Source organism: Dreissena polymorpha, chromosome 6, assembly GCF_020536995.1.
Source record: "Dreissena polymorpha isolate Duluth1 chromosome 6, UMN_Dpol_1.0, whole genome shotgun sequence".
In the NCBI taxonomy this organism is placed as follows: Eukaryota; Metazoa; Mollusca; class Bivalvia; order Myida; family Dreissenidae; genus Dreissena; species Dreissena polymorpha.
The window spans coordinates 107355189-107427277 of record NC_068360.1 but is presented as its reverse complement, the minus strand read 5'-3'; the positions used below and the strand labels follow the sequence as shown (position 1 = coordinate 107427277).

Sequence of the window (72089 nt, the reverse complement as noted above, 5' to 3'; positions counted from 1 at the left end):
ATATGAACAGACTTTGACTAAATAAATATGTACATCTTTTCAATCCATTAAAATCGGCCCTTATAGTTAACTTGCATGTATATATAGAGAACTTGAGTGCTTTTCGGTGATTCTCTGCTGTCGCGGGAGTGCTTTTCGGTCGGTATATTGCCGATATTTAACCAATTTTGGGCATTAATACCTCATAATAAACACAAGGTAGTATAAATATGCATGCAATATACCATTTATAACTAATTTAAACCGTTTACACATAATAGGAACGCAAATATTATATATATATAGCGAGAAATTGAGTGCTTTTCGGTCTTCACATGAAGTGCTTTTCGGTCGGTATATTGCCGATATTTATCCAATTTCGGGCATTAATACCTCGTTATAAACACAAGGAAGTATAAATATGCATGAAATATAACCATTTATAACTAATTCAATCCGTTTACACCCAATAGAAACGCAAATATTCACATATATAGCGAGAAATTGAGTGCTTTTCGGTCTTCACATGAAGTGCTTTTCGGTCGGTATATTGCCGATATTTATCCAATTTCGGGCATTAATACCTCGTTATAAACCCAAGGTAGTATAAATGTGCATGAAATATAACCATTTATAACTAATTTAATCCGTTTACACCCAATAGAAACGCAAATATTCATATATATAGCGAGAAATTGAGTGCTTTTCGGACTTCACATGAAGTGCTGTTCGGTCGGTATATTGCCGATATTTATCCAATTTCGGGCATTAATACCTCGTTATAAACCCAAGGTAGTATAAATGTGCATGAAATATAACCATTTATAACTAATTCACTCCGTTTACACCCAATAGAAACGCAAATATTCATATATATAGCGAGAAATTGAGTGCTTTTCGGTCTTCACATGAAGTGCTTTTCGGTCGGTATATTGCCGATATTAATCCAATTTCGGGCATTAATACCTCGTTATAAACCCAAGGTAGTATAAATGTGCATGAAATATAACCATTTATAACTAATTCAATCCGTTTACACCCAATAGAAACGCAAATATTCATATATATAGCGAGAAATTGAGTGCTTTTCGGTTTCCACATGAAGTGCTTTTCTGTCGGTAATTGCCGATATTTTCCATTTTGGGCACAATGTAGTATAAACATACAATCATATAACCATTTATTACTAATTAAACTCGTTAACATACACTAAAAACGATATATTGCATATATATAGAGAGAAATTGAGTGCTTTTCGGTTTCCACATGAAGTGCTTTTCTGTCGGTAATTGCCGATATTTTCCATTTTGGGCACAATGTAGTATAAACATACAATCATATAACCATTTATTACTAATTAAACTCGTTAACATACACTAAAAACGATATATTGCATATATATAGAGAGAAATTGAGTGCTTTTCGGTGCTTTTCGGTGCTTTTCGGTTATTGTATGGACCGTTAACTCGTCGCACTCAATACGTTGAATAACACATAGATTTATGTCATGTTCATTAAAAAACCACAATGTGCACAAAAGACATGCATGTGTACTACCGATTGATATTCAAGCACAATTATTACGCCTTTGTTTATCGATTAAACGCCTAACTGAATTAATAACGCGTAACGTCAGTTTCTTTGTTTCGTAGCAAGATGGAAGCTAGCCTAAGCGCTTTTCATGACGTCACGCGCGCGTGCCGTTTCCCATAAAAATTATTTCAACACAAAATACTCGAAAACTTGATTTTTCCCAGGTATAACGCCTACGCCAACAGGTAGATCGCATTCTTGTCCATATACATGTCAAATTTCAGCAAACGTGCTCGGCCAGTTTTCAAGAAACTCAAATCGCGGCTATATGCCTCAACTTAACGAAACTTAGCCCCCTTTATCATTCGTTCGAATGAACGTCATCAATGATGACGTCCAATACATCACTCATTCCATACTAGACTTGCGACACCTTAAGGGTTTCGCGGGATGGAATGAGTGGGGCGATCATATACAATTTTCAGCTTCCGGAAGCAAGGACCCTCTGGACGTGAAACACCAGCTTTCCAACACTATATGATTCCAGTTCCAAAGCACATATTGCATTAGTTCAATGAGAAGAACATAAAACGGCATATTCACAAATCTCTGAAAAACAAACAGTGCTAAAAAATATTTTAAGTAGTCATTTACTATTTAATTGATTATGTCCTCTGATTGTTGCATTTTTAATTTAAGCATGTGTTCCTATATGCATTTATTGTTGTATTGACTTAAAAAACTAAAATGGATGCCCATTCTTAGTTTGCTGTCTTAGTCTACCCTAAAATTATACATGTTTTTTGCATAATTTAATTATCAAAAACTGCATACTTTTAAAGGCATTGTCAGAGTTATTTGGTTAAGTTAGAGATAAACTAAAGCAAATATATTAATTTTTCTTAAAATGAATCATCCTCTGAAGCCCCCACTGGGATTCAAACCCAGATCTCTTTCCTCTAGGAAGGAAAGTATTCTATCTTGAAATACAAGGGCAAGTAAGAGGACAATTTGCAATTTTAAACCTATAAACATATAAACTTAATTTTTCACATGACTTTAGAAACAAAACAGACATCTCTGAATCTGAAATACATTACAGTTACAATTCAGGTTTTTAGTATTGTGCATTGTACATGAATGTTTAAGTATTGTATTTATCAATGGCACACAGAAATGCCTAAAGATGCGTAAAATACCAGTATTCAAATCTGAAAATATCCCATGTGTTTGTTTTACTCTGTAAGTATTCCTATTTTATTTCAATAAAGCAGTTTTTTCCTTCTGAAAATTTAACTAAATGTCAGTTATGCTACTTTTTACATTCAGCAAATGACATGTGTCCGTACTGTCAATTTAGAAAATTTGGTAAAAACATTATTTTTACCAAAAAGGTAGACTTAATATTATCAAACAGTTGATGTATGTCACCTTAATAAAAAACACAAAAATGGGAAAGAAATAAAATGTATAAAAATGTCAGTTACATGACTTATACCATTAAGTAGAAAATATAGCTTTGATACTTTAGGATAAGAGTAGACCTTAACACAAATAGGATAAGAGTAGACCTGAACACAAAACTTAACCAAATTTTCAATTTTCAGACTATAAAAGGGGGCATTATTCTGTCAAAAAACAGAAAAAAATGAGTACGAAAAAAATGTGTGTACGAAAACAATTGGGTAAGAAAAAATTATGCCGAAAACAATATATGCTGAAATAGCTTGGGGTCTTGACCACCAAAACGGCTTGGATTTTAATAATGATGAAATAACTCAGGGTCATGACCACCAAACTGGCTTAGAATTAAATTATGCTGAAATAGCTCAGGATCTTGACCACCAACCTGGCTTGGATTTTATTATGCTGAAAAAGTTAGTTGTCTTGACCACCAAACTGGCTTGGATTTTAATTATGCTGAAATAGCTCCGGATCTTTACCACCAAACTGGCTTGGATTTGAATTATGCTCATAGTTCGGGTTCTTGACCACCAAACTGGCTTGCATTTTAATTATGCTGAAATAGCTCAGGATCTTGACCACCAAACTGGCTTGGATTTTAAGTATGCTTAAATAGTTCAGGATCTTCACCACTAAACTGACTTGGATTTTAAATATGCTAAAATAGCTCAGGGTCTCCCCCACGAAACTAGCTAGGATTTTAATTATGCTGAAAAAGCTTGGGGTCTTCAACACCAAACTGTCCTGGATTTTAATTATACTGAAATAGTTCAGGATCTTGAACACTAAACTAACTTGGATTTTTATTATGCTGAAATAGCTCGGGGTCTCCGCCACCAAACTGGCTTGGATTTTAATTATGGTTAAAAAGCTCGGGGTCTTTACCACAAAAATGGCTTGAATTTTAATTATGCTAAAAAAGCTCGGGGTCTTGACCATCAAACTGGCTTGGATTTTAATTATACCGAAATAGTTCAGAATCTTGACCACTAAACTGACTTGGATTTTAATTATGCTGGAATAGCTCGGGGTCTCTGCCACCAAACTTGCTTGGATTTTAATTATGGTGAGAAAGCTTCGGTCTTGACCACAAAAATTGCTTGGATTTTAATTGTGCTGAAATAGCTTGGGATCTTTACCAGTGGGCGGGGCCCTGGGGTGGGTAATGTGAACATGGATGGTCGAGATAGACTGTGTTGTCATAAGAAATCTTTAGAATTATTTTGAAGTCAATTGGTGAAAAATGGTGCGTCAGAGGCCGACGCGTATTCCCACGCCGCATGTTTGACCCAGGGGGCGCCCCAGGGTTGGAAATGCGGCCATGCATGGTTGAGATTGACCGAATTGTCATAAGAGATTTCGAGTGCTTGACAGGTTAATGTAAGCCATCATGGAGAGGGAGGTTTATGTGGGTTGGTGGTAATTTAAAAGATGAACTTTCAAAAATAATTATAAAAAAAAAATTGGGGGGGGGGATTCTGGGGTGGGGCATGGGGGATAGTTTGGGTGCAGTGCATTGTGGTATGTCAGGTAAGTGTTGTTTTGTCAAAGTATGAATCAAATGTGATCATAAATAAAGAAGTTATGGCAATTTAAGCAAAATGTTCAATTATCTAAGTATAAAAGGGGCAATAATTCTGTCAAATGCTTGATACAGTTGTCTGTTCTTGTTAATAGATTGGGATCATGTTGGTTAAGAAGTATGCAAAATATGAAAGCAATATGTCAAAAGACATAGAAAATATTTGAGATGGTATGCAAACTTTTACATAGATTTATCAATTATATATGCATATTCTAAGTATAAAAGGGCAATAATTCTGTCAAAATGCTTGATACAGTTGTCTGCTCTTGTTTATAGATTGGGATCATGTTGGTAATGAAGTATGCAAAATATGAAAGCAATATGTCAAAGGACATAGAAAATATTTGAGGTGGTATGGAAACTTTAACATAGATTTATCAATAATATGCATATTCTAAGTATAAAAGGGGCAATAATTCTGTCAAAATGCTTGATACAGTTGTCTGCTCTTGTTTATAGATTAGGGTCACGTTGGTAAAGAAGTACATGTATGAACTAGTGACCTCAAAAGCAATAGGGGTCATCTGCGAGTCATGATCAATGTACCTAGCAAGTTTCATGATCCTAGGCATAAGCGTTATTGAGTTATCATCCGGAAACCATTTTACTATTTCGGGTTACCGTGACCTTAACCTTTAACCTAGTGACCTGAAATCTGTAGGGGTCATCTGCGAGTCATGATCAATCTACCTATCAAGTTTCATGATCCTAGGCATAAGCGTTCTTGAATTATAATCCGGAAACCATTTCACTATTTCGGGTCACAGTGACCTTGACCTAGTGACCTAAAAATCAATAGGGGTCATCTGCGAGTCATGATCAATGTACCTATGAAGTTTCATGATCCTAGGCCTAAGCGTTCTTTAGTTATCATCGGGAAACCACCTGGTGGACGGACCGACCGACACATGCAAAGCAATATACCCCCTCTTCTTCGAAAAGGGGGCATAAAAATATAAAAGTAATTTGTTAAAGGACAAAGAAAATATTTGGGGGAGTACACAAACTTTAACATGTGCACGCTAACGGTAACGCCGACGTGATCAGGATAGCTCCATTATATAAATTTCATATATAATAAGTGAGCTAAAAATGAGTGAAAATCTCTAACCCGTCCCCACTCCAACCCCTATAACTTTTGACCCAGGGGTCAGATCAAAATTCCAAATAGTGCAGGGTCGCACATAATGCTCATAGCTACCATTCGTTTAAGTTTCAAGGTTCTAGTGTTTATGGTGTAAGAGATAGTGGCTAGGACAGACGGACAGACTGATGGTGGAGATAACCACAATGAACCTGTTAACAGCCAACTAACGCTGCCAACAAAGCACAAGCTTTACGTGTCAGGATGCGGCACTATCTATACAAACTGCATAAGGAATAACATGACGCTTAGGGTTTGAGGGACACCAAACCTGATTATGAGTCTTCCACACCTTAAGCATCTTAACCCTTGGCATGCTGGGAAATTTGTCGTCTGCTAAAATGTCGTCTGCTAAATTTCTAAAATTAGCATTTTCTTCGATTTTTTTTCAAAGAATACTATCAGAATAGCAAACAGTTTGGATCCTGATGAGACGCCATGTTCTGTGGCGTCTCATCTGGATCCAAACTGTTTTCAAAGGCCTTTAAAATTCGGTTCCCGCACTGAAAGGGTTAAATATACTTATTTGCTTGTGTACATGTACCTGATAATAAATTATTATTATTACCTGTTTTGGCATCAACAAGCTTTATCAATTGGCCCTCAAATTTTGCACATAAACGCTACACGATCAACCAATATGCCTTTTCATTTCAAGTCGGAAAGCAATTTAGCCCTTATTCGGCGATAATAGGGTGGAGGATCGATTTAAAATACAACTATTCCAGATACAAAAGTATTAATTCATTTATTTAATGCACTTATTTTCTTCTCTTTTGCTACGAAATGACCATAAACCAGCTTTCCCAGTCATATTTTGCACTAGCAGATGATATTTCTTTTTTTACATATGAAAGGTAAAAAGAAATTCAAGCAGCATTTTATAATATAAATTTAAAAATGCACTCAATCATGCACTTAAAAACAATATTATTGTAATTCTGTTATTTATAATCATATTAATAATGCTTCATTTTTCTCAATTTTATGCTTTACTATCTATTTTTCCCAATTTTATGGTTTATCTTGCTTATTTTCTGAATTCAAAAGGCACTGGCTTAAAAAACTGTCTATGCATGTAACTGTATATTGAAATCTCTTTATGAGTGATTATAAATGCATGATAAAATTCTAACATGTTATGTAATAGATAAATCTATATTGTTTGTATTTTTCGTAAACATTATTAGCCACCGTTGTGGTCAAACATATTTTTTTGTTTTATTAATGACGTTGTTTCACAGATTACTGTAACAGAGCTACAGATAAGGTGCGCATTTGTGTAAATACCCAATGTAAAATTGCCAATAACACATAGAAAAATAAAACCATGCGTTCCAAAACCCAATTGAAATTGCCGATTACGCATATCATATTTTTCCTTTGCATAACGAGTAAATCTGTCCCGGAAATACCCTGGTCCGAAATACCCGGATTCTTTTCACTCTGTCCAAGCGCTTTCAGTATACGTGTCATTGTTGTGAAAATGTCGAAACCGTGAGGCCTTAAAAATGGAAAAATCGTATCCCAAGCACTAACAAACTCAATTTCAAGATATTTAACTGCAGGCAACAAAAAATCAGAAGCGGAAAATATAGTGAAACTAATTCTTGACGATATTGTTTCGGAGGCAATCGCGGTCAGTGCTCTCATTGTAAGAAAACTGGTGGAAAAAATCGTTGAACTTTTTTTTAAATCAAGACTGTATATTATGGATACATCTACATAATTACACAAAATCTCTGAAACTAATCAATTAAGAGTGGAACTTCAACCAGCTTATTCAGGTAAGCAGGTGAGAATTTAAGACAATGAACATACCTAATTTTAAAACAAAAGTACCCAATTGTCAATTAAAGTAGTGGGTACCGACTTTTTTGTACCCAATTGAATATGAAAATACCCAATTGAACTCATAAGTAGTGGGTATTAACCCAATTACTCAGAAAAGTTATCTGGAGCTCTGCTGTAACTTACAATCTTTATACGGAATGAAGGAGTCTTTATTTACAAGTACACTTTTTGTATTCTTTTGATAGTCTACTTATTTTTTTTTACTGTTAAATAAAATAACGCGTCAGACTAATGTCGTTAAAATCTAGAGTTTAAATGAAATTATGTCACACGATATACGTATTAAAATATTTAACAACTGCATGTCCGACTTGTCGTCATTACATTCAAGTCGTCATTAAATTCAAGATTTTAAATGAAAATACGTCACAAGATATATGTATTTCATACCATAAGAGTTTTTTTGGATATTTTCAGATCTGAATACTGGTATTTTACATGTCTTAAACTTTAGCTGTAATGTATCGCAGATTCAGAGATGTACAATTTTGTATGTTTTGTTGTAAAAGTCATTTAACCCAACAGATCCCAGACACAAAGAGTGTCCAAATTTGTGCAAACAATTAAATTAAAACTAAGACATTTATCGATTGTCATTACCTGCTGTATAATTTATTTGAGCACTGACATATATTCAATTGTGGAGAAATCAACCGGGATCACCTTTGTGAGAATCTGGTGGAAAAATCGCTGCACTTACCTGAGACATCAGTCTGTCATGATTGATATTGATCAGTTGTACATATTTTTCTAATTCTGGCTACCATAACTTTAAATGTTGCTTTTTATGATTTTTGACTGGCGCGACTTTATATTTATGGACCAACCCCATTAGGAAAGTCAACCACAAAATCCCAAAAAGTTGACAGTTAACAAAGACCGGTCCAAAACAGCTTTAAAATGCAGTTATTGGCCCAAATCAATCACTTGATTGGAAAGATTGACATTTTTCACATTTAACCAATACATTCTTTCACAAAATACTATCTTAAACATTTAAAATTTATCTATTCTGCCCTTACATATCGAGAAAAACAGCGATGTGACAGACTTTCTTGAAATGCGAATCTCCCGAGATTTCACGGTATTTCTACTTTTAGTAGATTTCACGGTATTTCTACTTTTAGTAGCATACCATATGTCGGTCAATAGCGATACATCGCTAATGCTATACCAGGGTCTTCCCCAGACCATTTAAGCGCCCCTTGCCGGGGCGCTTGAATTTCGAAATCAGAGTCCCGGGGCGCTTGAAATTTTCCGATCAATGTATTCTTCAGTAAAAGAAAGTGGAGATTGTCCAAAAAAATCAAGGTTTCCCTATCAGTGTATCAATATTCCCTGTTTTAAAAGAGCACTCGGTACCTACTTTCACAAGTAATCGCCATAAACACCACATGGGGTAATGGATAATCCACTGATAAGAGAATAGCATGACGCGCGTATCGATTATTCTAGCCACATTACACGGTCATTTAAATGCTGACAAGGATGTATCTGGTAACTTTCCAGTCGTCAAACTATGAAGTTCATCGTCCAATCGGTTACGCGAATGCTTATGAGGGCGGGGTTAACTATCGACCATTATTTTTGATTGACGTCGGGCATGAAGTAAGAGTTTATCGCAGCTTGATTAGCAAGAAGTTGTACCATTTGAGTAATATAAAACCGGTAATTAGTACAGTACAGAACATTAAAGACGGTTTCGGGCATCATCATCACACCTTTTAACTGTAAACAAGTGTTACCTATGACTCATAATTAATACGAGAAATTAATTGCAAGTGGTAAACAATTAATTATTATAGCGAGTAAGTTGTGCAAATGACTCCCGGTTACAATTATGTGATAACAGTTTATTTAATTCCAGTACATGTATATTTCAACATGTCCATTTATAGAACTGATTCACCTCGTTTTTCTGACATTTATTCGCCACGTAATGCGCTTTAACAAATTTTCGTTGAATTAATTACGCACACTTGTAAATGTTTCGTCCGATAATCGATAGTTAGAATACTGATGATGGCAACCGGCCGTGATCCTCGTGGACAACGTGAATTCCATGCATAATTCCGTCAAAACATTTATTCGACTCGTAAAGTGTGTAAACAAATTATCGTTGAAATTCTAACGCAACGGTTAATATTTGTTGAAATCTCAAATGGGAATAATTAAATTTGTAATCCGAAACCCATTACCGTAAGTCGATGTTGACGCGTTTTTAATCCGAAACACACTTCCGAATGTAAATGTTACCGCAACGTTAAATATTTTGCTTCAAATTAGCAGTGCAAATTTATTTTGTGTCGAATCTTTTTCTCAATTAAAAAGAGCGCGAAAATTATGCAGCATGTACACCGTCGCGTCTATTGCATACAAATGGCGTGTATTGAGCGTTTTAACAAGCACACAACAGGTCAGGGGATTGACGCATATTCAGAGGCAATATTTCATCAAATCTATAAATAGTCACTTAAAAAATGGCAAGGTTTGTGTTAAAGAAATAACTGAAAGCTTTTATCGTAAATATTTACCAGAAAGAGATTGATAAAAACGGAATAAACGGAATTATCGGGTAATAAATAGAAACTTGAAAAAAAGTAAGTATACAGTAATAGAGTCGGGTTGAAACGTATGTATTGGGGAATCGTTCGAGTCGGGATTTTACTATCTGTGCGGAAAAGTTTTTAAACAATTAAACAATATAAAAAAGTATATTTTTAAATAACTGGGGATTTCTTTGAAGAGTCATAGCGCACCAAACGACGTCTTTTGACGCTGTTTTTTTTTAGTTATAACGCACCACAGAACGTGAAATGACACGTTAAATTAAAAAAAAACAACGTCGGGAGGGGACACCCCTCCCGAACCCACCCCCGGGGCGCCTGAACAAATTCCTGGGGAAGGCACTGTATACTTGTTATGTACAAACCGACTTAAAATAAAATTTGTATTTGTATATTTGTATACCATGTGCTCAAGTGTTTTCAAATTCAGAATGACATTTCCCGGTATTTTAGAATATTCTGGCTTGTTTTGTGAACAAATTGTAGTGTAAATACAAACTCAAAGTAAATATTTAAAACTACCCGATTCACACTGAAATAAGTTTTATAATCCACCAGACTTATGTTGTTAATCACAAATAATAGATTTCCGAAAACAAAAGTAATGTTTACAATTTCAGCAAAAAATGTCAAGGTTGATCAGAAAGTATCCAAACGAAAACTAGTCTTGGACAAAGCGACAATGGCTTCAAAATTGTGAATTTCAGACTGAGGAGAGTTATTTTCTTCTATTGTAAAATGCATTTGAAACATTTCAACCTTAAAATATTCCTCAGTGCAGTAATTTATATTCATTCACCAATATATGTAGAAATGTATCCAAGAAAATGAGTATTCTTTGATTTATAGCGTGACATAAATATGTTACAACTCTGGTTGACTTTCGATACAGAGTTGGCTTCAGAGTACAGGTATGTCAATACTATATAAATTGTATGCTGAAGTTTCTTTAGCTAATATTTTTCTAATGTTTACAGACCATTGACATTGCTGGGGTTTGTCGAGTTAAAGACTTATTATCATCAGGGGCAGGAAGACATAATAGACATTAACCAGCGTATCATTACGTAGACAACAGTTGCACAACAGTATGCGTAAAAGGTAATTCAGTATATTAATAATTATGTTGACAACTAGCTTACGTAGCAACGTCCGAATATGAAATATCCGACATCTATTTCAATATTTAAAATTCAAGATATAATGACTACTGAACTGTTTTACTTAAAGGAAAAAACAGTAAAACTATGTTTTTAATGAAAATGAAACACAACAAACTAAATACTTATCATGATAACGGCTAAACGACTTATTATCCCAATATAACACTGTCATTAAATCGCACATTTCAATTAAAATTATTCCCCTTGAAAGTTAATGCATATTGATATAACGAATTCATTAAACGTTATCAAACATTAGTAATTTGCATTGCATCGGATTCCCACAATATTATGTGGATGTAAATCGGATCCGTTGTTGTTTATGTGTCAAGCTCATTTTGCCATCGAGATACTTAAATTTCTTGCGTAGTAAAATCGGCTAGATTGAACTTTAATGGTACGCAGTTGTTTACCACTATCAAATGTACTGTAAAGTACACAAAGATACTTACATAATTGTGCCGTATCTGTCTGAATACACATCCGCTGCACAAAATATAGACATTTGTATTAATGATTATTAAACACAATCATATTTTTCTGTGTTTATTGAATTAATAACACTGAGTTTCTTTGTTGCGTTACAAGATGGCGGATCTCTAGCGCTGTTCGTGAAGTGACGTCACAATGTTTATTTGTGCGCGTGCCCGTTCCCACAAAAAAAATTAAACACAAAATACTCGAAAACTTGATTTTTGTCAGGTATAACGCCTACGCCAACAGGTAGATCGCATTTTTGTCCATATGCATGTCAAATTTCAGCAAACGTGCTGGGCCAGTTTTCAAGACTCCCAAATCGCAGTGATTTGCCCCAGCTTAACAAAACTTAGCCCCCTTAATCATTCGTTCAATTGAACGTCATCAATGATGACGTCCAATACAGCACTCATTCCATACTAGAGTTACGACACCTTAAGGGTTTCGCGGGATGGAATGAGTGGGAAGATGAAATAAAATTGAAAACCTATTTCTTTTGTGCATTTAATGATGGTAACCAAAGTTCTCGCAAAAATTAATACAATGTATACATATCACATGATAGTAACCATAATACTCGCAGACATGTTTTTTTTTCGAGGCCGTTTGATTAGCTACCTTAAAAAGTAGAACTTCAATTCCCATGACTATAATATTAAAAACGTGAAAAGAGCAAACAACTGCAGTGTGTCGGACATCCCCATCTTAAACACTATCGACTAGCATTAAGCCTTTTTCTGTGTCTACACAATTCTGTGTATTTTATTGAAACATCATTATAGCTTTGCGTTCAAGATAGTGTTGAATTCATTTTGCAATGCAATCAGCGCTTTGATTTTATATTACGAAATGTACTACGCAGTACATTGTGTGACGTCATTTCGGTGACGGAACACAATGGTTTTATTTACACTCTCTGGAATTTAAGGACATGTCGTTGTGTTTTTTTTATCTGTAAACTATTTGTTTAAAGCATCGAACGAATGCAAAACGTATTTCGGATTGTGTGTTCATCATGCATAAATGTAAACATAGATAGGAATACAATACAATTGTGTGGTTTGAACTAAGTTTCGATAAAAACATGGATTATTAAAGGTGAAAGTGCATATCGTTTCAAATTGTTTGTTATAAACTTTGGATTAAAGTAGTCAACTTATTGTTACAAACATTGGATTAACGATGTCATTTATGTAAGCGTGACGTTTATACTAAACTAAGTTTTTTTATAACTCTTGTGAAAGCTGAAATTGAGTCATCAAATTTCGCTACAAAACGGTGTCAGTTGCAATAGATATTTTAATGTGCTACGTGAAATTATAATTATGTTTGATTATTTTGTTTATTTGTTACGCACTTTATGCTGCTAATAATGTGTTGCTCACGGCAAGCCTTGCCGTGTAAACCTTTCTTCAACTCGTCGGACAAATTCAAGTACACGTGAAACTTACATTGTATTTTATTTTTTCTGTGTATTTGATGATGGTAACCAAAGATATCACAGAGATTTTAATATACATGAAACTATTTCAATTAATGCTATTTTGAGAAGTCCGTCACCACTCTATCGTTTGTTATTGTTTATATCATACTATTTTGCTCCTGTATATAAACATTTCTCGAAACCGGCTTTCGCAGTGATTCTCGCCAGCTTAACGAAAGTTAGCCCCCTTTATCATTCGTTCGATTGAACGTCATCAATGATGACGTCCAATACATCACTCATTCCATACTTCGATAACCTGAGACCGAAATTCTCCAGATTTGAGGCAACGTCGCCTGGTGGAAAGTTCAGTATGCTTAGTGAGGATATAGGAAGCGACTCCCCCTCCGGTAGTGATGTCGACGATGACTTTGACCACAACATTCTGCGTCTGGAGGACTCGGATATTGAGGATCTGCCGCCGTCGCCGACGAAGCCCGCCGACGGTGAGGCTCTGTCGCAGGATAGCATGCCGCTGCCCAGCCCACCGGATATGAATAGCGAGTATCTACCGTACGGGGGTAAAGAGATGGGGCAGATCTCGCAGCTGTCCCCCAGACAGAGTATCGCCTTTGATAACAAGGAATACGGTATTTGGGTTGTGGGTACATAGCACATAATTATTTATTAAGATCAAACAACATATTTGAATTTAAACTTAAATGCATCTTTAATTCATATTTATTTGAACCCAACGCCACTATTTTTTTTATTTTTTTTTTTGGGGGGGGGGGGTTGGATTCTACTCCTGTGTCTTGACACTTCGAAGCGAGCCCTTATCACCCGCGTCATGCGAAAATGGATCTTACACACACATCCGCGCAGTCTGATCTGGAGCTTCTCTGTCCCCTATAAAGCAACGCAAAACTCCATGCTCTAAGACAAGGCTCTTGTTAGAGGCTAGCGTATATCCCTATCAAACTGGGCGACGGCCCGGGCTTGTCTTGAGCTACGCTGGTCGAACATGACATAAGACTCATTTTTGCATGACGCGTTTCGTGACATCTCTCAGACAAATGCATCGCTGAAATTTAAACTGTGCACATTGTTTTAGAATATTGTCTGCCGAACTTATAATTATGATAATTACATCATAAAAGAACAGGTGCACTCAATTCAATTTATAAGAATATAAAGGTCATCGTCATACACATACATAATTATACACTTAAAACATGCTTTTCAATTTAATACAAAACATACATCATTTCGAAGAAATATCAATTAGAAAAAAGTATATCTTGTATGCTTGGTCAATGCTAAATAACTAGGTCTGAAAGTTGTTTGTCTGCACCATATTGACGAGAAACAAATGTAAATAAAGAACATTATTCAAATTTGTGTAAGAACCTGACTGTCGTATTTCGTGCTGAATCAGGACGGCGTTACCTCGATGACAGAAACTGATTTATGACGCTTAAAGTAAAGGTTTTCTTGCAGCGTTCCTTATATATTACCATATCAGACATAGGAAAGTGATACTTAGAGAAATGTGTTCGTGATATATTAGATTGTCAGACATCCTACTTTGAATCATTATATAGGAGACTGTAAATTTACGATATGTGTATGGTGTAGTTGGCTCTAGTACGTACTTTAGCCAAGCGAAGATAAGAAGTATTCTTCAAATTAAGATTTAAAAAATAAAATATTACGATATATGATTTCCTTATGACCTGTTCACTCCCGGAACGTTGCTACAAAACAGTTGTGTTATTTACGTGCCATCATCGCATTACATGATACCACTGACGGTGTAAACAATTATAAACTAAAGGGTCACTTTTTGAGTTGTTTATTTTATATCACTGTTATATGCCTTTCATCATCTGTCCTTTCTTGCCAACATTGACGTGATACATGAGAACTGTATAAAAATGAACATAAATTGTGTCATATATTCATATTCGGTTTTGTTCATGAACATGTTTCATGAGGAAATTAATACTTGACAACAGTCCAGCTACACCATATGATCAACGGCATGCGAATATGGGTATTATGCCATATGCGCGCAGTCTGGTCATAAGCTAGCCATCCTGTACGGTACAAAGTCACGCAAGGTTTAATGGCCTCATATAAGAACAGAGTAGCTCCTGACCAGACTTAGTGATTGCAGAGGCAGCTTTGGAGCTACGCTGGCTGCAAATGACATAAGGCCCATGCTCGCATGACGTTTCTCATAGTTTGCTGTGTGTGTCTGTGTCACTCTTCAAAATAATCATCTCACCTACACAGGTACCCTTATTGCCATTACCGGGTCCCCGTCCCCCGGCGGCCCCTTTTCCAAGCACAGCGTCAATCGGTTTGTGTTTCCGCCGCCGGATGCAAGCCTGATCAAGAGGGAACTCGTCTACCCCAGGTTTGTAAACATGTTCAACACTATAGTGATATGTAGCCAAGAAAAGGAAATTTGAGAGATAGAGGAATATAGGAGTCACTCTGTCGGCACGTCGGCATGAGATATGTTAGTTTGTTGAATGACCTACTAACATCTTTCTAAAGTGATCATATTGAACTTAAAATCCATTACCAAACCATGTTTATGATTTTGTTGTGTCAAATATGATAATGAATAAAACTCAGAAATATACACTATGAATAGGTTGATTTCAACGTTTTTTTATTTGTTTACAGCGTGCTGCTATTGACCGTTCAAATGCGGTGACCCCAGCTTAAATATTTGTTTATTTAATTGTTCTTTGATGTATAGGCAAATCGTCATTTGTCTTCACTTAAAAAACGTCTGAATGGTAGCTATAATATATCTCAGGAGGTAAATTATTTCTTTTTTAAGTTAAGGTTTTTACCCAGAAGTTTAGTGAATATAAGCCCGGGTATAATTTATGTATTTATCGTTTCAAAGCGCTGAGCATCCGGTTGAAGTAAGTTCTGGCCGCTCAAGGAATCTGCTGTCACCACCGCCCGTGGGCAGCTTTAAGTCGCGGGAGCGGAAATCAAGCACTTGAAAGCGGGAGCGCAACACGAGCGGCAGTGGAGCCGGAAATGGCGTCGTCAGGAGAGGGCAGCGGCTTTGGAGGCCCAGCGGGAGCGACGACTTAGCGGAAGCGACCGCGAGCGGAGGACCAGTGAGACAGAGAGGGAACGGAAAGCGAGCATCGGCAAAAAGGGCGGAAAGCCCCCGAAACAGTAAGTGCGAAATCGGGATCAATATACGACGTTATTAAACTCATTTATGCTTAGTGGACTCTCCCATCCTTCTAAATTGGATCAATTTATTTCCAAAATAAGGGATGTCTAGTATAATTATTTCTTATTTAGAATATTTTTTTTACAGAAATTCCTTTAAGCAAACAGCGCAGACCCTGAGGAGACGCCTGCGGCGTCTCATCTGGGTCTACGCTGTTTGCCAAGGCCTTTTTTCTAGACGCGAAGCATAAATGGGTTTAAGGGACTGTCAGAAAATTACATCCACCAGAGCACGAAATACGCATCGGGCAACTAATCGAGTAAGGTGATGCACGTTGTTGTCGGCTGCCGTCGTCATCGTCCATAATAAACTGAAAAAGTGTCTGCATCCGCATTGCGAATTTTTAACGAAATTTGAAAAGAGTGTTCATTTTTGTAAACAATAAACTTAAACCATGACAATCAATGGATTGTATTTCTAATAGAATTTCACTTTTTGATACTCCGTGTAAGCGTGCAAACCATTTCGAAAGCCAATGCTCGTGTAAGCATGTAATTATTTTAGAAACTAATGCTCTTGTATGTATGTAAACCATTCCAGAAGCTAATGCTGTTGTAAGCATGTAAGCCTTTAGAAGCAAATGCACCTGTAAGCATGTAAACCATTTCAGAAGCAAATGCTCTTGTAAGCATATACAACCATTTCAGAAGCAAATACTCTTATAAGCGTGCAATCCATTTAAGAAGCAAATGCTCGTGTAAGCACGGAAACCATTTCAGAAGCAAATGCTCTTGTCAGCATGAAAACCATTTCAGAAGCAAATGCTCGTTTAAGCATGTAGACCATTTCATAAGTTTATGCTCGTCTAAGCATGAAAACAATTTCAGAAGCAAATGCTCGTGTAAGCACGGAAACCATTTCAGAAGCAAATGCTATTGTCAGCATGAAAACCATTTCAGAAGCAAATGCTCGTTTAAGCATGTAGACCATTTCATAAGTTTATGCTCGTCTAAGCATGAAAACAATTTTAGAAGCAAATGCTCGTGTAAGCACGGAAACCATTTCAGAAGCAACTGCTCTTGTCAGCATGAAAACAATCTCAGCAGCAAATGCTCGTCTTTGCATGTACACAATTTCAGAAGCTTATTCTATAGAATCCTGTCCAGAGTGAATGCAATATCATATTTGTGTCCCGATCGTCGTGAGATGATCGATTCCACTCATTAATTTATTGTATGATTCAATTTGTTAGTTTAAAAATACGTTTCTGTTGATAGGAAATAACAAAAAAATCATAATGAATATTCAAGCCTTGCGTTTGTGTTAAAAAACAAGCCAATTATGTCTTCATGTTTAGACATTATACAAGTTTATGACAGTATAAGGGCGACAAAAGATTATATCAAGATGATTTGTACTGATGTTGCAATTAATATGCAGTTGAAATTGATACACGGATAATTTAAATTGTAACTGTTTGCGAACAAGACTGTAATTTTATACGCGAATCCAATACAGACTGCGTTAATTGCTTTTTTTACATTCGTGTGCGCCAGTATAGAATGTAAATATAAGATGATGAAAATACGCATGCAGATGCCCGTTACTGTGCGTTGTAAACCCGGGAGAGTTGTCGTAATAATTTAACTCATTTATGCCTAGTGGACTCTCCCATCCTTCTAAATTGGATCAATTTATTTCCAAAATTAGGGATTTCACGTGTATTTATTTCTATATTTAGAATATTTCTTACAGAAATTCCATTAAGCAAACAGCGCAGACCCTGATGAGACGCCGCATCATGCGGCGTCTCATCTGGGTCTACGCTGTTTGCCAAGGCCTTTTTTCAAGACGCTAGGCATAAATGGGTTAAATATTCTAAATAAAACATTTCATTGAGTTTCGTTTGTAACAAAACAAACCTAATTATTTTAATAATTGTAAATGTATATCAATACATTGTATGTCTGCTTTCATAACGAATACGACACTGTTTCCTTTAAAAATGTTTACCGTATTTCTAATTTCGAAAGTGTTATGTGTGCAATGAATGGCGTGCTTCAATTCTTAGGTTATCACGTTATTTAGGTTCTGTGAAGTAACCTAGACACGTTTATTTTCAATGAAGGTATATTTAGCAAACTCAATTATAACAATTTAAACGTAATTTTCATTTACAGTTTACTGTTTGTTAGAGGTTACATTTACCAACACACAGGGCAATGGTTGTGATTTCAAACTGAGTTCGTGTGAATGTTTATACTATCCGTTTGTGTTTAACATTTCATCCAAACTTTCGGGGCTAAATGCCTGTAGGTGAAATGTCGTTGCAGATTAACATGTGCAGTCCGCACAGGCTCATCTGGAACTTCACTTTCTGCCTTTTTTTGTTCAAAGGAAGTATCTTTTTTTAAGCGAAAAAACATTTCAGCCGGAAAGTGTCGTTGTGTTAAGCCTTTTGGGACGACACGTTTCGCACGTTTCCCAAAGCGAACTTTATTTTATATTATATTTTGCAAATTACTACGTTGGTTCATTTTAAAAACTCAGCGTAGTTATTCGCGCGTTTTTTTTTCTCAATCTTGGTAAATGGTTATTTGTAGTTGTTTTACATTTACTTATCGTCAACACGTTGTCACTACACTAAGCGATTCACCTATATTGTATTTTTCAAAATTTAGCATGACTGGTTTATTACGAATTTACATAACATAGTAAATATATTTGATTACATTATGTTATCGCGTCGTAGTATATAAAGTATTCGCCTTGTGAAATCGATGTATTGAGTTCGATCCCCACTCGTGGAGTGTTCTTTAGATCTTAAGCCACCAAGACTGCTTTTTGCAGGATAAGGACTCAGTTGTGAATCAATTAGAAGTAAGCTACGACGCAATTGAGCTATACGAATAATATAAAACTTGTTACTCACATATTGTAGTTGACCCGCGTTATGCTGAAATGAGTCTTATGACATATGCGGCCAGCAATCATATAAAACTTGTTACTCACGTACTCACGTGTTGTAGTTGACCCGCGTTATGCTGAAATGAGTCTTATGACATATGCGGCCAGCAATCATATAAAACTTGTTACTCACATATTGTAGTTGACCCTCGTTTTGCTGAAATACGTCTTATGACAAATGCGGCCAGCAATCATATAAAACTTGTTACTCACATATTGTAGTTGACCCGCGTTATGCTGAAATGCGCCTAAAGGCACATGAGGCCAGCAATCATAAAACTTGTTACTCACATATTGTAGTTGACCCGCGTTGTGCTGAAATACGTCTAATGACATATGCGGCCAGCAATCATAAAACTTGTTACTCACATATTGTAGTTGACCCGCGTTGTGCTGAAATACGTCTTATGACATATGCGTCCAGCAATCATATAAAACTTGTTACTCACATATTGTAGTTGACCCTCGTTATGCTGAAATACGTCTTATGACATATGCGGCCAGCAATCATATAAAACTTGTTACTCACATATTGTAGTTGACCCGCGTTATGCTGAAATACGTCTTATGACAAATGCGGCCAGCAATCATATAAAACTTGTTACTCACATATTGTAGTTGACCCGCGTTATGCTGAAATACGTCTTATGACAAATGCGGCCAGCAATCATATAAAACTTGTTACTCACATATTGTAGTTGACCCGCGTTATGCTGAAATGAGTCTTATGACATATGCGGCCAGCAATCATATAAAACTTGTTACTCACATATTGTAGTTGACCCGCGTTATGCTGAAATACGTCTTATGACATATGCGGCCAGCAATCATATAAAACTTGTTACTCACATATTGTAGTTGACCCGCGTTATGCTGATATACGTCTAATGACATATGCGGCCAGCAATCATATAAAACTTGTTACTCACATATTGTAGTTGACCCGCGTTATGCTGAAATACGTTTTATGACAAATGCGGCCAGCAATCATATAAAACTTGTTACTCACATATTGTAATTGACCCTCGTTATGCGGAAATGCGCCTAATGACATATGCGGCCAGCAATCATAAAACTTGTTACTCACATATTGTAGTTGACCCGCGTTATGCTGAAATACGTCTAATGACATATGCGGCCAGCAATCATATAAAACTTGTTACTCACATATTGTAGTTGACCCGCGTTATGCTGAAATACGTCTTATGACAAACGCGGCCCGCAATCATATAAAACTTGTTACTCACATATTGTAGTTGACCCGCGTTATGCTGAAATACGTCTAATGACATATGCGGCCAGCAATCATATTAAACTTGTTACTCACATATTGTAGTTGACCCGCGTTATGCTGAAATACGTCTAATGACATATGCGGCCAGCAATCATATAAAACTTGTTACTCACGTACTCACGTGTTGTAGTTGACCCTCGTTATGCTGAAATACGTCTAATGACAAATGCGAACAGCGTTACTCAAAACCAGGCTCCAGACGACCCTATGCATATATGGCATAAGACCCTTCTCGCATGACGCGTATCATATCGTCTTTCCCCCATATTCTTCTTATTACAGTCTACACATGATGATGCTGTCCGTATTCTGCGTTCTGAGTATAATGTCCGGAGTATATTGTGCCTCGCTGACAGGGGAGACGACTGTGAATATAGTTGTGTTTGTGCCCAAGAGTTATCCCTACAACAACTCGACGGTGATCTGCGCGAAAGACAAGACCTTAAAGGTCATCAATGCAGAGAGCGTCAATTGGTTTGGTACGTGCGAAGCAGACACTGTTAAATAACACTCTTTTTTGTATTAACGTTTCTCTCATTAAACAATTTAATTCAATGTATGTTCATTATACTATAATATATATTCAAAATTATTCAAACATTATAATGTTAAGAAAAATATTAATGATAATAATAATAATAATAAATAATTTATTATTATTATGAAAATAACATATTAAAAATATCTCATCCGGGATTCGACATTGTTTTAAGATTGTGAGCGAGGCCCACCTTAAATTATTTCATTTTTCGGCGTAAGTTATTCGATACAATTGCACTGGATTGTATGTACGTTTCTGTCAGTAAAACTCCACGAATAATCAAACATATTTATTGAAATATATTATACTCATCGTCACTATTTCAGTGTCAAACGAACCCATTCTTCACAAGTTGAACTCCACCCTGTGTAACGACGTGACCTGCAAACACACGTGTGACGAGAACACAGGGGAGTGCATATTTCGTCATGGATACCAGAAGAACGCGCGCGGTGACTGCATAGGTAAGTTGTGAATAAGTGGAATTATGATGATGATGACGACGATGATGTTGCTGCTGCTTCAATTATTAGTGATTATGCTAATGTTAATTACGAATATAAATGTATGCTATGATGATGATAGTGATTATGCTGCTGCTTCTGCTTCTAATGATGATGATGATGATGATGTTAGTGTCAGGGATCATTATGATGATGCTATTGAGAGTGACTATGCTGATAAAGACGTCGTTGACTACGACGTGTACATACGGTAGTGAAATGCAGCCAGGTTTATTTAATGTTTCTTTTTAAGTCTATCACGGGCAAATACAGCCAAGCCAATTGCCATGATCTTTTATTACCAGACATCAATGAATGCCACACGGGACAAATGCAGTGCCCAAACCCAAATCGGGCTGCCTGAACTCGGAGGGCTCGTACGAGTGTCTGTGCTCCGAGAAAAGCAACCTGTACTGGTATCAGGGGCAGTGCCTGGACTGCTCGGACCCATGTCCTCAGGGGCTGTACGAGTATCAGCCATGTAACCAGGCGCAGGGACTTCCCCGGATATGCAGAAGTATGGAGGAGTTGTGTAGGCTTGTTAAATTCCCGCAAGCAAAGCTTGAAAAGGGTTGTGTTTGAGTCACTTTCTGTCGGTTGGTCGGCTTGTGTGTCTGTCGAGGTAGTCCGTCCTTATTAAAAGGCATACGTTTCTTTTGCGCAATCACTAAGAAAAATCGATTTTTGCAAGACACAGTTCCACGCGCAGTTACTCATGATTTGTCTGCCCATAACCTTTACCCATGGACATAACTGTCGTGCACAATGTTATTCCGCTGAGAAACCTACGTTAACGTCCTCAGGGCACTAAATTAAAACTTGAATTATGTTATCTCCATAAGAAAAGTGTAAATGTTGATATTATTTTCACGTGATTTTTTTCGACTTGTAAATGTTGGCATTCTTTTCACGTGAATTTTTCCACTTGTGACTGAGTTATGTCCCCTTGCCATTTTTATGACTTCCATGTCTGTGACTATAAGGGGGACATTTTAACGAGGTTTATTGTCGTATATTTGATAAATCTAGTACAGATTAATGAAACATGTTTCAGAAAATGGACATCTATTTCACAAGTAAAACTATACAATTATTTATTTGCATTATTGTTGCTGGGTTGTTCGTTTTACCGTAATGAAAGAATACCAGTTTTATGTGATGATATTTTATTTCGTCTTAAATCCTATACATAATGTCATAATTATAATAAGATTCAAATATCGCAATTAAAGTCATTACTGTCACACTTTTTACTAAGAAGATTGCGATTTGTATGATATTTCTAACAATTTAGCGAAATGTTCGAAATGACTTTTAAATATTCATTTGCACGATTTCAAGACTGTACTCAGTTTTGCGGATCGAACTTCTACGTAAAGGAGCCCTGTACTGCACGTAAAGATGCCGTCTGCTTGATGTGCCAACCGAAATGTAACGGAAGTCGCGAGTTCGAGTACAAACAATGCAGCTCCATGCAGAACAGAGAATGTAAAGGTATAACCATATTTACAAACATTTAATTTAAAACATTTTGTCGTTCCCAAATTCAAACATGTTTTACAAAATGTGTTTATTTACATGTCGTTCTCATAAGCTGTGCTTCACTTGAGGTAGAACTTTCGATGTTCATACAAATCACAAACATTGTTTGTTTATTTACAAAAATATACGAGACTCTGTAAAAATGTCGATACAGGTTTGTCAATACTTGACATACAGTTTTGTATGAGCTAATCATTTATATGACCAATACACGAGTGACAAATATCGCCTCCTTGGCGCGAGAAGGTACGATGTGACATTGAAATTAGAAGGCACATGGTACCTTTTAGCATCAGTGAGGCGATATATGAAACAAAACAAAACAAAAAAACTTCAACATACAAATTAAACTGCACGACTTCAAATGCATGATTTAAAATTGTGAATTGCTTATCAATCAATAGAACTAATAAAGTTTATGTTTATAAGGTTTAAATACACAAGTTAATTATTAAATGATTTTTAATGTTTTAACTCATGTTTTGGTCAGTGGTTTTGAATGCAAACTTTAAAATCGGTAAACAATGTTTTAGACATGAGTTAAATACATCTAATAAATGTCAGTTCATACACGCCTACTGTATAATTGCAAAAATAATTAGCAGTCCTATTGAAGCATCAATTTCTTCAGACAAATCCAATTTGCGGATGCCGAGCGTCACCGGAAACGTGGTTCTGGACGACAGAGACACTTCCGGCGTCTCCCAGGACAATCTGTACACGTCGTTCGCATACAATCCCGTAAAGAACAACCAACTCAGCTTTCTGCTAAAGAAAGGGGTGGCGGGTACGTAGGCCATATTAAAGGTGTGGCCAGAACCTACGCAATATTTAAGTGTTGGCGGGTATCCTATGTCTATCTGATGGTGTATTATTTCATATTTTCGGCATGAAGATGGCATACTAATTTCGTCGTTTGAATTCATACTTCAGCGTTTGAGTGAGGACGGTTCATGAAACATTTGTGAACATAATTTTTCTTCCTAGGACTGATTCATACATAAATAATAGATCTGTTTGCTATAATTTATTTGCCCAGGTCTGGGATCAGAGATCTGGGTGGACATTACGCTCCTGGACGCCCAGCCCGTGATGATGTTCCGACCCGTGGACCACTCCCGCGTGTTCACCCCCGGGGAGTTCCCGTGACCCGGGCAAATCCTCAAGAAATACTGCCCCTACCCCCTGCCTTATCAGTATGAGTACAAGTTCATCAAACATAATGTAAGTGGAGAAGGATCTATTTCAGATTGTATATGCATCACACATAAAGAATTCTTCTATTTTAATCATTTAGTTGGCCTCAGCGGCTCTGATTTGTTTAAGAACGTTTACTACAAGACTTACACCACTAATTGCAAGTATAATGTAACATTTCACCCCTTGGTGTTGCAAAATATTGACTGCAAGACACAAATAATTGTAGTAAGTTTTAATATTTGCCACTGGATTTTTCAGAACGTTTACTACAAAGGGGACACCAGTGACGGACTGAACACTCTGAAGCCGTGCGACAGCAAACCGGAGAGCTTCCCGAACGTGACCGAGGCCCGCCGCAACTCGATATTCTGTACGAAGCCCGGCATCCTCAGTGACGCCTTCTATGGGATCAATCCCGAGGACTACCGAACCACACAGTCAGTCTGGGAGGAGTACTCGGAGAGGTTGGTACTTGCTGTAGGCATTTCCGGAAAACAAATCAGCCGGGTGTATGGAAAACTCTGCACAGTCTGCAAAGCTAATCAAGGACGAAACTTTTTGCTTTTAAGGAATCACCGGGACTAAAACGTCACGCACATGCATTAAGCCCAGTTTTCCCAGAACGATGCTCATATACGGCAGATTGGCGCACTATGGGGTTAATACAGTGTACACAGAAATGCTTCATAATATGTTGTTGTTTATATTTCATTCGAGTCAATGAGACACTTACAGTGTTTTGTTGTGATATAAAATGTCGCCGTTTATCATAAGTACATCATGTTCATTTCTACCAAATCTAAACACATATGAGACCCTCTCTCAAAAGGGGCTTAATACACGTGGTACACTTTCCGCAAAAAAATTTCATTAAATGAGACATCCTTTAATAAAAAATCCATTAAAGTTGAAAGTGTCGTCCCTGATAAGCCTGTTCGAACACTTCGCAAATGCATTAAGCCCCGTTTTCCCATTATGCGTTTCATATGAATTATGTAACAGTTACAACGACTTTACTTGCAGGTGCCGCCGACTGCACGAAAACTGCGAGTCGTGTTCCAAGAATTGCTCCAAGCTACTTCCGCTGGACACCAGGCCGGAGTGCCGCGTCTCCGTCGCCGACGGCACGGGGGACTCTCCCCGACTCCCGGCTTGCTACTCGTGCTGTATGAAGACCAGCTGTACCGACCCGTGCCGGACATACCACAACCACCAATGCCCGATGGTCAGGTATGGAATTTAGGCGTTGCGTAGTGTGTTGAGAAGATTTTGTCAGTTTCTTTTGTCAACTTTTTTTCCCAATTATTTATAGTTTGTTTGGACGAATATATCAGTTTATATCATGTTTTTTCTCCAATGATGTATAGTGTGCTCGGTCGAGTATATCAGCTGTTATAGCTTTTTTCCAATTATTTATATTGTGTTTGTGCGAATATATCAGATTTTATCTTTTTTCCAACGTTTGTTTGTGTGTAGAGACGAGAGAGTCAGTTTTTATCAGTGTTTTCTTTACTTTTTGCCAATGTTTTATAGTGTGTTGGGACGAGTACATCAGTTTGTACCTGTTATCCACCGTTCTTTCGATTGATTTATTGTTAATACTTTGTTTATAAATGTTTGATACATCTTTTAGCAGTTGTTTACTTGTATATTCACTCTTGTTTTAAGATGATTTTTGTTCGAAAACATTTGTAGTTTGTAAACAGATAGCACGTGTTCCAAGTTCAATACTGTTTAACCCATTTATGCCTCGTGGACTCTCCCATCCTTTTAAATTGGATCAATTTATTTCCAAAATACGGATGTCTAGTATATTTATTTCTATATTTTGAATTAATGCTTACACAAATCCCTTTAAGCAAACAGCCCAGACCCAGATGAGATGCCGCATCATGCGGCGTCTCATCTGGGTCTACGCTGTTTGCCAAGGCCTTTTTTCTAGACACTAGGCATAAATGGGTTAAGTATGACTTAAGTTTTTGTTTGTTAATTATTGTTACATATATTGCGTTTGCTATTTGTTGAGCTAAATATATAATTCTTTTATTACGCAGCGAATAGTCGTTTTATGATATTTTCCATCAACCACCATCGTTTTGTGATATGAACAGTTAAGTTCAAATTATTAATAGGAGGTTTTGCGGATTCCGATAATGACGTCACGTTTGCGCATGCTCAAATTTTGGCCGTCAAAACTGCGGCCATTCTGCTATTGTTTGCATGTGATGAACCGCATCGGTATAAGGTTACAATCATATTCGCGACCCTTTTGAAGAACAAAAAATACTCAGAACTTGAAATTCGTTCAGATTAAATTGAATCCAATGAACGAACACAAATAAGGACGAAAACAAACAACAAATTAATTGAATTTATGTAATCAACATATAGAAACTGATTTGAACCTATTTGTCTGTAAAAACTTACCTTGTTGCAGATTAACTAAATCCTCTTGATAAATGTAAATGCTTTTATTTAATTGTTCACACCAGTTTTGACACTCTTTGTTTTAGCATTTATATCCCAGTGTTTAATTGCCCCTTTGTTTATCACAAACCGATTATCTCGATATGATCGTATACTGTCCAGACATTTACTAAGAAAACAGTGCGTAATAAACCCAGGGACCTATACTTGTATGACTATGTATGGGGTCTCTGCATAAACCACATGTGTCTGGTCATTAAACACAATTTATGGTACCTTAACCTCCATGTCATCTCTGAGCATATTAAGTCTAAAACTTAACAGTTGCTTTAATAAAATATTTGAACATATTTAAAAAATAGACATTTGTCCTAAATGGATTAACAGCTAGGAACTATTAAGTATATATATCAGCCAGTTTAAACATAACAATCAAGTGTTTAATAACTATACATTTAAAATATTTTACAAATTTACTGCTACACAATTAACGTATTTAACGGGTACCTGCAAATGTAAACTCTTCTATAATGTGTAAAGATCGTGTGTTACTGCAGTATTCGAAACATCATCATGAAAACATGCCATCGCGTTTGGTCATTATATACGGATATAAAATACTTGCGTAAAATAAATTAAATGTGTAGATTTATGGTATCATAAAATGCTAGATTTGTATCGCTCATTATCACTAGTTGTGTTTTGCTATTAATTCTTGCCTTAGTGTGATTGTCGGCGTGCCTTTTAAGCGGGTAAAACCTGTAATGAATTCACCGTTCCAAGTCGGTGACCGCAGTCTACAATCATCTCTATGTTTAATGACGTTAAGTCATATGCATTGTCGAGTATTGTATAAGCAAATTGGTCACGTGTCATATCTACAAGTCTATATCAGACGGTAACGCTTATTTCTTTACTGATAATGTTTCTGGCGTTTCAATTACTATATGACATCCGTTAAAAAAAACTGGGCTTAATGCATGTTTGTAAAGTGTCGTCCCAGATTAGCCAGTGCAGTCCGCATAGGCTTATCAAAGGCCACGTTTTCCGTGTACACTGGATTTTCGTTGAGAAAAGAATTCATTTTATCGAAAACATGCCCTAAAGGCCGAACGTATCGTCCCAGATTAGCTTGTGTGGACCGCACAGGCTAATCTAGAACGACACTTTACGCACATTTATTTAGCCAAGTTGTTCCAGAACGCAGCTCATAAATGATAACTGTTTATGCGCATTATGTTTCCAGATGCCAGGTCGGTAACCTGGTCCAGTTCCAGCTGGTTCCGGTGTACCAGAACGCGGACACGTACTACTGCCACGTGGAGCCAGCCACCGACCATCGCATCCTCACCCTCGAGTACAGCGTCATCATCGGCACCCAGGGGAAGATATTCCTTAAGAAGCGGCTCGACGTCCTCACTGACGGGGAGTGGGTGAAAAAAGGGCGACTTAGAAAAAGGTTTGTCGTGTAAATCTATTTTTTTTTTATTGTACATTAATTTGGAACATATTTATTTAAGCTCTATTGCATCGAAAGCCTAAGGCGTATTGAACTGATCTCGAGTCCGGCTCCTGGGTAGACCAGTACTTGAGTCCGGCTCCTGGGTAGACCAGTACTTTGTGTCTTTAGGTGGGATATAAAACACGCTTCACAGTAGGGATCTAACCCATAACTTCCCGGTCGCAAGGTGCCTACCATATCTACTACGTCATGGCGACCTATAATTGCATATTATTCTGCATGGTTTAATTATTGTTAATTTGCGGTCGGACGCAAACGCAATTCAAAAACCATCTAACTTCTGCTTATTATATATTATCACATTTAATGGAATTACATGTACTTAATTATAGCTATTAAAGATCTCCAAGTTTTCGTCAGCATCTTAAACCGTTGGCCTTTTGTTTACTTCAATGACGCCATTTCTTACACGCACAATCAGCGCAGTTTACAATGTTAGCGTTGTATTAAAACGTAACTTCACCGTTTGCAATTACGTTTCTCTCCAGCGATGCGATCATTTACGTGGAGCTCGATTCCCTGATTCGTGACCAGCCGAACCTCGTGACGGTACGTCAGGTCAGCCCAGACCGGGTATTCGTGGACGTAGGTCACTACCGGGCCCAGGGCGTGGCCCTTAGCTCCAGCGTCATCAGCGAGGACTCCGCGTTCATTCGGCCCGTAAAACCGTTTGGAATCAGTCAGAAACTTTTCGGTGAGTGCTGCGTTTGAACTGTTGATAATCTAAAATTATTTTGAAATAGTTTTAGCCTGTTATATACAACAAAGAAGGTATAACATATACTAAAAATAGCCGCGCTCTTTGGAAATCGGTCTTAATGTTTGTGCGTATAGTATTGTCACTGATTAGCATGTGAAATCCGCACAGGCTCATCAGGGACGATACTTCTCACTTTTATGGAATTATTCGATTAGAAGTTTAAACGAAGATCCAGTATAGGCGGAAAGTATTATCCCTTTGTAGCCTTGCTAAATGCGCATGCTAAGCTGGACGACACTTACGCAAACACATTAAACTATGTTTTCCCAAAACGCGGCTCAATTACGTTTAAGAATGTTCTATTTTCGCACCAGCCCAAAGGAACTGTGAGGATACTGATCTGGATGGCATCATTGTCGGCAAGGACCTCCAAGATCCGAACAATGTTCTGCGTGACCTCGTGCCAATCAATCTCGGTAACGGGACGTTCCAGGTGTCCAACAAGACCTCGAGCACAGCCATGGTGGGTATCAACCCACACTCATCCATCCTCAAGGCGATATTCAAGCCGACGAAGGTCGATGTGACGGCCAGTATGACCATGAACGGAACCCATTGGATCATCACGATATTGGGGCGGGTGGAGAGCTGCCCAGGTAAAATACTAGGAAAAACTTTTTGTATGGCTGATGTTTTTTTTTAATGGTTATAAAATGTTGAAGATGTAAAAACAAAAAACAAATAACACAATTTAATAAATACATGTTAAATGTAAAGAGTTTTATCGTGCAATCAGATTTATGATTTTCACACAGTTATTCTGAAATGCATTATTGTAATATTCCCAACTTACTATATCTGCAAGGGTTGTAATTACAATAATTAACCGCTGGAAGGAGCTTGCCTAAAATCCCTCATCATCATTCAACTCCTGATTCCATTATTCAATTTCCTCCTTTATTAGCTCCACTTGCCAAAGGCCAGCAGAGCTTATGTCATGGTCCTGTGTCCGTCGTGTGTGCGTGCGTGCGTCCGTGCGTGCGTGCGTTAACTTTTTCTTTAAACATCTTCTTTTCCTAAACTACTGGTCCAATTCTGATGAAATTTCTCAGGAATGTTCATGTGGTGAACCTCTTTCAAATTTGTTCAAATTTGACCCTGCACCAGGGGGTCAAAAAAATTGAAAATTTGCTTATATAAGGCCTATTTTGTGCAAACTTTAAAAATCTTCTTGTCCATAACCATTGGGCCTAGGGCTACCAAATTTAGTATGTAGTGACATCTTATAGTCTTCTACCAAGTTTGTTCAAATTATGCCCCTGGGGTCAAATTTGACCCTGCCCCGGGGGATCAAAAAATTGAAAATTTGCTTATATAAGGCCTATTTAGTGCAAACTTTAAAAATCTTCTTTTCCATAACAATTGGGCCTAGGGCTACCAAATTTGCTATGTAGTGACATCTTATAGTCTTCTACCAAGTTTGTTCAAATTATGCCCCTGGGTATAAATTTGACCCTGCCCCGGGGGGTCAAAAAATTGAAAATTTGCTTATATAAGGCCTATTTTGTGCAAACTTTAAAAATCTTCTTGTCCATAACCATTGGGCGTAGGGCTACCAAATTTAGTATGTAGTGACATCTTATAGTCCTCTACCAAGTTTGTTCAAATTATGATCCTGGGGTCAAATTTGACCCTGCCCCGGGGGGTCAAAAATTTGAAAATTTGCTTATATAAGGCCTATTTTGTGCAAACTTTAAAAATCTTCTTGTCCATAACCATTGGGCAACGGGCTACCAAATTTTGTATGTAGTGACATCTTATAGTCCTCTACCAAGTTTGTTCAAATTATGCCCCTGGGGTTAAATTTGACCCTGCCCCGGGGGGTCAAAAATTTGAAAATTTGCTTATATAAGGCCTATTTTGTGCAAACTTTAAAAAAAATTCTTGTCCATAACCATTGGGCGTAGGGCTACCAAATTTAGTATGTAGTGACATCTTATAGTCCTCTACCAAGTTTGTTCAAATTATGCCCCTGGGGTCAAATTTGACCCTGCCCCGGGGGGTTCAAAAATTGAAAATTTGCTTATATAAGGCCTATTTTGTGCAAACTTTAAAAATCTTTACGTCTATAACCATTGGGCCTAGGGCTACCAAATTTGCTATGTAGTGACATCTTATAGTCCTCTACCAAGTTTGTTCAAATAATGCCCCTGGGGTCAAACTTGACCCTGCCCCGGGGGGTTAAAAAATTGAAAATTTGCTTATATAAGGCCTATTTTGTGCAAACTTTTAAAATCTTCTTGTCCATAACCATTGGGCCTAGGGCTACCAAATTTGCTATGTAGTGACATCTTATAGTCCTCTACCAAGTTTGTTCAAATAATGCCCCTGGGGTCAAATTTGACCCTGCCCAGGGGGGATAAAAAATTGAAAATTTGCTTATATAAGGCCTATTGTGTGCAAACTATAAAAATCTTCTTGTCCATAACCATTGGGCCTAGGGCTACCAAATTTGCTATGTAGTGACTTCTTATAGTCCTCTACCAAGTTTGTTCAAATTATGCCCCTGGGGTCAAATTTGACCCTGCCTCGTGGGGTCAAAAAATTGAACATTTGCTTAAATAAGGCCTATTTTGTGAAAACTTAAAAAATCTAACTGTCCATAACCATTGGGCAACGGGCTACCAAATTTTGTATGTAGTGACATCTTATAGTCCTCTACCAAGTTTGTTCAAATTATGCCCCTGGAGTCAAATTTGACCCTGCCTTGGGGGGTCAAAAAATTGCAAATTTGCCTATATAAGGCCTATTTTGTGAAAACTTTAAAAAATCTTCTTGTCCATAACCATTGGGCCTAGGGCTACCAAATTTGGTATGTAGTGACATCTAATAGTCCTCTACAAAGTTTGTTCAAACTATGCCCCTGAGGTCAAATTTGACCCTGCCATGGGGGGTCAAAAAATCGAATATTTGCTTATATAAGGCCTATTTTGTGTAAACTTTAAAAAATCTTCGTGTCCATGACCGTATGGCATAGGGCTACTAAATTTGGTATGTAATGACATCTTATAGTCCTCTACCAAGTTTGTTCAAATTAAGCCCCTGGGATCAAATTTGACCGTTCCCCAGGGGTCACAAAATTGAACATATGCTTATATTGGGCCCATTTTGTGCAAACTATACAAATCTTCTTATCCATAACCATTGGGCCTATTTCTACCAAATTCGGTAGGTAGTGACATATAATAGTTCTCTACTTAGTTTGTTCAAATTATGCCCCTGGGAACAAATTTGACCTTGCTCCAGGGGTCACAAAAATGAACATATGCTTAAATAAGGCTTATTGTGTGCAAACTTTAAAAATCTTCTTGTTCTTAATTATAGAGCCTAGGGCTACTAAATTTGGTATGTAGTGATGTCTAATAGTCCTCTACCAAATTTGTTCAAATTATTCCCCTGGGCTCAAATTTGACCCGGCCCCGGGGCTCACAAAACTGAACATGTGACGTTTACCAGTGGAGATTACTGCGGCCGTTTGGCTGTGACCAACAACAACATCAACATCTTGAAAACATGAGATAAAACCCTGTCATTTAGTGCCATTTTAGGCCAGACTGCTTACAAAGGCGTTGAAGTAAGAACATGTGTTATGAATGTTTTTCTTACAAATTGAAAAAAGTCGGGTTTTATTTAAATATGTCGAAAGTGACCATATATCCGGATGAAAATATTTTGTATGACATGTTAATTTCATGTCTTTTTGTAGTGTTTAAACCAGTTTAATAATATATTATTGATTTTAAAAACACAACTTCCATGAACATAATTATTTCAAGAAAAGTCAATATATGATACTGCATGGTAAGCTCAAACTTTGTATCCAAGAGAAGGTTTTGAAATTAATGAAGTGCAATGTTCTTAACTATCGTATATGCTGCTTTTTAATAACTAATGATTCATTGTTCCATTTGTGAATCGTGACTCATGAATTGTAGATATGATTGAAAATTGCTCAAAAATCCATATATATTTCTGACCATTTTATAATTTTCTTAATATAAGTTATGAATTGATCTTAGAAGTCAAATGTATTACTTAATTAAATACATTTATAAATATAAAGAAAAATCTTTAGATTATCATAATATTCTCAGGCCTTTTGGTCTTTGGGATGTGTGGGTTGATGAGCAATTTTTCCTTTTAGCACAATGATTTCTACCCTACCTGATCATTTCCTTCATATTCCATTTTAATTTAATTGACGTCTGCAACCTCTTTCAAATTGGGAAAGTCCAAAATGTGTCGTTAGGTAAAGGGTTAAGGCATTTTGATTCCTATGGGTCTTGTGAATCTGTTTCAAATCAAATGTGTAGATTTGATCTTCAGCATCTAAAAATATGTGCCATAGAAAGAACGCCAATATCTTTTGTAGAGATAAATGTACCTACGTTATAAGCAAACGACCTGTGCAACAATTCCCGGGCTTTTAAGTCTGTTTAGTTAACACGGTAGTAACTTTTTCCATATATAAAAATGCTCACCCTTCCAACTTTAAACCCCCAGTGGGACGAGGGATAGAAAGAGAAAGTCACATGCTTGAGTACATTTCAACCCATGCGCATTGCACGTTTTTTTGCAAAGAAAAAACAGTGGAGCGATACAGGGCCATCATGGCCCTCTTGTTATAATAGCTCATAATATGCTCCACGTGTGTATTCAGACATTATTCTGTTCCCCACAGGTGTATTCAGGCATTATTCTGATCCCCACAGGTGTATTAAGACATTATTCAGTGCCCTACATGTGTATTCAGACTTTATTTTGTTCCACACAGGTGTATTCAGCCTTTATCCAGTCCCCCACAGGTATATTCAGCCTTTATTCTGTTTCACATATGTGCATTAAGCATTGATTCTGTACCCGCAGGTGTGTTCAGCCTGAACGTGTCGGACTACAGCTACCTGGAGCACCCCTGGTACCAGTATGACGTCGCCGTCCAGTGCCCCAACACGTTCAGTGTTAACGTGTCCGTGCCCAGAGGCGACCCCCGCTCCCTGTCTAAGGACGTGCAGGTCCTCGTGCGGGACGTAGAGGGCGTCAAGATCCTCGTCGTCCACACCGTGGGTCTGCAAGAAGACTTCTCCTCATGTGAGTCCACGTTTCTGCCCCGGTCCCGTATTCATTAAACAATTATAAGATTTAAGACTAAGGTTTTAAAACAATCCTTAAAATTGAAATTTCCAAATAATTCTTCAATTTTGAGTTAAACCTTGCATAAACGTCCTTAAATTATGTTTTTCCTGCACTGAATGAATCGTCCACTTTTTTCATATACGAATATCATCTTTCATGTATATTTTATTTCTAATGTTATTTATGATACTTTTTAAAAAGAGTAACCATATTTTGATACAAATTACACAAAGCAAGCACACATTTTACGATAATCGACATATGACCCGTCTTGTGAATGGGTCTTATGCAATAATATTCCGAAGCGGACCCCTAAACCAGCCTGTGCATCCACACAGTTTGGTTCCGTTACCGAAACCACAAGAAATTGTGTGACTTCATAGCGGACAAGGCAGGTCGTACATGGTATACGACCTATTTTTAATCTCCCCCCAAAAAAATTGGGGCAGCATTTAGTCGCCGCTTCGTCTGTCGGTGCGTGTGTCCATCCGTCCGTGCAGAATTTTTGTCCGGGCTATTTCTCAGCAATTAATGACCGGAATTCAATTAATCTTTATGGGAAGCTTCACTAACAAGAGGAGATGTGCATATTATCAGCCGGTTCTAGTCAGATGATTTTTTTTCACAGAGTTATGACCGTTTGAAATTTTCCATTAACTGTACATATAGTTCAATTCTTGTCCGGGCTATTTCTCAGCAACCAATGACCGGAATTCAATGAAACTTTATGAGAAGCTTCACTACCAAAAGGAGATGTGTATATTATCAACCAGTTATGGTCCGATGTTTTTTCACAGACTTATGGCCCTTTGAAATTTTCCATTAACTGTGCATATAGTGCAATTCTTGTCCGGGCGATTTCTCAGCAACTAATGACTGGAATTCAATGAAACTTTATGGGAAGCTTCACTACCAAGAGGAGATGTGCATATTTTCAGCCGGTTTTGGTCGGATAATTTTTCACAGAGTTATGGCCCTTTGCAATTTTCTATAAACTGTACATATAGTGCAATTCTTGTCCGGGCTATTTCTTCACAACAAACTGACTTGAATACAATGAAGCTTTATGGGAAGCTTAACTACCTTGAGGAGATGCGCATGTTATTAGTGGGTTCTGGTTAGATGATTTATTTAGAGAGTTATGGTCCTTTGAAATTTTTAAGTTGCTAAACAATCCATCGTATTATTTTGTCCAAAGTTATGCCCCTCAAGACGTTTCCTTTTTATCTGAATATATAGTGCAATATTCTGACAAAAAAACTTTTGGGGAGCATCACCCGTCTCCGACGGTTTCTTGTTACAATACGCGGGTCACATGATATCGAACTTTATTTCTAGACACGAGTCATACTGAGCCATCAGAAAAGTCAGAACTTGAGAAACAAGTTGCCAAAGACAAAGAGAAGACACACCCAGCGCATTTCTCCATTCTGTTTATTGCGGTTGTCGCTGGGGCAGTGGTCCTTCTCCTGTTTCTTTTGTGCTTCGGCGTTGCCTGGGAACAAGGTAAATAACATGCCGTATGTCATAAAATGCTCTTGTTTTAAAATAATTATCACATTTGAAATAGACGTGATACTTCGGTTGGTTTTAAAAATCTTTTATTTAAATCTATTTTTATAATCTTGAACGACACTTTTCGCACATGCTTTAAACCATGTTTTCACTGAAGGAATCTCAAAATTCTCATAATTTATAGAATACAGAAGTCATAAGCGCGATGCCCATATTTTCAGGAATCCCGGCCGGCAAGTTTCAGGGGTTCCGAGTGCGTCACCTGGTGCTGCTGGTTATCTACATCACCTTCCAGTTCCTGTACGCGTTGATGGTAACCATGACCGTGTTCGTGCTCATCGTGCAAGCGGTCAACAGGTAGGATTGTAAAATTGGTCCTCGCTAATGACAAAAACGGTGTTTAATGCATGCGCACAGGCTTATCAGGGACGACACTCTCGCTTTTATGAGGAAGTCTATTCTAAGCGAAACTATTGTTAAGACGAGAGCGTTATCCCTGATTGCACATGCTGATCTGTGACGAAACTTTTCGCACATGCATTACGCCCCAGTTTCCCATAGCGCCGCTAAAATGTAATGTATTGTAATTGCGTTATTTATTCTTCATTTGCAGTCCAAGTCTATAATCTACAGATTCATATACCAATAATTATGATGCAAAGTAGTCAATTTATTGTTAAAATAACTGGTTCGTGACAGATGCATTATATGGGGTAAAGGGGGAAGTAAAGGAGACGACCCCTGGCCTTTTAATGCTCGTGTTTCGTTCGAAACAACATTTTATTGAATGATATGGATATTTAAAACATGATGTCATTTGTTCTCCAGAGATACGACGACGTTCATCCGCCAGTACAATCAGCAGAGGTCAGTGACCAATGCCCTGAGCCATCTGGAGCTGGATGCCATGGAGACACATCTGTGGGCGGAGCTTGGGCGGCAGAACGCGAAAACAAAGGAACAGAAACAGGCGTGCTATTCAGTGATTCAGACCGTCATTCAGGACGTGGAAAAGGTGAGGGTTTCTTCACATGTTAAATCGACATTCCTGTTTAAGTTATGGAAATAAGGACGATCATTACACGATTAAATATTATCTGGTGAGAAATTCGTATAAACGTCTCTAATATTTTATTTAAGGCAAGTGACCAATATAGCCGGTATTATATTGGACACTACATACACAATAACACTAAACATAGAAATAATGCAAATCCAGAAACAATCAAGGAGAAAAGTTCTTGATAACATCTTTTTGTCTTTTAAGGCAAGTAACCAACAGCTTATGCAATGTTAAACTTATGAACTTGGTAACGTTAGGAGTGAGATTGTGTGGCGGCCCGGTTAGTTCAGTCTGAAGAGCACATGCCCTTATATCGAGGTGTCCCTAGATCGATTCCCGGACCAGGGGCACAATTTTCTCGCCCGAACAAAAACACAGTCGAATGAGTCGATCCAATGACCTTTTCAACTTCGCTGTAGCACTAATGGGTTAAATAGTTACAACTTTTGGATGAATTGCAGCTTCGTCAGTCAATAGAAACGAAGTCAATCAACGCGATGCAGAAACAGAATCTGAAGACGCTGATACAGGACCAGTCGAAGACATCACTGGATAGGTTTGCTGCGGACCTGTTGGAGTTCAGGTATCAACCCATGCGAAATACTAAAAAATCTTAGCGAACATGAGGTCCGGTAACTTTTTCAATGTAATATTCACAGTTAAATCAGACTAACCTAATAGTATGACGTTCACAATGTTTAATATCAACTTAATTAAAACCCGTCCTATTAAACCATATGGTAAAACTTTGAATTAACAGTGAAGAAAGCTCTTTGATCAATACTAAACAAACAAGGTGCAATATTTGACTTGTTTAAAGAATCACGAATTGAATGTATTACTTCACCAGCTAACATAGCAATTTCGACTGGAAGGTAAAATCCGTTTTGTTTCAAAGATAAATAATTTATCGAAGTAAAATAAAGATAAACCAGTCCGTACTGTTGTAAAATATTTCTAGTTTCTTTTTCATTTTACACCAAAACATATTTTTACATAAATTTGTTTTTTTTTGGACACGAGGTCAGACAGTGTCAGGACTAATACCGGACCTCAGCAAATTGTATCGGTAATGCCCGAGGTCCGATGTCTTTCGCATAGATTGCAGGTATGCATCGTGCAAAATGGAAAATACGAGCATCGTTGTGGGAAAACTGAGTTAAATGCTTGTGCGCAAAGTTTCGTCCCAGATAAGCCTGTGCAATTCGCACAGGCTAATCAAGGACAACACTTTCCACATAGACATAATTTTCGTTAAGAAGAGCCTTCTTTTAACCCTTTGCATGCTGGGAAATTTGTCGTCTGCTTAAATGTCGTCTGCTGAATTTCTAAAATTAGCATTTTCTTCGATTTTTTTTCCAAAGAATACTATCAGAATAGCAAACAGTTTGGATCCTGATGAGACGCCACGTTCTGTTTGCAAAGGCCTTCAAAATGCGGTTCCAGCACTGAAATGGTTAAAATAAAAATTCTTTACAAGCGCTCAGTGCCGTCCCAGAGTAAGCTTATCGTGGATGACACCTCACGCATATGCATTTAGCCAAGTTTTCTCAGAGCGAGGCTGATTTTTATGCTGTCGTTTTTACAGGAAGAAGTATTCAAAGTACGAGGAGTACATCCTACATAAGTTGTCCACTGAGCTGAACAACACGTACGCCAGCATCTCGAACTCCAAATGGCTGCAGGGAGCCCAGTTCCTGTACCGCTACGTACAGATCAGCAAGGAGCTACTGGGCGAGAAGAATCTCGTACCGTGGATGAACTGGGTCAACATGCAGACCGACATGAGGAGCCTTGTGGAAGGTGAGAGGGATTTGTGGTCTGTTTCTCGAATGTATCGTTTATGAACTTCTCTATGGGGCATGTGCGTTAAGTGTCGTCCCAGATTAGCTTGTGCATTCCGCAAGGCTAATCAGGGACAACACTTTCCACTTTGACTCGACATGCATCAAGCTCCGATTCCCCAGAGCGCTTATAACATTTAAAATTGAAAAAAAAAAAAAAACTTCTTATACTATTAAATTAACTGTACTAGTCTCTATAAACCAAATGCTTCAAAATATTTGACGCATTTGCCTCTAATTAATTACTTAAAGTCGTTTGTACACAATAAATCCCATTTCGATACCAAAACAAAGTTATCGAACCACTTTTTGCCAGTGCTCATTATACTGACAAGCATTATGTATACCTAATTAATGTAATAATGAGGCTCAATAGAAAAAAATGCGTTCATGTTTTGTTTGACGAGTATGTCAAACCAAGTTGACAATTAATACCAAATTTTAAACCAAGCTCTTCCAAAATATCTCAGACACAGACTTGATAGCGTCATAGCTCACTGCAGTTATATGAGCCGTGTTCTTTGAAAACTGAGCTTAAAGCATGAGCGTAAAGTGTCCTCTCAAGTAAGCCTAATCAGGGACGACACTTTCCGCCTTTATGGAAATTTTCGTTTGAAGGATTTCTTTTCTAAACGAAAATCCAGTACAAGCGGAAAGTTTTTTCCCTGATTAGCCTGTGCGGACTACACATGCTGATCCTGGACGACAGTTAACGCATAAACACTAAGCCCCATTTTCCCACAACGATGCTCATATGTTCTTCCTACAGGACTTACGCTACCTCTCCCCGACCTCCCCGTCCTGACGAAGGACAGCCCCGACTTGACCAACAGGTTCACGCCTCAGCAGCAGCCCTTGAGGTCAGCACCCCTCTCCGTTCAGACCATCAACAAATGGGCAGTCCAGTCCGATATGGCTCCAAACTCGGCCAACAGGACTAGAAACGGTCGCGAAGGTGAGACATTTGTTATAATATTTACTTCCCGGCATGATTTAAATTGGGGAAAACATATCAAACCCTTGGTACATTATAGTTTCGGTCAATTAATTACTGTTGATTTTGAAAGGATTTTAAATGGGTCAGCTTTCTTTTAACCCTGTATTAACTTTTTTTCCAAGTCTAGTACATGTCCAGATTAGTTTATTGTATTGCTTTTTCTATATACATGTACGCTTTGTATTGCAATATTGAAATAGTAAACAGATGTATGGAAAAAAAGGATAGAAACACGCATAGCAAGCTCCGTAATCTTTAATACAAAAGCAAGCATGTATTGCTGTATTGTATAGTTTTATGAATAAAGAAGACCTGAATGAAACGTTAAGTACACAAGTTTGATGGAGACAATGGAATAAAAGAAATAAATCCCCGGGTTGATCAGTTCCTAAAATACCCATGGAAGATATGATGAATGTTACTAGAAAAATATGTAGAAATTTTCTTGCAATTTAAACAGATACATAATTTACTTCAGTGTGAATACTTAGAAACCACCTTAATAAAACGATGAACACATAACAAACACACGTTGATACTAATATGTAAAACGGTTATTTGTTTTTGAGAAGACGAAACACACATTGATAACTTTTTGATTATATATCATGGATTGGAAAAAAATACCTCATTTACAATACAGCGATGGGAAAACTGACGTTGCATTAAATGTTGTCACACATAAAACACGAGTACCGTCACAATTGCACCATCGATTTGAAAATAAAATAAAAGGTCATAATCGATGTTGCCTTCATACTATATAAAAAACAACAGCAGAATATGAAGTTAAACCGGTTGTTAATACAGCGTTTCGTGTATTTCAGATACCCAGAGGAAGGTGACGACATTTGATATTGGCAGTTATAAAATATTCGTGGTGTGTATGGTCATCATAGACGTTCTATGGCTGACCCATCGCATCGTGAAGGCGTGCGGGATTGGCAAGCTGATCCTCTATGGCTACCCCGTCTATATGGACGTGCGGGAAACAAAAGGTATGATTAAACAGAATTGGTATCTTTCTGGGAAAACTGGGCTAAATGCATTAGCTTTAAATATCGTCCTTGATTTTTCTGAGCGGAATGCACAGATAATCTAGGATTACACTTTACGCACATGCATTAGGGCCCGTTTTCCCAAAACGAGGCTCAAATAAATATAAAGTTACGTTGACATTGGAATGATAATTGTTTGGAGATATAATTTAAATCGTTAATGTTGAAACATTATGTGGATTACTTACATAATGCATAGATATTATTATTTTATTAGGCGGCTTGTTACCGTTTGGATTTAAAACTCATTTGATCGTTAATAACAAAAATAGTTCCCATGTTAAGCCGCAGTTCATCAATGCCATGTTAATACCTGGTTTATGTTTACATATTTAGTGGTATATGACGACGTTCAATATATATCGTGTTAGATCCAAAAATAAATTGTTCGCTGTGTGTTTTCATTAAAAAAGATCATTTGATAAATGTATTCATATCTAACCGATAAGGTGGTATTCCAGAAACATCTTAAATCATTCCTTTAATAATTTCACTTAAGTTCAAAATGACAATGTTTTGTAGTTCTTTACTAGATAAGGACTCACATGTTTCTTTTGGTATTCCTACAATTACATTGACATAATGATTTTATTTTGATGTAATTCTTGATGCTTAAATATTGCAATATGACATGAAACACTTAAAAATTTTCCCAATTTAAGGATAAGAATAAAATTTGACTTAAGATGCTTCTGGAATACGACCCCAGAATAACGTTGGTGTATTTGGTCGTTTTTTTTCGCAAATTAAGTAGTATATTCTAACATGTGCTTTTTAATGAGCAGATTGATTTTTTTCGGACATCAATATTTCCTTCGGTGTGTTAAAAGTGAAAAATCTGATTTAGTAACATGTTTTTTTTTATTATTGACTTGTTCTTATCGATATTTTCAGGCGAAAAGAAGGAAAACAAAACTCCGCTCATGAAGACTGTAAGAGATCTCCTGACACGAGTAAGTTGCCAGCTAAACCAATATTAAAAAACAACACACATTTGAACAGTTTATTGAAACAGCTTAATGTCTTTGTTGAAACATTTGTATTTGTTTTCGAGTTCTTTGTTTTTTTCAATTGTAGTGTAATTTATCTTAATATCAATTGTTGAATATCATAAAAATACATTTTACCATATGAAGACAACGTTTAAACTGCGATAATATGGATAAAATGAATGGTGATTTAATCGCAGTTATTTTAATTTCCATACCATCATATAAAATATGTCTAATAATCGTGTATCATTATATTAATGGAAAATACAAGCTATGCATTATTTCATATTTTAGTGTGTGCATCATAACCATTGTAGGTGTTGGCGAAGATGTTCATACCCAAGCTGATAGGAACGTTGTTTGTGTGCCTGATGGTGTACTTTGTGACGATTTGTGCGGACAAGTTTATCAACAGGAACTCCTTCAAGCTCTTTGGCTACTACAACGATATGGTGAGTGTCTTTTGATATGAGCCTCGTTCTGAGATATCGGGGCTAAATGCATGTGCGTAAAGTGTCGTCCCAGATTAGCCTGTGCAATCCGCACAGGCTAATCAGGGACAACACTTTCCGCTTTTATGGTATTTTCTGTTTAAAGAAAGAATCTTGTAAGCAAAAATCCAGTAAAGGCGGAAAGTGTTGTTCCTGATTAGCCTGTGCGGACTGCACTGGCTAATCTGGGACGACACTTTACGCTCATGCGTTCAGCCCAGTATTCCTAGAACATGGGTCATATAACAGGTGTTGCATAGTATTTTTAAATCTGAAACTCAAGTAGTTAAATATGCCACGTGATTGTTTATAGTGTATGTTAGTTTTTTTGGTGTTCTTTTAAATATTAAAAAACAAACATCTTTAAGATAAATACCACGCTTTGTCGTACGCATTTGTACTGTCTCTGACTGTTGGTGAATGAATCGCTTGCCAATAATCTGTGTAAACTGGGCTTATTGCATGTTCCAAAAATGTCCTCCCAGATTCGGCTGTGCACTCTGCACAGGCTAATCAGGGCCGACGCTATCCGCAGTTAGGGAATATTTCATTAAAAGGAAGTCTCTCTTAAACAAAAATCCAGTCTACGCGAAAGTTATTTTCCTTACGCACAGGCTTATCAGGGACAACACTTTACGCACATGCATTAAGCCCTGTTTTCCCAGAACACGGATCTTAAGATTGATCGTCTGCTCATGCAGCTGGAGTTTCACTTCGTTTATATGTGAACACTTTTAGGAGGTCATTATGAAGATCAACCAAGACGCCATTAACGTCCGTATCCGTTCTCATGCGGACCGGATCAACCACATGGAGTTTAAGATGTATGAGGAGGCCATGAATGTGAACGTCAAGAACCACCAGTACGTGCTGAACCTGATACAGACGCAGTGGGGCGCCATTGAGCGCGCGCACTCCCGGATGTACTGCGAGTATCTGCACATGCTTAACGTGTCGGCGGTCTGCAATGAGGTACCAGGAGACGACTCCCTGGCGGAAGTGAGGTCCGATCGCTGCACGTTTCCGCCGGTCATGCCGAACCTGTATCAACGGTACGTCGTCTTTTGTAGCTTGTTTTATTTTGTACGAGATTTAATGAAAATTTGTCTAGTTTGATTTTGTTCAATGCATATAACAGTGATCATAAAAATATTTCCAGAGTTAATGAAAGGGTTGAGATCAAACAAAAAAGTTATACACGTATTATAGGCATCTGTTCATCCGCTTCATAAAAAGAGAATACGATTTTATACATATTAAGTTTATTTAGCGTTGCTTAGGAAATAAACTTGCATGACCTTAAATAGTTCAAATCAAAATTGGCTTTTTTGCTGTGCGATGTTTGAAAAAAAGAAAATAATTAGAAATAAACGTTTGAGTTTGAAAGAATGACACACACAACTGATTGTTGTTTAACGCCTGAAAGGTTGAAATGTAACGAGAATGTACGTTCCACACATGTATTCTGGTAACGGGATAGACATTTGAGTATACTGTACACGTTACCCTTTTTGGAGAATTAATTAGCTGAACAAAGAGAGTTCGAACAAATAGAAAGGAATAAAGAAATAAAAGAGTTATGTTAATGCACCATCGCAACGTAAAAAAAACATAATTATGAACTGCCTTATAGTGTGGGTATATTTTTATATCAGGAATGCCACGGAAGCAGCTCGGATAGCCGGCGCTCAGTTGGACGGGTTTCTGTTCAATATTCGCAAGCTGGTGTTTGACACGTGCTACATCATCATCATATACCTGTCTGGTATCGTCATCAAGGAGCTGCTGTGTGCAGTCCTCTGGATTTATGTTAAGAGGTAGGTCACTAATGTCACGATAAATTAGCAAGAGGTCAGTCAATAGTATCCGGGTAAGTTAGTAAGAGTTCAGTCAATAGTGTCACGATTAGTTTGTAAGAGTTCAGTCAATATTATCACGATAGTTTGTAAGAGGTCAGCCAATAGTATCACGATAAATTAGCGAGAGGTCAGTCATGAGTGTCACGGTAAGTAAGAAAGAGTTAAATCAATAGTGTCACGATTAGTTTGTCAGAGTTCAGTCAATATTGTCACGATTAGTTTGTACGAGTTTAGTCAATAGTATCACGATATATAAGCAAAAGGTCTGTCAAAAGTATCACGGTAACTTAGTAAGAGTTCAGTCAATAGCGTAACGATTAGTTAGTAACAGGTTAGCCAATAGTATCACGATAAATAAGCAAGAGCTCACGGTTTGTTAAGTAAGAGTTCAGTCACTGGTGTCACAATAAGTTGGAAGAGGTCAGTCAATTGTGTTACAATTTGTTAGTAAGAGTTTAGTCAATAGTTTAACGAAAATGTTGGTAGAGATCAATCCAAAGATTTACGATTAGTCAGTAAGAGGTCAGCGAATAGTGTCACGATAATCTAGCATGACACCAATCAATAGATTCAAGATAAGTAAGTAATAGGTCAGTCAATAGTGTCACAATTAGTTAGCAAGATGTCAGTAATTTGTTTAAGGATAATTTCATTAAAGCAAATGGTCAGTCAATAAATTCACGATTATTTACCGGGAGGTCAATCAATAGTGTCACACTAAGTTTGCAAGATGTCAGTCCATAATATCATGATAAGTTAACAAGAGGTCATTGGCGTTGTTATTTTTTCATCTTATTGTATTATAGCCGAAATACCGTATCGTTTAACGGTGTTTGATACTTTCTTTAAATATACGAACTATAAACCTCCAGAAATATTAACCAGTTAGTAGTTATTTAACTGAAGATCACAGTATTAAAGTCCGAAATTATTCAATGGAGAACAATTATCAGCATTGATTAATCATTTCAGGTAAAAAGACAACATATACTAGTAGTAAGAGGAGATAACGACGACGAAAAAATCACAATTAATACGAATTATCTGGCCATGGTTAAATCCCCTATCTCTTAACTTAACACAATTGTACCTATAGTATGAACGCTTTTTATGCAGGTCGGGCTTCATGAGTTTGCGGATAATTTACGAGACGGACGAGGTGCCTGGATCATCGGATACCTCCACCTTAAACAAGACATGAACACAACGGTGTGCTTAATGTTTATAATGTTATGTAATTAGGATGACATTGATACATATTCATCCGCCATCGGTTTCATAGACACAGCGTGGAATTATGCAGAGCTTTGATGGCTATGCATGGATAGTGTTTGCAATGCAAGGAGCTTGGCTAATATTGTTTCAATATGACTACAAAGGTCTCTGTGTGAACGGATCTATTAATATTGTTTGTGAGACATTAACCTATCTTGCAGCATAATTTACAAATACACAGCGTTCTTTGGCGCTGATTGCATTATTGAAAACGAATAGCCTTGCAATTTAAGGTACTTTAAAATTTCCACAGTGATACCATATTGGAACTTAACAGCGTGTGAATTGCGGAAAATGTACAAGTTTTCAGTGTTCAGCGCTTCATGTGACAGATGAATACAATAAACATTTATCTTCTGCTTTGAAGTGCTATAATTTTGACGAAAACGTGTTGCTATTGTACATATATGCACTTTTATTACATTATGTGTTATTACTGTTATCGTTGTTAAAGTGTAATAGCTAAACATGCACTATTAATTTCTTGAAACTTAGATAAATAGCTCATTTGTTAATTGTCTAAAATGTTTACATAGACTGTTTTATGTTATGCTTCATAGTATGTTTAAGTTCTGATGAGCTTTATAGAGAAATTATTTTGGCGGTCCTTTTAGTTCATATTATACTCCTTCTAGAACAAACTCATTTGTCTAACGATTTTTGTATGCTGATTGATGTATAAAATATATTATTTTTTTCATATTTAAGGAATGAAAACTTCTGGTTTGAAATCATGCTGATACATCTTCAAAGTTGGCTTGAATATTGTGTTTTATTATTTATTATACTTGTTTCACCAGTTGAGTAATATTATCTAAATTACGTTTATTTGCATGAACATATAGCTCGAAGAACATTTCGATTTTTCATTTCCAACTGTTTTTTTAAGGTATTCAGTATAGTGCAATTTTATTTATAATAGAAGTTAAACGTTCTTAAAATTTTTCATCTTTGTGTCAATATGTCGTGACAGATTTTTTTGTAATTTTATTTGCATAGCGTGCATTTACTTTTTGCATTACTAATGGGTCGTAAAGTATATTATGCGATACAAGAAGTCACGTGGCCGACATTGTTGGTCCTTTACTTATAATTTTAAATTGTATAGAATTGTTAATATACACGTTATGCAAAGGCAGTTGTCGTCATAACTTTATTTTTTTATCGCATTATGCGAAACTGGGTCTTATATCATATGCGGCCAGAGAAGACTTTGATCAGGCTGCGAATGGATAAGACCCATCTTCGCACGTCGCGGCACAATTAATTAGGGCACGACATCTTAACACCAATTGTTTTTATACTTTAGTCTAACAATGGACTGTTCTTTAATGGATCTTTTTCATGTATTGGATATGTGTAATTTTAACAATCATTTATTCATTTTACGTTATAATTTCAAATGCCTGTTTTATTAAAAAGAAAATGTGTAAGTCACGTCGCACTTGCGTCAGATATACAACCTTTTAAATTTTTGCTTCGTTTTAGTATTTGTGTGATCTCAGTATCATAATTATTTTCATGTTCATAACTCGTGAAGTGTTCATAATAATGCTGATAAACCATTAGGCATATGAAATAATAAAATACTGTCATGTTTGAGTTACGAACGATTTTTCCTTTTCCGATTGCCCCTTTTTTTATAAACACTGTGCAAGCTAACCGTCCGATTGTTATTTTGGACAACTTATTTGTGATACTGGAATACTAACTATAGTCCCTGACAACTGTCGAACACGGCTGGAAACTAGCATATAGTGCCTGGCAAACGAATATTTTTGGGAAACTAATTGTTAGTGCCGGAAAAACTGCTTCCACTGTACGGCAACTGACTCGCAGTGGCAGACAACAGAGTTTTGATATCGGGCAACTGTCTATCGTTGCCGCAAAACTGTCTATCAGTGCAAGACAACTGTCTATCGGTGCCGTATAACTCACTCGCAGTGACAAAAAACTTACTATCGGTGCCTGACAGCCGTCTTTTATTGCTACAAATACAACTTGATATTACAGGTTTTGTGTGCTTGCACCCCAAACTTAGGGCTTGGTATTCAATCGCTATGAAAACACGTCGATATACCCTTGTAATTAACCATGCTAGTTAAATTGATTCACATACTAATTGCTCCGAGTTTAAAAAAGCTCTCAATTTAAACTTATCGGCTGGCTCCAAGTTGCAAACCAAGTAGTCGGATGCAACATATTACGGAATACCGTTAGTGCCATCGTGGTTACACGTTACAATCCAGAGTTCGACAATGCGATAGTACGATGGCGACAATGCGAATGTACGATAGCGACAATGCGATAGTACGATGGCGACAATGCGATAGTACGATGGCGTCAATGCGACAACGCGATAGTACGATGGCGACAATGCGATAGTCATATCGTACTGTCGCAATCGTATAATCGCATTGTCGCCATCGTACTATCGCATCGTCGCCATCGAACTGTCGCGTTGTCGCATTGTCGCTATCGTACAATCGCATTGTCGCCATCGTACTATCGCATTGTCGCCATCGTATTATCGCATTGTCGCCCTCTGGATTTAAATGTGTAACCACGATGGCCCTAACGGTATTCGTAACAGATTCTCCAGAGGCTTTATCTTGATGATTCATGTAAAGAATCGTCTGCAGTTGATTCCATATTAAACGTTTTAATTTTAATCGCTTGCCTAATGTGAAAGTAGCCCGCTGAAGAAATTAAGAATATTTTTTTTTCTCCTGCAAATAAAATAGAAAAATAACTCAGGAACGTGCGGATCATCGAGCATTGCAAAAATTGGGTTGAAACGAACATACTTAATGATGAGGACATAAGCCATGTTTTTGAAGAAATATGAAAGAAGCACACTTCACAAACCTGTGTGCGTGTGCAGACACAGCGAGATAACTAAAGATCAAGTAATGCCTTCACATACATTCTCTGCGGGGTTATAATTATTCAGTTTTTATTATCGTATCAATTGTTCTTAAGTATCAATCATAAAAATACTTAGTCACCCGATGATGCCTTAACTAAGTAATTGCAACGAAAACTTGGAATATTTGGCTGACGTAATATTATTTTAAACTCGTTCTTTGCACTGGTGGTAGCTTTGTCAATGGTACTGCATTGCTATAGTATGATGATACTTCAGCCGGTTATAACTGATAACTGTGAAATGATTAATTTTCGTTAGCATGAACTTTCGTAGTTAACAAAAAATCAATAATTCGTCGACACGTTAATTCGCAGATTTCTGATTAAAAAAGAACTTACCTCTATAGTTTTTAGATTTGTTTTTAATACTTATCAGCAATAACTCGAGTTGGGGAGAAGGGTCATTTGTGAGTGACTTACAGGAGTTGAGCCATGTTTATCATATGCAAATCTTCCTCGGGACCAAATGCCGCAAGGTTCGATTTCGAATTGCTATTAACTAGACAATTGTTACGAGGCGATAGTAACTGTGCATGTGTTATGATAAGCAAATTAGTAGGGCTGAATGACAATACACATATCGTCATCCCTTTACTGCGTGTATTTTCGTTATTCCGCCGCGCGTTGGCTGTTTAAGGTCACAATACACTAAAAGATTTCCTTAACAAATTCAATGTGAAGCAATAACTTTAACAAAACATAAAGTCAAAGTTTTGCGAGTAGACACCCTCATAACCATACCTTTTCTTAAACAGCATTCCAAGCCGAATTGATTTAAACACTAAAAAGATAGGTCATGCAGTATGTAAGAAAGAACTCGAAGCGAATCAACGGTCACTGTTTTAAGGCCATCTTTGTACCGGCTTCTCTCAAGTTGATGAGGGCTTCCCACCATCTGCCAAAGTCTCATGTAGTCTCCAACCTAAAAGCAAAACACTGATTTTGTAGTATGGACGCAATAATAATATACCCGTTAACATGCCATGCGTGTTTGGAATCTGGTACAAAAGGTCGGGCCATTGTTAATCAATCAATCTGTCACAAGCCTCAATATGTCCTTATTAAAAGATTTTTGTATTCTAACGGTTTCTATATACAGTACTGTAAATTATTATAAGAACTAACATAAAGAGGAGATATTTATGAAAGTCTTGCTTTCCATATGCACTTAATTATTAAACCAACATACATTGAAATGTAAAACATGGCATAGTAAATTTAAGTATAAATATGAACCATATTTTATCTATGCCATTATAATATATCTGGTTGTTACAAGGTAGAAATCCGTCTCTTTTGCGTTTAAAAACTTAAAAATAATCGCGTTTGTCGAAATGGACGTATACGTCTAGAAATCCTTCTTTCGGTTTTAAAAGCGGTACCGTTTAAAAATAATAAATAACTTGCTAACTAGGCTATACATTTAATTTTATCTATCTCAATAAGAATATATCTGGTGGTTACAAGGTAGAAATCCGTCTTTTTTGCGCTTAAACTTAAAAATGGCTTTAAATGACTCTTATGTTATCGAACGCTACACCGTAAGTGCGCGCATGTAATTGTCATATAAAGCAGGTCGCAGCGCGTTCATGCTAGTGTCTGCCACGTCGGTGGGTGCATTGAGCATTGTATTCCATTGTATGCACGACACAAAGGTAAGACTTGCATTTGGAAACCTGTTTGATTTAATTTGTGATTCATTTAGTGTTTAAATAGGACGAAACAAACTACTACGCACTTTGCATTAACTTTATATATTACATATGTTTTATGTTTATGGTATGCCAATTATTTAAGTGTGGCAAATGTTCTATAAATATCAATCATAACAGTTATCTATATTTCTTTAGAAATGAATGTTCTGTACAGTTTAGATTTAAAGTGGTCGAATACATTTTCAGTAAACGACCATGGAAAATGGGTAAGTTTAAGAAAGTGTAGGAATTAATCGATTTAATATTGCTTGTTTTGTTATAAATAAACCTCATTTGATGTATAGAGCAAGTTAAAACAAAACACTAAACTTAACGTCTATTATTTTCCGTGTTAACATTTATTTTTTTAAGACATACTGATCCAAACTTCCTGTTGAGGTATGAGATAAAACCACATTTCACTTAATTGAAAAGCATTATGTTGTCATGCATTGAACAGCTATATTTCATCGTGGTGCATAACATGGTATTCTCTATGGTTCTAGTGCTAATGCTATGTAATACGTGAGGCTAATGTAAATTGACAAAAGAGAATAAGAGCTAATTTAGTAGGACTTCACGTACATCTTTTATGAAATGAAGCAATTTTCCCGATTATGAATATATCGTAAACATATTTCAATCAATTCGTCTTATTATGTTTGTTGATTGATTATCGTGAGTTTTTGTCTCTCTACTGTGTAAGCTTTTTATTATTTCAATTCTTCCTCTAATTATTTTCTTACTAACCCATCTATGCCTGGCGTCTAGAAAAAAGGCATTGGCAAACAACGTAGATGCGGCGTCTCATCAGGGTCTGCGCTGTTTGGTTAAAGGGGTTTCTGTAAGAAATATTCTAAATATAGAAATAAATTTACTAGACATCCCTAATTTTGGAAATAAATTGATCCAATTTAGAACGACGGGAGTGTCCACTAGGCATAAATGGGTTAAACAGTATGGGAGGCATTGCATCCGATAATAAAAAACGTGTGTTATATGAACTAATATTAATGGCAGGCGTAAGAAACATATGAGAAATTCAGGTATGCTGAGATGTATCAATTAGAATTGAAATGAAGGATAAAGCAATTATGTACTTACAAAAACAATATGTGGAAAGAAAACTGAAGTTATAATTACCGGACATGACAGTTCATTATGAAGTTTACTTTCAAAAGAAGACATTATTTCAATACATGGGCATTGCTCTGTGAAAAAGGGGTTTAATGCATGTGCGTAAACATTAGCAGTCCGCACAGGCTAATCACGGACGACACTTTCCGTCTAAACTGGATTTTTGCTAAGAAGAGACTTTCTGTAAACGAAAAATACCATAAAAGCGGAATGTGTCGTCCCTGGTTAGCCTGTGGGGACTGCACAGGCTAATCTGGGACGACACTTTCCGCACATGCATTTAATCCCCTTTTCACAGAGCACAGCCCATATGTATTCTCCTCGTTACCTCGCCAGAGCACAAAGACGATGCAGTTTCAGCACAATCCAACGTGTTGTTATGTAAATGTGTTATGATTGGAATGATTCTCAAGATAAAGTTCAAACAGAATAGAACGTGACTTTGTCACCGTCGTAAACTGAATTATGCAAACACATATTTAAAACATGTAAATAAAACAATTTGCTTAAAACTTGTAACCATCTTATTTTAACTTGTTTTTTAATATTCACAATCGATCTCGGTTATTTTTATAATGTGGCAGCGTATCTTAAAAATCAATATCTAGTATTGGATCTATAAGCTAAGCGATTCAAATAGCGACATTCGATACCCATGGCCTATTAAATTACATCTGCTGTCATTGAAAACATTTACAGGTATTGAATTATAAGTGACATGTCAATGCTTTAAATATAGACAAATATAATAAAACCTCAAAATATATACTTGTGCAAGTCGTCTGGAGACTATTCACAAACAATATTTTAAATGAATGTGGACTGGGTATAGAACACTTGTACATGGATTTACGTGGAGTATATATTACCACTGAATATATAATATCGTTTTGCTTACAGTGGTGGGACGTTTTGAAGTGTTACCATGGAAACGGGGAGCCATGTTAAGCCTAATGCGTGCGTCGAAAAGAGCAACTATTCAAACGAGCCACATCTGGATGCAAGCCAGAACAAAACATTTCTTACTGACCAGCACGAAACGTGCATTGACGGCTGTACAACAACGGTGATTCCACCAGCATGTCCAACCGCAATGGGTTCAAGTGATTGCACTTCTCACTGCGATTTGTGCAAAGTCGATGAGCTTCAAGTAGAAGCTGTTGGATTTTGTATCAACTGTACCGATTTCCTGTGTCGGAACTGTTTATTAAACCACACCAAGATAAAGGTAACGCGTTCTCACACAATTTTACAAGGAGAAAACCTACCCACTGATCCTGAACCAATAATAGCCGTGCGTAACCTAGTGAAATGTGATATACATCCTGAATATGATATTAAATTTGTATGTGCTGAACATTCGACCACTATCTGCGCAATGTGCCTCACAGACCAACATCGAATGTGTACTTTTCAGAAAATCAGTGAATTAAAAGAAGATTATCGAAGGAAAGAAGCGACGGTAAAAGCCAACCTACTAGACGTTCATCAACGCATAAAGGAGTTTAAATTAAACCGAGAAAAATATATCGGTATAATTGAAGCTCAGCAAAAGCAAGTTATTTCGGAAGCACAAGGCATTGCACAACAGCTAATTGAAAAGATTGTAACACTCACTACAAAAGTGGAAGATACTGTAAACGGACACTTGGATAAAGAAACCACTACCACCAAAGAAAGTTTACGCGATGCAGATAATTTGTTACAAGAAGTTAAACACATCACAGATTTATTTGAAGCGGCCCAGAAGTATGGCGGTTTAGATGAGTGCATTCTTGCTTCACGTCATATTGATCATAAGGTCAAGGAAATCTTTCGAAAAATAAGTTTGTTGGAAAGTCACGAGGATAAACACATTTCGTTGGAGAAAAATGTACAATTATATAAGTTAGATACTATTTGTTATGTAACGCTTTTAGGAACAAAACAGAAACCAGGGAAAGAAAATGCGAGTGATGAAGTCATGGAACAGCTTCAAATGAATGAACGAGATGACAGCAAACTTAACATAACAACGAGCGAGTGCGGGACATCCTGCGATCTTTCTGTATTGATGTGTAATAAGGAAGTACAAACCCTTGACACAGATGCGCAATCTACTTCAGAAGCGACGCTCGTAAAATCGCCTGACCAGTCCAATCCGCATTTATGTAAGAGACCATTTATCGATCGGACTGTTTTAAATGCATTTACTTGTAAAATAAGTACAGCAAACGATTCGTTGAATTGTTTTATAACTGCTATCGTTATCCTTGATAATGGCAAGACGTTGATAGCTGATCGGAATAACAAAAAGATAAAACTTTTGTCAAACGACTTTGTTGTTTTGGAAGAATATTCTCTCTCTGGATGTCCGATCGATATGTGTGTTGCTGACCAAAGCGTTTACGTTTGTTGCTTAAAAGAAAAGAAATTATCGCGATTTTTGATTTTCGGGGATGGAAGGTTGATTCCAGCGAGCGGCTATCTATCTCGCTATTGGCCTGTTGGCCTATCTCCATTTGATGACAAATTACTTATTCTGTGTTTCAAGTTAGATGGTTTGTTTGATACAGTCAGAGGCGAAAGAGTTGTAGTTGAAATAAGGAACAAAAGTAAACTCGACGCTTCTTTGACTGGACAATATAATGATGATAGTGATGATCATGACTACCTAGAATACGCTAAACGGATTTTGACTGTTGATTCAAATTCTATCCTAGTGGCGGAGCATGAACGCGTGTCTTGTTATGGTATAGACCAAGCCGAAGTTGAAATTGGCAAGAGAAAATGGTACTATAAAAATCATGGCCAAACTATTTTGAAAAATGCTAGAGGTGTTTCTTTAGATAAGGAAGGCAATGCTTATATTTGTGGAGAAGCATCAACTAATGTCCACCAAGTACCATGCAATAACTATCTTAAAGGCAAAATTATAATTGAAAACATAAACAAGCCGTTTTCCGTATGCGTGGATTCTGCGAATGACATATTGATAGTCGGTTGTTGTAACGATAACTATTTACATGTGTTTAATTTCCAATGACTGTGTTAAAATGAAAAGAGTAATATGTTAAGAGTTATTATGTAAAGAATAATATTTTAAATGAGTTGAACTCTCGATGAACGCCAGTGTTAAAGTTTTGTAGTTAAACGATATCGTTTATAATTGTGACGTACCACGCTATCTTGTGATGAAATTACAATGGTTTTAGCGAAGAAACTCTGCGTTCTTCTTGTATACCAACGTTACACAATGCTTTGATTTCAAAGCTCATATATGACAGATTGTAACTGTTTATTACGGTTTTATTTACTCTAAATTATTAAAAGCTTTTGCTTATAGCAAACCATTCTCATCGTTTCATTCTCATATGAACAATTGTGTGAATTGAGCTAGGTGTTACCTTTCACCATGAACTATGTTAGTTGTTTTGACAAGAAATATACATGCTCCTTTCCTTAGATAAGTATACACAAATTTGGTGAGTTATTAAGGTATAGTTATTTAAAACCGTAATATACAAAAATGTTATTAGTTATTTAGTTATAGTTATTTAAAACTGTAATATATTAGGTTTTTTTCTACTCAATATTTAACGTTTCAGTACTGTGTGTTTATCAAAATATCAATACTATTCACCACAATCAGCAAAGGAGATGGTCTAAGAATTTATTTTGAAATTTATTTGAAAATTTAAAAGTTCATTTATTTTAAATACTTAATATACGATCAACAAGTTTGGAAGAAATGATTATATAATAACTATCGAATCAGCGCAGCGCTGTCATATCGTTACAAGCTAACACTTTATATTCAACGGAATGTGACAACACATTATGTTGTGTGAGAAAAACCGTATTAAATTTACACAATTCGTAAACTTTATAATTCTTCCTTTTATATGTTTGTTAGCATGGTACATTGACCATAGAAATGATTAATAAAACATAATATTGGATCTTTGATTGTTTAACCTGAGGTTATTTGCTCATTTTAATGAATGGACATTACGTCATATTGTTTTGTTTAATTAGATGACGTTATTGAATAGCTCGGGTGGAATAACGTGTAATAATAACGGCGGAGTAAAGAAACATATATCCATCGATTAACGGCCCACCAAAAGGTTCTGTCTACCAACGTAATCCCAAACATGTCATATATCTGTTGTTTTACTTCTTATGTTTGGTGTGAGTGTTTACCAATATTCTCAATTGGTACATTTTGATTACAATATCAAAAAATGGCGTTGCTAAGAATAGTGTGTTTAGATTTTGTTTTATACAAAATATGACGTAATAGTAAATCTATAAAAACGGTGTTTAATGCTTTTTTGAAGGGTTGAGTAAGAAGATTTGACTGTTGGTTCCAAATGTCGCATTGACAACATACAATAGTCACGTTACAAAGTGGTGCACATGACAGATGAATGCTGAAGCTATATATTTCGAAACTTTCCCAAGTTATTGGCTTAAACTTTGTACCTATAAATGAACTGTAAACATTGTTTTTAAATTTGTTGTCTTGAAGTTTCTTATTTTCAGCTCTCTATCAATACCAAATTCACGGTACAAAAACGACATATGATCAAAATTGATTGGAAACACTTAATTTATTGTTATTAACTTTGACCTCATTATTAAAATAAAGTTATTTTGTCTCATTTACATTTATCTTTTAATATAAATAACACAAATGTGTATACATACATGAATAAAATGTACACCACTATATATTTTGTTCAATAGTAATACTACTAATAATTGAGTATTCCTTTTTATATTGTTCAGTATACAAAACAGATTAGACCTTCAAGCCACTTGTCGCATGGACCGACCGCTTTCAAGCAGAGTATGAACGCAATGATAGGTTCGTTTTATTAAAATTTGACACAAAGAAGATAAACAATACTTTTTCTGATTGTTACAGGTCGATTGTCAAACTCTCGATTGCCAGAAATGGGTACATTAGACCCGTAAGAGCAAAGCTTTAAAGCACTGTTGTTGTTTGTTCGTCAGCATTACTCTCTCTTCCTCGAGCGGATACAATTTGATAACATATATTTTAGCCAGGATGTTATTCATATGATGAAAACTCTTAGACTAGTTTATAAGAAATGGATACATACAAACCGTCAGAACAAAAGCAATTGTACCTCATGTTCATTGTGCCGCAAAATAGACAAGGAATTTCTTTTAAAATTATATACGGCGTTGATCTTTAATGGTTTTTGTGTTGAAAACAGTCGTCTATAACATCAAAGATATATGAAAAAAGTCGCAGATGTTGCTCTTAACTGTTCTTTGTCGCATTATATCCACGAATATCGAAATAAATTCGAACGTATTTTACAAACTCATAGGAGACCCTATTCCAAATATGTAAACGCTCAAAGAAGACTAGTATTTGCGTAAACCTGCTTGGGGATATTAAACACTTTGCTTGTCACAAATGTTGATCACTCAAAATATTAATTTAAAATGTGTTCATTGATCCGACGAGTACTAAAGAATGAAAGTTTTGGCCGCTCAACATGACACATTTGGGTATGGTCTTTATAAAACATTTCGCAGTCTTTTAAATCCGGATTTTAATTAGCAAATATTTTAATGTCATGCGTTTCATTAAAGACCAATCACATACTTTGCAATCTGACACTATACGCTATTAAGGCTCCGATGTTGACATTTTGACAATATTACTTAAGTGTTATACAAAAAGCAGATACTGAAATTTTTACTCGAGTAAGCTTGAGACCCCAAAAATGTGTCTATATGACGTATGAACAAATTTACAAAAAGAGTGGGGATTTCCCACAGGCGTACATCGTTTATGCTATACTTCACAACAAAGGTTGTCAACCAGTTCTTCAGATTATGATTTAAAACCTTTTGAAACAAGAAAGAACGTTTTCTTTTTTGCTTGGTTTACGTATTCAAGCAAAATTGCTAAAATGACAGCTATCCATTTGATATTACTGGAGGGAAATTTCTCAAACATTAAATGCAGTGGCGATCACTTCTTATATTTGCAATCCGTCAATAAAGGTATTAAGATACAACTTTATAACGTTCTTAAAGCACGCAGGTGTACGGAACAATGCTTTAAACAATGTAAAATAACTGCAAATAGGATACCTGGTTTAATACAAAAGTTATAGAAGTTAGCAATTTCACATGAAATTGTAACATACACATGTCTTTAGTAAATCACAAGGCCTAAAATAGTAGGGTCTTCTTTGGCCTAAAGGTACTTTTTCACAGAAATTACAAAGACAGTGCCATACGTTCAGAAAATAATGCATACATTATATGCAAACTGTAGAAAACGAGTTTTATGGGATCTTGAACAATGGCCCATAAGACGTGCAAACATTTGCAAAAGACTTTAAAGATCGTGTTAAGGCATTGCTTTATTTTGGCAGTACTCGATTCCGTCGGTTTATGATCATGTTCCTTGTGTGGGTTGCGGGTCTTCAATACTTTAAGTAAAATCAGACAAACATTTCAAAATTATTATGTTATGTATAATCGTATAAATATCTACAACAATACATCATTATAACAACCTTTAATAACAAAATCGAAAGTTAGCAGCCAAAAATCATATTTGCATTTACTTTTTTGACTAACGTGAAATCCTTTTTATTTTCTCTGGCCTCGGCTGGCATTCCACTGTTGTAGATCTGATATAAATGTATATCTTCAGCTGTAGATACTGACGGATTTTAGTCAGAATGTTGTTTCTGGTATTTTTTACATTTTGTATAAGTGAAACGCGTTTTCTGTCTGTGAGTATTAAGTAATGTCACTTGCATACTTGTCCGTCTTGTTCAAAATACCTGCATTGTCAGCGTGTTTTCAGATATTACCAGAGCGTATCTTACAAGTTGCAACGACGGAAAGCAGAATATGAGGATAATTGTACGTCCACTATCGTTCTGCACATTATTTACTCATTGATTTAATTCGGTCTGCTTAAAACATCTTTTTAAAAGTCATCAATGCGTTGCTGTGACATTTCCGAAGCCAGGGATTTATCATTCATTATAATGAGTGTAATGATAGATGAGAAAAGAGAACGATTCAATTGAGACCAAGTTCCGGACAGGAACTTGCAATCGCGTCATGTGATCTCATGTGATCAAACGGACTCGGAGTTCTCCGGTGTTAAACGAAACGATATGTTCAGTATATTGCAAAGGCAGAGGTGCTATTGTACTCTTTTATATGAAATGATTTGCATTGTGCACTCTTAAATAATGTAAGGCAATCTGTATATAATTATAAAGAATGTTCAATGTTGTATTACAATTTGTACGTTTTGTCCTGTTTTGTATATGCACTAGGTAACTGTATTAAATAAATTACTAGCGGTTGGTAAAGGGAGATCAAGTTGTTGTCTTTCTTTGATTCTATTCGGGTTTTGTACTGCAGCTCTTTAGTAAAGATATTTACATTTATCAATTTAAACGAATGACGAAAAAAGCCAAAGTCTGTGAACCAGTCACAATATTTATTTCTCCTGTTAATGCATCTGGAGTTTAATTATATATATATATATATATATATATATATATATATATATATATATATATATATATATATATATATATATATATATATATATATATATATATATATATATATAGAATTAATTAAGGACACATTTAAATTATCTGACCGTATGCTTCAATATATTGCGAGCGTGTGCAATTTCCGCATTGGTATCAAATTACAGTTTTCAATGCTTTTATTCGAGCGTATGCCATGTCGACGATACTCCTTTAAATGAAAACAATGTTTACGTAATTGTATTCGTAAAACCAAGGTAAGATTTGAATATCAAACCAGATTACAAATAGTTGTTTAATGGCTATCCGTGTAACTGAACATCTATTAAACAACTATTTGTAATCTGGTTTGATACAATTATAAATGCTGGTGTGTGCAGAATATAGGACATGTATCAATGAATATATGTACACGTATTTTCAAATTGCAGGCCTGTGTTCGTAGATATAAATGATAATACGACAGTAAAAATTAGTCCTAACATGGTATATTATGTATATAACATTAGTTCGATCTTCACGATTAGATATAAGGTATGTAAGTATTTCATTAAGACACAGTTTTCTATATACACACTCAATAATACACGTTTATCTCACTGGGTTTTGTAAATTTAAAATCTTATAACGATACATTTTAAATGTGGTATTAATGGCAAACGGGCACATAGCGATAGCCCATTCTGGCTTTCAAGGACGAGTTCCAGACAGGCTCAACGCGCACCGACCTCGATATCCTGCGAGATTTTATGTATTACGTTTAAAGAGAGTGCACAATGTTTGTGATTTAATATTGGCTTATGAAAAATTCAATTATAAATAAATGTTTGTGTATAAATTTAAACCATAAAACATGTCTTTTGGTGAGTATATCATGGTAGAGAACTAAAGGGAATAGCAATACTTACATACTAAAATATTGAAGTTCACATAATGCAATATTTAAAAATAGTTGTTAAATGCAAGAACACATTCTCTAAGTGTACACGCTTTTGCTAATATATAAAGGGGCAGGAATACAATCTATGGCTTACAATAGTTGAGTGTGGAACTGTATATATCCACTCATTAATTCTCTATGAGATACGATAGCGTTAGGCTCAACATTACGGTATCATCGTTCCAAACTCAGTAATTTTCCCTATAATTTACAATACGGCTGATGCATAACTTATTTTAATAATTCGGGTCTATTGCGAAAACATTCTTTAACATTTTATTGTATGTTGATAAAAGTAAATAATTTGCAAACTCTGGGTAAGACAGCTAAGCCGAAAAAAGACAAAGCCAGTATAGTTCTTCTCTAATGTCTTTTTGTGAGATATTAACACTTAAATTTGATCCGCAATAATAGGATTATGTTGCCATTCACGTACAGAACAGCTATCTTTCCCATCCTGCTCAACATATCATGACTGTTAAAGTTTGCCAAGTAAGAAAACACTATATAGAATTTTTCCATTACACCATGTGTACCGATCCAATCACCTGTTGATTTTAAACAATCAGAGCATGATCCCCAGGTCATACCCTAATACCCATTTATAATTACCACTATGTATAACAGGTGACATTGTGTCATTATTTTATAAACTGTCTTATTCGATATTCCATATCGTTCATTAAAGAAAGCGCTGTGATGAAATAATCTCCATATAATGTTTAAATATATATCAACACATATTCATGAAATAGTAATAAATTATATATATCGGAAATAGGTTTACCTTTTTGGCAATGTATGGTTATCGGGTTAGAAACCAGACGGGTTTAAGTGAAATAAACAGTCATAAGCAGTGTTTAGTATGATAATTTTCCTCATTTAAAAAATCCATTGTGTATTCTCAAAATGATCAAGTTTTGACGATAACATTAGCTGAAATACAAGCTTAGCAATTGACTGTTGTAAAATAACTGAGTGTAAATTTTTAATAAGTTTAAGAATTTAAACAGTTCTAACGACATCTGCGCACGGATGTTAAGGAGTTGTAAGTAAATGTGTATTTGTTAGATATATTGGATTATATATGCGTTCAGTACGCTGTTCACTTGTAGTTAAATGTGTTCAGGTATTATAATATGTTACAAAAATTAACGTCAGCTTTAAATGTTCGTATTCAAAGAGTTTACTTTTTTGAAAAGTATAAACATATTTGGAATTGTTTTAAATTATGTAAATTTGAAAGAAAAGAAATGTGTCTGCCCAAGGTCTCAAAACCGGGAGCTTTAGACGAGACAGGTATCTTGTAACCCCTACACCACGTATGCTTTTGATTTGTGTTTTGATTTAAATTTACATGAATGCAATACACGTTTTTGCTAAATTATCGATGACAAGCGTTACAAGCCTATTATTTATTTTGTGTTCACTTTCATGGCGTATTCCGATGTTTGCCTTTTTTCTGTCTGTTTTCGTTATTTGTAAAAAAATAACACATACACATCAAATGGTGATAAGATAAATAGAATACCATGTAAGTGTCTAATATAGAAACGTGTATTTTCCTAGAAGAAACTCGTTAACAGATTGCAAAGGTTCATGGTTAACGTATCCGTATTCAACACAAATATAGTTTTGGTGCTGGTGTAAGGTGACAAGTAAGGTTAATGTTGATTTAAAAAATGTATATTAAGACCGTTCAATGAACTAAATTGCATCACTTATTACAACATGCTCGCTTCCCACTTGTAAATATATATATATAAATATTTATATTATATATAAATTCTCTGAATTCGTCTAATAATTTAATTGTCACGATAGTTAGAGTCCTTTTTAGGATATATTTCATATAATTATACTTTTTATTATATATATGTTTTAATAGCTTTAATGTTAGAATACATTAGGTTTTAAGCTCATGAGTACACATACAAATAATACACAATGTATATTTGTGCAATTTGTGTAATGCCTGTGCTGCATATTGTGTACCTTCTCTGTGCTTAATGTGAGGTTGGGCGTGCTGTTGAACCGGTGTATCTTAGTGTTGAATACGGATAAGTTTATTAAGCGAGATTTAGACAACTTGATCCACGAACCACGAACCTCTAAGTAAAGTGACCAATAGCCTTTACAGTACAGGGAAAAACATAAAACAATGAACATTATAATGAATGGGGGTAATTAAAGCCTTAGAACGATCGATCTAAAACCTTTGAAGAGCTTAGAAAGGGCCGTGTCGCTCCAGTTATAATATCTGAAATGTGTTTACATTGTGTTGCCATTACAGCAAAAAATTGAATTTTGTGAACAATTATTTAAACCATGCAAATAAAACCAATTTTCCAAGCATTTAATTTATCTTTATTAAACCTTGTTATTTTACGTAAACGAGCTTAATTAAACGACTTTTCAAATCAACGAAATATTATTTGTTATCCTATCCTATCATAATGCAACAGATGTGAATTTACACTCAATTTTTCTTATCAGACATATATATTATGCGAGTTAAATACTGGTTTAAACATTTATTCTGTTTAATGCAAACGACAATTGCACTATAAATGACATGTTTACGCTTAAATAACTATTACCTGTTAAACGTTATGTAATAGCCCAGGCAATATTTCTAACCTATAAGCAAATCCGTTTAAAATAAACGCTATAAATTTATGCACGCGCATAGCCTTAGGTATTTATTGCAACCATTTATTGCACAATATTCTTTTTGCGTTTAGTGGAGAAAGTGTCGTCAAGGATACGGAGAGCCTTGGTGATTTGCCGCTTGCTTGTGCCGAGAAAGACCGGTCACGATCTAGACACAAATCAGGCCATTAAATTGCAAACAAATCAGCGCCAATTACACACGGACGGATGCCAAACGCTTGAAATGGCTCGTGCACGCGCACTATGTATCGGTACAAGTGTTGACACTCACTATTGCGATTTATGCAAAGTTGATTCGTATAAAGTAGAAGCGATTGGATTTTGTATTAACTGTACTGAATTCTTATGTTACGGCTGTTTATTAAACCATACAAAAATAAAGGTGACACGTTCGCACGATATTTTGCAGCGCGAATGCATTTCTTTTGATCTTGAACCTTTTATAACATTGCGTAAACTTTCAAAATGTGAATTACATTCTGAAAATGATATCAAATTCACATGCATTGAACATTTGACATCTATGTGCGCAACGTGCCTCACAGACCAACATCGAATGTGTACATACGAGAACATACAAGAATCTATTGCAGAGTATCAACGCAGAGATGAAATGGTAAAAGCAAATCTATTAAATGTTCACCAACGTATTAAAGAGTTTAAATCACATCGAGAAACATATATCGATATAATCGAAGCGCAGCAAAAGCAAGTAATTTCGGAAGCACAAGACATTGCGCAACAGCTAATTGGGAAGATTAAAGCACTCGCTACAAATGTGGAAGACACTGTATCTATCCATGTAAATAAAGAAACAAGCATCACCAAAGAAAATATAAATGATGCCGATAATATGTACATGGACGTTAAACGCATCACAGATTTATTTGAAGTAGCCCAGAGGCATGGCAATGCGGAACAGTGTATTCTTGTTTCCCGACATATTGATTATAAGGCCAAAGAAATATTGAGCAAAATGAATTCGATGGAAAGTCATGAGGATAAACACTTTGCGCTTGCGAAAACTATACAGATAAACAAGTTAGATAGTATTTGTTATGTTACGTTTTCAAGTAAAAAGCATCAATCGAAACAAGAAGACACGAGTGATGAGGTTGCGGGACAGCTTCCAAATAAGGAAAAAGATAAAAACAAAAGTATGTCCACATCGCACAATTTTGGATCATCCTTTGACCTTTCTGTTGTTATGTGCGATAAAGAGGTGCACCATTGACACAGCTGCGCAATCTTCTTCTGAAGGAACACTGGCAAGCTCGCCTCCGTCTTTGCCATAACAACCAGTTATATATTATCTGTTCGGTAAAAGGATCTATATGTATACTGAAAACAAAAATGATCGTTGAAATGTTATGTTACTGGTATCGTTATCATTGATAACGGGAAGACTTTGATAGACGATCAAAATAACAAAAAGATAAAACTTTTGTTATCTGAGTTTGTTGTTTTAGTGTTGTATAACCTCTCTACGGGACAAATATGTTTATGTTGTACTGATCAGCACGTTTGCGTGTGTTGTTAGAATGAAAGGAAAATATCACGGTTTAAGATTGACGCGGATGAAAGACTTTATCCAGCGAGCGCATATGCGGCAGACTATTGACCTCACAATCTTAGTTCAACCAAAATGCGAATGTTCTGCGTTTCAAAACTTAATTGTGTAATGATCAAACATAGAACATTAAAATTGAGTAAGTTATAGAAGCAAGATCGAAGCAGCGTATACTGAACATGGTGGAAAGGATGGTCATGAATACTTAGACGATGCTTAAAGGATTCTTTTTTTTGATTTAAACTCTAAGCTTCTGGCGATGGATGAAAGCATGTCTTGTTACGGTGTTTATCACAAAGAAAAGTGAAATCAATTATAGAAAATGAGGTATAAATAACATGGGCAAACGTTTTTGCAAAATGCTAGAGGTCTAGAAAGGACATGTTTATATATGTGGTAAACGTCTACCACGTTTCAAAACACAATTTCCGTAAAGGTAAAATAATAATTTCAAACATCAATAAACAATTTGCCATGATATCTTTTGTAACTGGTGATGTGCCATATTAGCATATGATTGAAAAAAAAGAAGTTTTAGACGAATAATATGTAAACCAATGGCCCTCAATTATATGATTTCAACATTCATTTGTGGAGTCTTATAACGGTTGTATATTTTGTTCTACATTCTGTAGGCCAACGTTTATCGAAGAATCATTCCCTTTGTTTCCTTCTTGTAAGAACAGTGACGTGCATCAGCTTTTTTCCATTAAGCTTCCGAATAAGTGTCAACGCGAATCATGTTTGTTTTTCAATAACAAATACAATTTCTTAAGAACACAGGAATTAGAATGTGAATTATTTAGGTTTAGTTAATCAAAATTAAAACTGGTTCTAATGCGTAAGTACAATGCGTTAGCAACATTACTATGAACGACATTAACCAAGAAAATGTTTATAAAATTCACTGTAAAATTTATTCTGAATGTTTAAATGCTTAAATACACGGCCATTATAAGTTTGAAGAAATATGTGTTAAATAGCGAATTGTAGTTTAATTATATGGTTTTTTCGTATATTTACTTCATTTACTGATCAGTTTCAACTGGGTCATGCGAGTTGTGTATCGTGTTATTTCTTAAAAGTTGACCCAGCATGTGTAAAAATATTGCAAGACATATACATTTCCAGAAAGGAAATTTATTTCTGCGTTGAATAAGACCAAGATCGTGAAAATCGCTGCACAATTGATGAAGATATGGCTGTTCAAAGCGATGCACCCCGTTTTGGGGTGATTTTGAGTTGCATACCTTGTTATATATATATTTGATAGTGATTTTTTTTTCAGAAAAGTAAATTTTTCGTTGTAATATGATTATTTATCATTCAAAATGATGTATTCATTAATTAATATCATAGCCACACGCTAACCACCTGTGATATGACGTGTTGTTCTTTATTATGATATGTACATGCTTTATTATGATGAGTGCTTTCTTTTTTACGAGATGTAACTTCTATATTATGATGAGTTCTTTCTTTTATATGATGTATACCCTAGTTGTTATGATGAGTGCAGTCTTAACTATAGGTAGTATAATCTTGATTATGATGTGTTTCAGTATATTGTTATCGAGTTCCTGTATACTGTTTTGTATTGTTTAGTAGGTGAAAGTTGTTATCTTTTGTTATGTGATCATTTCTTATAACGACTAGTGTGTTCTTTATTATGATATGTTCATGCGTTTTATGATGGTTGCTTGCTTGATAGAGGTGTATACCTTTTTTCTTTTATGACCACACTCTTTATTATGAGAAGTTACATATTTTATCTCATTTGTGCAGTCTGTATTTCGTCTTATTGTTCCTAATTTATTGGGTGTGCAGTGTGTATTTCGTCTCATGGTTCCTATCGTACGATGTTTGCAGTCTGTATTTCGTCTTATGGTTCCGATGTAATGAAGTGTGCAGTCTGTATTTTGTCATATGGTACCTATGGTATGATGTATTAAATATGTTATTCGGTTTATGATTCCTGTGTCATGATGTTTTCAGTATGTCGTTCGTCATATAAGTCCTGTGTTATTATATGTTTTTCGTCTTGTTGTTCATGTGTTATGATGTGTGTGGTATTTGTTTTGGCATATGTTTCCTGTGTTATAATGAGTGATTTCATTATCATTGAAAGTTGATCCTTTATTATGTGTTAAAATTTATTAATAATGACATATACACTCCTGAGTATGCGTTGTGGCATCTTAATTCATGATGCGCACTTTCTTTATAATGAGAAGTGGATTTTTTTTATTGTGATGTGTGTTGGTTTATTAGTACTTTATTTATTTAGTTGTGTGGCTTCTTTACAATTATGTATGTATTCTTTATTATGATAAATTGTTTAACTGTACTTAATATTCTTTCTTTTGTAAATGAAATACCTTAATGTGTTTAACAAGTAAAAAGTAGTATTAAAAGTTTGTCTTAGAAAGAGTTTTTACGGTTGTTGAAGATGATTTGAAAAACGATTGATTCTGAAGCCATTCGGATGAGGTTATAAAAATTGAAGTTAAAGACAGTACAAGAAAAACTGTAACACTAGAGCCTAGAATAACGGAGAAAGATATATTCGAATGTATGAACTAAAACGGGTAGAGACAGAAACAGAAATTTTAGAGGCCACTGAAATAGAAGTCAATGGAATGAGATGTTTAAATGGAAGTTAATGTTTAAATGAGGTTGAAAATAGTATGAAATTTGTTCAACGGATTTACTGTTATTTATAATGTATCATCCGAGTTAAACTGTAAAGCAGCTCTCAGAAAGTTGGTTTCCCAGAGCTTTGCATCAGTGGAGACAAGTGAGAGACAGCATGCACATCATACACAGTCTGAGCATATTAAGAACATGACATTCTGGTTTGATAATATAAGCACTTATTCAACATAAACAGAAAACAGGGAAGATTCCTGCTGGTAAATTTTTAACATATTTCTAACTAATGGAAGTATGTCGGTCAGTTTACTGTGGCTTAAACAGGAAAAACGTTAACGGATTTAAATGAGTTTTCATATGAGAGGTTGTCACGGCATATCAAAACAGGTAAATTGTGAATGTTACAGATGTATGGTGTAAAAGATCTCCAGGTGAATTTAAATGCCTTGCTTTATACGACGAATAGAACTCATTGTGTTAGAAGGCAGGAAATAGTTTCGAATGTTACATTCGATACTTAGTTTAAATATTATCTCCTGGGAGACCAGTTGAAAGTAAGAACTGACAATTAAGATAACATTAGAAAATCATTTACGTTACCGACTCTTCAAATGGCTATATAGCTATAGTTTCCGGATTAATGTTTATTTAAAGCCGGGAAAATAAAGCATTTATCATTAAAATGTAACACAATTGATCGGATTTGGATTCCGCGTTATCCTGAGTCATATTGGCTATTATGTTTGCAGGAACTTCACGACCCTATGGAGAGCGCATTTAAAAACGCAAAATGATATATAGAAAATAACAGGTTACTACCTGATCTTTTTGTTATATATCAGGCAAGCCTCGCCGTTATTTTATTCGTGCCGAGCCTGATATATTACAAAAAGATTAGACAGTAACCTGTTTTCCTGTTAATCATACCTCTACGTCCCCGAGTTTAAAGAAATAATGAAAAAAAATCGCTAAAAAGCTACAGTTTTAGCGGGAAAGAATATGAATGTTGTCGTTTGACGTATTAATAATGACGTCATGAGTACGCGCGCTTAATATTTGTAAAACAAGTTTTTTGCTGTTTGTGTTGCATTTTGTGTTTAAATATATTACATCTTGGTATCAAATAGTTTGTTTTGTTAAATCTGATTCGATTTTACTAAAAATTATTTTTTAATAGTTGATTCAGAGTAATATGACCATCCTTCACACATTACTGATATAAGAACTTACTGTTGACTATGATATAAAAAAATATATCAGGCAACGTTATATCAGGCATATATCAATGCGGTGGTATGATAAAAACGGCTTTACGGCAGAAAAGTATGAAAGTTATGGTTCCAGCCTTAAGACATGGCACACTTCAGAGACGAGAAACACGCATTTGGTCAACCGATGAATGAAAGTCTGTCCGGGATGAAATGCCGCTTGAAACGATAGACGTTCGAATAATGAGTCTCTAATGTGACACACCAATATTAGTTGATGCATTATTTTTTCAGAAATGTATAATTTAAAATGTTACTATCAAAAAACCACGTAACGGTACCTTCATTAAAGAGAAAAGACATATTTAAAATCGATTTATCGCTTTAAACTTTCTGCACATATAAAACTTGGTCAGACAGTTTCAGAACGTAGGCAAACATTTTAACGGTATTACACAAAAGATCATGTAAAGGGATTAATCAGAAACATTGCAACTTGTTCTTCAAGAAAACGACAACGTCATCCAGGACGTTAACATCAAATACACACACACAGATTGCCTTCAGCTCTAAAGCGAGTATTGTATTACTTGAAAGCCTTGTTAAGGTTTTCCAAGCCTCTTAGTGAACATTTAAGTGTGTCTGGTCAAACACATATCATACTTAATGATTGTATTTGCACCTCCTGATGCTGCAGATAAAATTGTGTAAAAGCTGTATTGTGTGGTGCAAGGCAGGTTTTCGTTCGTGTGTTATGCTTTTCTGATTTAATTGTTCACATTGCGTGTTTAGATCTGTATCATGTAAAGCGTTGCAAGAGACACATAACATCCTTCATGATTTGGTGCTAATTACATCCTTATTAAGATACATAACTTCCCTCTGGCTGTGTCTGTTTTACTATTATTAGTGAAGTAAAAATAACTTCCTTAAATGGGTGTTTTCTAAAATGCTATCATTATTACCATCATATTTACCATTGTGTGAGGTGCTACACAATACATAGCTGAATACCTTGCCATCGTTAATTTTTTATCTCAATTTAAAATGGTATAAATGGTTATCTTGGTTTAGAGCATTCTGTCCTCGTCACACATTTGGTTGAGTCCTTATTTTATTTAACTAAAGGTTTTGCATTTTTATTTTACAATGCCATCATTTAGAACAGTATAATTAGATGGGTATTGCCCATTAGCAAATACTGCTTATAAACTCATTAAGAGTAAGTGCTGGGAGAGAGTTTACAACAATAACTGCGACCAATACGATAGTGTGTTGTTCATTCTGTCTTCATACTTCGTGTAACTTGCATTGAGGCATACAAGTATTTTAAAATATCTGGGCACACATTTCTACCTATGGAATTCCGAACGAAGAACTATGAGCATATAATCAAATTCAAATACCGAACCTGAATGTCAAAGTACTGTATTACGCTTTATAACATGAAAATACATATATATAGGATCTGGCACGAGTTGTCTTATCATACCATATTTTATTAAATGAGTTCAGGAATTTTTGTTAGTAAGCGAGCCTTTGGCGAGATTAATTAAATATGGTATTATATGACAACGAGTGTCAGATCTTTTTTATCACATCTTTTTAAATGAGCAAATTAAATAAATATTTACGCAAACATAATGATAAATCCCGAATGTTGTTTACATTTCGTGACGTCATTTGACGCATTGCAGCAAAATAACAAAATGCGATTGGTCAATAAACGAAAACTAAGCCAATGAAAACGCTTAAAAATGCTGTATTGCACATGTGTCATATGACAAAAATATGTAATGGTTGTATTACATGGGAATCAGGGTATAGCATGTGATAAAAAGGTGTTCAAGTAACAAGTTATGATCTATGTTAGATGATACGTTGTAAGCACAATCCAAATGGCTTACTTCAATATAAAGTTCAAATACAATTAAAGATTAAACAACAGCACTTCTTTGCCAAAAAGCTCTTTTCCATGCATTGGAGACAATTAGAATACTAGCTAGTTTGCACAGATGTTTACCAATATTAGCGCTAGTGTTTAACATAATAAACATATTGCTATCTTCTAGGTCAAGGTCACACTTAAAGTTAAAAGGTCAGACAACAGCAGTGTTTTTGTAGAAATAAAGCTGTCTGCTGAATAGTTTTAGTGTTTTAGTGTTTGAAATGAAAAAGATTCCGCCGAGTCCACATTGATCTTAGTTTAACGTATATTCATCTGCACAGTCTCTATGGCCAGCTCATTTCGTAGGACGCTCTAACAATTTCCCCTCGAAATCATATGGAGAACAAGCCGGACACGATGGCCCTTTACCAAATGTAGCCAGGATTACCTTCATAAAAAATGTAATCAATTGTTTGATGTCTAAAAAAAATTAAAAAGTATATTCTTACTATGTATGTATCCGATATTAATGGCTCATTTGCATCTTTACTGCGTCAGCCATGTGCTTAGTCCACTCGGGGTTGCTTTACATCTTAAATGTATATATTTTCAGAGAGAACATTCCTTCTTTTCATTTTATAAAAATCATTATTTGATTTCCGGGTATGCCGATAGGTAATTAATGCTAATATATGTACATTATCCACAAAGTATCTTATATCAGTTTACATGAAACAAGTTAAATAACCTTTACAAGATCATAATCATGTTATTTTTTATACTAAAGCTACACAAATAGTTTGTAAAAGTCTTATTTATGACAAATAGAAACTTACGGTAAACCAAAATGCATAGGAAGTATACACGCGCGTTTTCTAATAGAAACTAAATCGTTATTAGCGGGACGATTTTGTAGAAGTCACACACTGACTTTCACAGTTTCGATCACCAGCTTAACCCCAACCGACTCCAAGGCCGGTGATTTGTGTTGCCGATCCTTTAAGGCGATTCATTAATAAAAGAGCCAAGGATACACCGGAGGTAGAGCTAATGACCGGAAGTTCACTGGGAATTCTGAAGTTGATAAAGTTTACATAGTTAGGACCATACTTAAATATTATACAAATATTCCTCGCGGTGCCTTGATAATTATTTAAATTATATTTTTCATCCAAGATGGCTGACAGTAGGTCATCTTAAATCTGATGAAAATGTATGGGATACACTACAGCTCCCTTTGAATATAAAGTATAAAAGTTTATGTAAAAATTTCATTTAACCTGAAACCGTGGTTTAGCAAATATTACCACCGGTTTTTTCTTATAGAAGTGTAAAGGGTTTTCAAATTTCAATCCATTTCCTCATCAGGTAGACGAAGCATATAAACCGACAATCTACCGAAGTATTTTCTTGACCAAATTGCCTCCAGTGGAGCATATTAGTTTTGTCTTAGAACATATATTGTCAGACACGAATAGGCATTAAATTCACAAACTGGATTACGTTTTATGGATCCAAGAAGGCTATAGGCCGCAATGTTTATAATGATACTTTTTTCCTTTTGAAACTGCAGTGATAGCAGTTTCATGCCATTATAGACTATGGACCGAAACTAACAGAAAAAAACTTATTTCCAAGACAAAATCAATAATCATCAAAACCAAGCGATACTCTTTATATAATGATCAATTATCTGTTGTATATCAGCTTCGAGTTAACAAAAACGAAACGATCGACACTTTAGAACAATATTTCAGTATAGTGTTAATACAATATTAACAAAGAACAAACTCAACTCTTTAAACTTTAACTCTTGCATCTCTTTATTCGGTTGGAAAAAGGTACACGGCTATTGTTGGGATTTAAAAACAGGTTGAACACATATATTGTATTCTCCATAGAAACATGGTTTTGTCAGATATATATTTTGATATAAAACAACTATCAATAGGTGATTTAAAGCAAGGGAGCCTTATTCAAAAGAGCAATATGCGATTTTGTCCTGGAAAAAAATATATGGACAGAAAAAGAAGACAAACTAACTAATTACGGATATTATACCATATTACACACATAGTGATCGATATTTTGCATTATGTAGGTTGTAATTCTCTTTTTAGTTCCATTTACTCATGATGCATTTAAGGAAAATCATAATTTTGACAACTATTGGAATCAAGCATTGCAATACCCTAAATTTTGAGAATTCTTGGTAGTAGCAGTTAAAGTTTAATCAGGACAAAATATTGTTTGAGTTCATGTTTTTAATAAAACAAACACTTGAATGCACAATTAAATCTAAATATTGAATTTATGCTAAACGTAAAACATGCATCTCAGCACTGGCATACATAATGCACAGCTTAAAGGATCTGTACGTGTACATCGAATTCGTTATATAATATATATTGTACCAACAACCTTGAACTGAGTTGTTAAATGTCAGTTAAAAACCAAGAT

The 72089-nt window shown here is 35.9% G+C and overlaps 2 protein-coding genes and 1 long non-coding RNA gene across 3 annotated transcripts; all 3 read left to right on the top strand.

The window, feature by feature from the left end:
* The first annotated feature begins 13776 nt into the window (after positions 1 to 13776).
* On the top strand, positions 13777 to 16254 carry LOC127835135 (uncharacterized). Its single transcript, XR_008028373.1, has 3 exons — positions 13777 to 13839; positions 15488 to 15611; positions 16116 to 16254. It is a non-coding gene; the product is annotated as an uncharacterized LOC127835135 (long non-coding RNA).
* An 11-nt stretch (positions 16255 to 16265) lies between these two features.
* Positions 16266 to 46987, top strand: LOC127835134 (uncharacterized). The gene is made up of 25 exons (XM_052361436.1): positions 16266 to 16399; positions 20944 to 21140; positions 21529 to 21666; positions 22011 to 22222; positions 23047 to 23199; positions 23879 to 24034; positions 24287 to 24471; positions 24706 to 24911; positions 25471 to 25677; positions 28121 to 28333; positions 28885 to 29090; positions 29471 to 29752; positions 34023 to 34244; positions 35628 to 35795; positions 36026 to 36161; positions 36633 to 36819; positions 37329 to 37450; positions 38456 to 38670; positions 39481 to 39666; positions 40536 to 40706; positions 41661 to 41719; positions 42076 to 42210; positions 42988 to 43301; positions 43905 to 44066; positions 45225 to 46987. The coding sequence occupies exons 9-25, from the start codon at positions 25616 to 25618 to the stop codon at positions 45307 to 45309; spliced, it is 2925 nt and encodes a 974-aa protein (XP_052217396.1). The 5' UTR covers positions 16266 to 16399; positions 20944 to 21140; positions 21529 to 21666; positions 22011 to 22222; positions 23047 to 23199; positions 23879 to 24034; positions 24287 to 24471; positions 24706 to 24911; positions 25471 to 25615; the 3' UTR covers positions 45310 to 46987.
* A 2925-nt stretch (positions 46988 to 49912) lies between these two features.
* LOC127835098 (uncharacterized) lies at positions 49913 to 54466 on the top strand. The gene is made up of 2 exons (XM_052361361.1): positions 49913 to 49966; positions 52043 to 54466. Exon 2 carries the CDS (start codon positions 52068 to 52070, stop codon positions 54165 to 54167), a length of 2100 nt encoding a protein of 699 aa, XP_052217321.1. The 5' UTR covers positions 49913 to 49966; positions 52043 to 52067; the 3' UTR covers positions 54168 to 54466.
* The last annotated feature ends 17623 nt before the right edge of the window (positions 54467 to 72089 follow it).

Coding starts and splice junctions, on each gene's coding strand:
- LOC127835098 (XM_052361361.1), top strand. CDS start 52,068: ATGGAAACGGGGAGCCATGTTAAGCCTAATGCGTGCGTCGAAAAGAGC.
- LOC127835134 (XM_052361436.1), top strand. CDS start 25,616: ATGAAGACCAGCTGTACCGACCCGTGCCGGACATACCACAACCACCAA. Junction 29,091..29,470: donor AATCAGTCAGAAACTTTTCG/GTGAGTGCTGCG, acceptor TTTTCGCACCAG/CCCAAAGGAACTGTGAGGAT. Junction 40,707..41,660: donor GGACGTGCGGGAAACAAAAG/GTATGATTAAAC, acceptor CGATATTTTCAG/GCGAAAAGAAGGAAAACAAA.